The following is a 71662-nucleotide window of genomic DNA, read 5'->3' on the forward strand; positions in this document are numbered from 1 at the left end:
AAGTATTCAGCCGGCTTGAACATTTCCAGTAAATATCTGGAAAAACACCATCCCGGATTCTCCTTTTTGATTTTCCTCTCCTTCCTTTCACCACACTCTGCAGACGTTCCAGTCTGGAAGAAGTGAGCGGGGCCGCATCCGCAGCCCAGCCTCAGTGCCTGTGTGACCTTCCAATCCAAAATGTTTACGCCCAACTGAGGATCCATCTTTTCCCTTCTTTTCCATTGTCATTTTTGATACTTCTCAGTGATTCTTCCTAGATGGACACAGTGGTCACATTCTGCTTTCAACTCTACTCGGATTCTTCACTGAGGAGCAACTCTGTGAACCCTGCTGCTTTCATTCCTGCCCCTGGCCATCTCTGGCATTCTCCTGATACACAGTGTCTTGCTTTCTTGCTGTTTGACTGAAGAACCAACTCAGGTATGCAGAAGACTTTGAAGAATACGAATGAAAAGATTTCTTTAAATAACCGTGGCTTAGATCAGGAGAGGCAAACATGAGATTCGGGGCTTCCTGCTAGCTCAGTGATGATGGGCTCATGCTTTGTCCTGCATTCCCCTAGCTGCCTGTCACCAGTCTTCCAGCCATTTCCTGGAAAGCAACCAACTGATTGTGTTCCCACTTTGCTATGGCTATAAACAATGACAAACTTGGCTCATCTGGCACCGCTCTGCTGAGTCTTATCTGGACCCCATTGCAACCCCCAATGAAGAAAGCTCCATCCTACCTAATTCTTTGGGTGTGGGCTGTAAGTACCTGAAGATATGTTTTGTATGAGTGAGGTGCCATGGAGGCTGTGACTTCCCTACTATTGCTTCTGGGAGTCTCATGCCAATTCTCTGTAACTCACTTTGGCAAGCTGGCAGCTTCCAGCATCTGAAAGCCAAAAATAGGAAAGGGCATTTGCAGGGTGGTGATATGATGTGTGCTTGGCTTTAAAAAGGATCGCAAACTTAAGGCAGTGGAGAGCAAAAAGGCATACCAGTATCACCATGGATATGTGACATTAAACAAACCACTTGTCATGATACACAGCTGACTACTTGCCAAATGGAACAGGATCTTCTTATTATTCATTGTTTTGCCCTGCAAAACCTGCACAACCATGAGAAGGAAAAATCTCCAGAAAGGTACTGTCACTTTTCTGACCATCCCTGGCCAGACTGGAGGTCCTGGTTCAATGGCAACTCCCAGACATCCACCTACTTGCACGCATTTGAGGACCAAAAGGTGAAATCGTGGTGGGCACCTACGTATTAATTGCTGCAGGAAAGGGAGCTGTAGATGAGATCACTTCCTCGAGGTAACTCTGACACTTGTAAAGCTTCCTGTCCTCCCAGGGCTTTGATTCCATCCCTGCTGTCCCGCACTGCTGGGGTGTCTGCCGGGCATTTTTCTGGCGTCTCGTACGTGCCCACCCACTGCCGCCTGTCCGCATGGCCTTGCTAAGGACTGCACCAGCCACGCAGGGAATTGCCCTGCTCCTCTCAACCGCCACACCTCGCTGCACCCAGGAACCCAGCTCTGCCTCCATCCCAGAAGGAGACAAGGTGGAGCTAACCCTCCTTTTGGTTTCACCTTCATAGTTCCCTGTGGCCAGGTAAGGGCCCACCCAAAAGGGGGCAAGAGGGCTGCCACATGGACAGGATCCTGAAGCATCCCATTTGCCCTCACCCGTGCCTCCCCAGGGAGGATCTCCTGCACCACTGTGTCCTTGTGGAGTCTGTGGTGGAGGAGCAGAAACCCCAGCTCAGCCTACATGATAGCTGCTTTGACCTCAAAAGAGGAGCACACACTTCCTTGTGTCCAGGGAGGGTGTCCTGCCTACAGCTGCCCCCTTGGCGTGCCCGTCTGAGAGGGGGAAAGTGGAGAGGGGGAGCAGAAAGCCAGGCAAAGGCACCGCTGAAAATAAGCCACCATCCCGCGCTTCCCCGCAGCAGGCCTCCCCCGGCCCCTCGGCGCTTCCTTGCTACTTCAGCACGGCTGCCCGTCAGAGAGGAGCTGGTGGAGCTGGAGCAAGAGAGAGGAGCGCCGGTGTCGGGGGGGTTTGCACACGCGTGGCGCTGCCGGGGCGGTGCTGCGAAGCGGGGCGCTGCCGACCACGGGGAAGTGACAGGGGCTGTGCCCAGCCGGGGCGATCACCTTTGCAAAGTGCCTGCCCACCCGCGCTCCCCATGTTCTGTTTTCCTTTGCCATTCCAAGAAAAACAATCATAAATAATGGTAATAAACACCACCAAAGCGGCCAAGGGCAAGAGTGGGTGGGCACTCGCCCTGCATACCCCGGGTTGCTGTGGGGAAAACACGAGGGCTGGAAGGCGGGGGGTCGGGGGGGGGGTCGGGGGGTGGGGGGAGTGTGCCGGCACCCCCACGCACACCTCCAGCATGCGGCGCCCGTGTCTGTGGAAAAAGGTGGATCTCGGATCTCGCCTCCGGGAGACGGGCCGGCCCCGGGGCCGCCCACGCGGGTCTGGGGGACCCACGCCGGTGGGGCCGGGCACCTGCACCACGGCGTCGCCGGAGGGGCGGACCTCATCCTTCCCAGGCAGCGCTGCCGGAGGGCCCAGCCCCACGCGTGTCCGCGGCCGCCGCGCTGCAGTGACACGGGCGGACAGGGCGCGAGAGAGCCCGGCGATGCCTGAGCGCGCAGCCGGCCGGGGCCGGGGCCGGGGCCGGGGCCGGGGCCGGGGCCGGGGCCGGGGCCGGGGCCGGGGCCGTGGGCGGCGGGCGGCGCCCTCCGCCGTGGCCGCACCGGAGGCGGGTGAGCGGCCGGGGGGGCGCGGGGCGCTGCTCCCCGCCGCCGAGCCCCGCTTTGTTCCCGGGGGGAGGCGCGGAGTGGGGCGCGCAGCGCAGCGGAAGCGACCCACGGACACCCGTGTCGCCCAGCCAGGGGCAGTGGGGTGCTTGGATGCCTTCCAGACCCGCCGGGCCCCTTCCCGCGTCTCTCCGTGCGCGCGTGTGCCCCTGTGCGTGTGCGCGCGCGCGCTGGGTGTTGTGTTTTTTTTTCCCTTTTTTTTTTTCCCCCCGCTTGCTCCAGGTTTTACTTCTGGTTGCCTGTAAGGGTTTTGCTCCTCCCTTCTGAAATCCTATATTAGCTGTGGCCAAAGCTGGGTAAGAAACACAGCTCATTGTTGGCAAGTGCCGATGAGCCTCGCAGAGGAGTGAGAAACAGCTCCGGGGCTGCGGCAGCGATCACAGCCCCGTCACGTAAGCGCCGAGGAGGGAGCCGGGGAAGCCCTCTCTATGCTGGGTGACTTTTACTGACTGATTTCACCGCCACCTTTGAAGCAAGAGAAGAAAGAAGCCGGGAGGTGAGTGCGGCGGTTCTCGTAGCTGGTGCCGGGTGTCCCTTTTGTGTGCAACAGGAAAGATGGGACTGTTTAAACACGCGAGGAAAGGTATTTCCCAGCTGCCTGGCTTTACCTTCTCATCGGTGCGTTACCGTATTTTTGCCAAAATAATTAGGACTTAATTCCAAAAGTTGCTGACAGCGGCTAGGTGGGACTTCCCAATTCTTTGCTCGTTCCCCGCAAGTTAGCGAGAGCGCCGAGGACATCCGCTGCCTTCCCCGGCGAAGCCGGGGGGCTCGGGCGCCCCTTGAACGTGCGGGGAGGAGGCGGCTGTTGCCGTGTGCAACGCTTTCCGCTGATAGGTATGCACGAGTTGGAGTGGGAAGGCGTGTTGCTCGCCGGATTAGCGGAGGGGACTGGGATCTTCGTACCGCAGGCTGCCTTTTATTTTTCCCTTTGTACTCCACGGTGGAGCCGCGGTAGGAGATTTTTTTTCTCCCTCCGTCCCCCCGAAAGAGAGAGGACGGCGGGACCAGCGAAGTCGTCTCTCCCAGGGCCAGGCAGATGCAGCCGGGCCGGGAGAGGGCGGCTGGATGTCCGAGGGTGTGTTGTCCTAATGTGTTCGCCCGCTAACTTTCCAGGTGGGCGATGGCAGACCACATGATGGCCATGAACCACGGGCGATTCCCCGACGGATCCGGCGGGCTTCACCACCACCCTGCGCATCGGATGGGCATGGGGCAGTTTCCCACCCCCCATCACCACCACCAGCAGCAGCAGCCGCCGCAGCAGCACGCCTTCAGCGCCCTGATGGGCGACCATATACATTACGGAGCTGGGAATATGAACGCGAGCAGCGGGGTGAGGCACGCCATGGGGCCGGGGAGCGTGAGCGGAGGGCACCCGGCCGGCAGCATGCCGCCCCCCGCCCGCTTCAGCGGCTCCCAGTTCATGGCCCCCCCCGTAGCCAGCCCGGGAGGGCAGCTGAGCGCCAGCATGCAGCTCCAGAAGCTGAACAACCAGTACTTCAGCCACCACCCCTACCCCCACAGCCACTACATGCCGGACTTGCACCCCGGCAGCCACCAGCTGAACGGCAGCAGCCAGCAGCATTTCAGGGACTGCAACCCCAAGCACGGCGGCGGCGGCGGCGGCAGCGGCTTGCCGCCCGCCGTCCCCCACGTCCCCGCGGCAATGCTGCCGCCCAATGTCATAGACACTGACTTCATCGACGAGGAGGTCCTCATGTCCTTAGTCATCGAAATGGGGCTGGATCGCATCAAGGAGCTTCCCGAGCTGTGGTTGGGACAGAACGAGTTTGACTTCATGACAGACTTCGTTTGCAAACAGCAGCCCAGCAGGGTGAGCTGCTGATTCATTTAAAACAAAGGACTTTTATCGGTGCGAATGAAAACATTCCCCTAGACACGCCGTCTCACTTTTCAGGGCTTGAAAAGGTGAGAATCTGGAAAGCAGAGTCAACTACGCGCTTGTATAAATTCTTTTTTTTTTTTTTCTCCTTAAATCGCTGCCACCTTTTTTGTAGCTTTGACATTCACGTCCCCTCCCGTAGTAATGATTTCTAGCGAACTCTGCTTTTTTATGTTGGTCGCCCCCCTCCCCTCCTCCCTCTCTTAATTTCCTCGCAGTAACGTGCCCATAATTCCCACAGTGCTGAACTGTTAGATATTAATCTCGGCAAATTGCTTAATCTTGTGGATTTTGTAAACGATGATTTCCAGTGACTTGAACCGCATTCAAATTCTGAGTGAACAGGGAAAAAAAATTGCATTAGTTGGTTGCATGAACTTTGAAGGGCAGATACTACTGCACAAATGCTGCCATCTTGCTTAATTTTTAACTATGCATTGCAGTGCGGACTAATAAATTTTTTTTTTTTTTTGGACTACGCTAAACTGGAAGCTTAACAGATGTGGGCCAAACCTTTCCAGATCAGGAGAAGTAATACTGTTACTTAAAAGTCTGCTACCCATTCCCCCTCCCCCATATGTACAGACAATAATATGGTGTGGATGGAATGTTGACTAGTGGCAAACATTTCACAGATTATTTTTTTTAATTATTATTTTGTTTCTGTCTTCAGCATTTTGACACTGTGCTAATATAGTTTATTCAGTACATGAAAAGATACTACTGTGTTGAAAGCTTTTCAGGAAATTTTGACAGTATTTTTGTACAAAACATTTTTTTGAGAAAATATTGTTAATTTATTCTATTTTAATTTGCCAATGTCAATAAAAAGTTAAGAAATGCTTTAGTTTTTCTAGAAGTCATTTACCAGTATTTTTCTTCAAAACTCTTCCCCACTGTCCCTGGTAAGTAGAACATCTATCTGTACAACCGTGTTGGTGTGCAAAAAGACATTCCAAAATAGAAAGTACACTACACCCATATATATGTCATGGTGAACTCGGTAGGTGAGCGGGATTTGAACATACTTGCAGCATAAAGCCTCATACGTAACATTGTGATATGCCTGTCAGTGTGGTTTTATGAAAAATAAAGTTGCCGAGGTGCAACTTTTTTGTGACTTGCCAACATACTTGCTTTAAATGTAGTTGTCCAGAGTTATGATGCATAAAGTATTTATTATATTTATCTATTAAACTTGTAATTTTATAAATCTGCTTTCATTTATATAGTAGACTTTGTGCTTTTGTATATTTATCATTTCACCTGGAAGAGCTATGTAAAAAGACCAAGCGCTTAACATGCAAGTATTTGTACCTTGGGGAGGGAGGGGGGTGGGTGTCGTCCCCTCCCTCTCGCCTCACAGGGTTAACACCGGAGATCGCTGCAGCAATCCAGATCTTCATTTCCAGTCACTTAGGAGAAGGGGCATATATCCCTAAAATATGCCACACTGGGACATCTCTGACCCCTCTCTCCCAGCAATTGCTACCAACTAAAGCCACTGAGACCAATCCATACAGGTCTACTTCAAATATTTGGGAGGAAAAAGCCCGTTATTATAAGGCAATTAACATCTTCTTATTCCTTTAGTGCCAACTGTTGCAGCCTTCTGCCCCCACTCAGCTTTTGGCAAGCTCCTGCCCAAGTTACGACTTCAGTGAGGACTGCCGGATCAGGACCCTAATAATACACGTAATCCCGTGTAGCCACGCTTCCCAAGTTCAATAGAGGAGCAATGCCCCCGTGCTTTCTTTTTGCTTATTTTTTCAGCCTCCTTTTCTGAATATGTTAGGAAGAAAAACAGCATGGTGGATGTAGTTGAATTTTAAACCTGGGCACGTAAACAGGGAAGGATATCGCCAGAAAATGGGAGTGTAAATAGCAGTGTTTTGAATCAAGCTGGGGAATTAAACTGATTACTATTGCTAAAATTGTCCCAGCTGGTGAGAAAAGCGATACTTGGCCTTCTTTGCCGTACAGACATGAAGCAGCTAATATGTTTTGTGAATGTAAAAAAAAAAAATTCTTGTATTAAAGTATTAACAAAAGTGGAAAGAAGGAAGTGTACACTTCTGGGAAAACCTGTCGACAAAATGCTCTCTGCAGGTGGTAACAGCCCTTTCTTAAACAACTCTCAGCACCCAAAAATTTAAAAAACCAACCGTGTGGTTTCAGCCAGTGATCGCTAATGTTTTGTGACACTAAATTTAACATCAAATGGCAATGAATCACAACTTGTCAACTCACCAATAACACAAAAGAGTGTTTAGAAGAATACAGCTGTAGTTTTAAGAGCCATTGCCCAACTTGCCACTATATAAATCCTTTTTCCATTTTAAGGCTGTTTGATCTGCACACGTTGCATTGCCCTCTTCTGCTGGAGTTTGGGAGGGTGATTTTTCTGATTCTAATCAACTTCTTATAAAACAGACTATCAAATTATGTGCATACCAAATTGCATAGATGTTTAAAGCCTCCATGATCTCCTAAAACAAAAGGGAATACTCTCGCTTTAATGATAAGCACTTTTGCTTCATAAAGTTGGTTAAACAACACATTCTTCACAGTTGAGACATCACTACTTAAGTCTGTCGACACTAAATCCTTCCACATAAGCTTTTCCAAGAATAGGCAGTTCACGGGCATGCTGGTAGAGCCCGTTTGTGTACAACTCCTTGTAAAACTCCTGAGAGCTGCTGCCTCTGAACCACAGCAGCTACTGAAAGCACTGGCTTTGGGCAAGGCATCGTCAAGGAGTTTTACGATTTCTTAAAAGCAGACCCCGGGGAAATCTGCAAAACAATCATATTGCCTACCTTGTCCCTTAATTTCTAATGAAGAGTCAGATCCCAGTGGATATCACAGCTACGTATTTTCTTATTCATAGTATCATCCACCAAGCAATACTGGGGGCCTGACCCTCATCTTCCCCACACGAACCCCTTGGCAACGCTCCCACTGGCTCCCACGGCTGAAGCAGTAACAGGCCTTCAAGCAGATCCTCTCTAGCCTCCACACTGTTTAGAAATATGCTGAAGTAATTTATTATTTGAACCCAGCGATTAGTGAAAAATGCACAGTGACCCAGTTTTCCATCTACTGCCAGATCCTCGCGCAGGACGTTGCAGTCTTGCGTCCCGTTAAGTTGCTTTCAGTGCAGGAAACTTGACCTCTGTACTTTGGCTGCTTTTCAAGAACTTCCAACATGGTACATGAGATCTGCTCCTCTTTAAGCCACGGCCAGAAATAGACGCGCTGCTTTATTTGGAAGGGAGATCAGCCCTAAGCTGCCCCGCCACGCATGACACGCTCGGCGGAAAATTAGGTGCCGATTAATGCAGTCCTCTGCCTTTTTCCCGGGAATAAAGGATTCACGAGTGGGCGCAGGGCGGGCAGTTGCCCCCTCATGGACGGGGCTCCGCCGCTCTACCCCGGGGCCGGGGGCGCTGCGGAAGGCCCGGCCCGGCCCGGCCCGGCGCGGCGCGGCTCTCTGCGCGGCTCTCTGCGCGGCTCTCTGCGCGGCTGCCGCAGCCACCTGCGCGGGGCGGCGGTGGCGCCACGGCGCCCCCGTGTGGGCGGCCGCCCTCCCTGCCGCAGGCCTCCCGCGGGCGCTGCCGGGCTCCGCGCAGCCGCCGCCGGGCGCCGGGGGCGAGGGGGCCCGCGGAGGCCGGGCGCTGCCCACGCGGAGCGGGGGAGCTTAGCCCGCGACGAGGCCCGCACCGAGGCGTGCGGGAGGGAGAGGAAGGGCACGGCCCACAGCCAGCGGAGCCGGCCATGTGCCTTTGCGGCGCCAGCGCCCGTCACGGCCCTGCCCGCGGCGCCCCGGAGGGCCCGCCGGGCGAGCGGCGCCCGCAGGCGGCGGGGCTGCCCAGCACCCGGCCGCACGGCACGGCGCGGCACGGCACGGCAAGGCGCTGCATGGCACGGCGGCCCGGGGGGGTGCGGGGCCTCCCGAAATTTCTCGGCGTGGGTTTCGAGAAGAAGCAAACAAACCTTGTGAAAACATGCCTGTTCGTCTCAGGTTTTATTTAAAAAAAAAAGAAAAAAGTTATATAAACGAAGATTATCCCCTGCTTATCTTGTCTTGCTAGGGGGATTGGAAAATTCCAACATCTGGATTTGCAAAGTTCCTTTCATTTGTTTCTTATTTTACTTTTTTTTTTTTTTTTACTTTTTTCCCCTAGGAGATGTTTTCCACACTCCAGATCTGCTAGAAAAGTTGGATACAATGCCCCGTGGATCGCTGGTGTTTGGCCAAACGCTGTGGCATGTGTCTGTGAAGCTACAGCGTAATACTTCTTCAGGGCATGAGTAGCTTCTGCATCAACATCTTGCTATAGGAGCCATCCTGCTCCTCCTGCCCTCTGCCTCTGCTCCCTCCTGGCTGCGCAGCCCAGCGGGGCTTAACGTGAGCTGGTACCCAAGGGACCGATACCACCTCGTATTAGAAACCTCAGCAAAGCTGGGATGGGCACGGGCATGGAGGGAAGGGAAATGAAGTCAGAAAGAGCGGTTCTTGTCCCTGACCCTACAGCTATACTTTTTGAAGCCTTCATTTCCTCCAAAATACTGGCTGTGGGGCTACTGCAGGCAGGAGTAAGAAATGCCAGTGTTACGGATCTGGGCTACACACACCGACCTTAACCTGATCTATTTCTGTATCATCACTCATAGGGATAGCAGTGTGAACAAGGACTACGTAACATTGACAGGAGCTGTTTAAATGATAAGACAAAGTATTTTTTAAATAGTCAGGCAAATGCATTTGTCAGATAACACTGTGTGTGCAATAGAACTAAGATGAGGAATCAAAGGAATTTGGAACCCAAGGCAGCAGCATTTTCTCAAGGTTTCATGTATTCTAAGTGCATCATTTTGTCAGTACAGAGGAAGTGGTGTACATAGGTTCTGAAAATATATTTGCACATTTCAATATAGTGCCACTATTGTGCTTGCGCACAGGATAAAGCTGAATCTCAGTAACTGCAACAATAACGAGATACATCAAATGGCTGAACAGATGAGCTGCTGTTATGGTAGGTTCTCTGTTATTTTTTGCCTCATTTTAGAAAGAAATTTGCAACACCAGGTTTTTAATACAGATGGATCAGGTATTACAGTCCTTCTCCATCTGCTGTGCCCTTCCCCCTCTTAAAAATTACAGAGGGGCAATTTGATCACAAGCCTGAAACAGATTTTGAAAGACATGTTTACCATATTAAAAATAAGCAAAATCTTTTCTAGCTTATCAGGCTTTGTAAAATGCTGACCACTTTTCTCACCTTTTTCTTTCACCAGGCCATTTTGTTATCTCTGTCTATGGGTGTGTTCATTTGGCAATATATTCCCTATTTTATCAGCAATAAAGTAAAATAAAATAAACTTTCAGAACTGTCAAGCTCCTAAAACCATGGCTGAAGTTTCTAGTGTGAGTACATAGCATTTCTTGAGCTCAGACACTAAATGTTTAGCAGACGCTCATCACAATAAGATGCTGAAGGCGCACCTACTTACGTGCAGTTTTGACCAAGAGCCTCCTAGCAATTGCACTGTGAGTTTTCTACTGCAGCATGCTTCGCTAACACAAGTGCTCTGCGCAGAAGAGGGTGAAGTTTCTGAAAGTCTGTAAGAGAGTCTTATCTGCTGCCATTCAAACAGAAGTAACACAGATTTCACTCTCTGCCAGGATAAGTATTTAAAGGCTTCTTAATAAAAATATTTTCCGTTTTCTTCCAGCTACATTATTTGGTCTAATAATTGATATTATCTCTGTCTACAAACCCTGTACAGCTATATGCCCTCCATCAACTTTGTGTGAAGTCAAGTATGTATTTGAAGGCAGGAATGGATTCCTGGGATTTTCCAACGATAGGAAATGACACCAAGCCTCTGCACACATCTGCTTTGTGTAGAAGCTAAATAGTTATATTTTGGATTGCTTATAGGATTATAAATGTTACATAGTTATATTTTGGGTTGCTTCTGGGTTGCTTATCAGCAGGCTGCACTAAGGCTAGCATGTGATCCAACAAGGAGATGAAGGGCAAGGTATGAACACAGGTATGGAGATTAACATAAAGCCTTTCTAAGTAGTAGGCAAAAAAAGAATTTGTTACGACCATCCCTGAGAAAGTTTTAGGGGATAGGTCTGAAAACCAGTCAGCTCTAACCCACAAGCTATAAACAGGTGCCTGTCTGTCGAGTGATGGGGACAGGTTGGTTTTGCTTGTCATGTCCAATGGGGCGCATGTTGTACGCCGGAGTAGTGGAGAATTCGAGAAAACGTGACGTGTTAACCTTCTTCACAGACCATTATTTACAACATAAACCTAAATTTGCTCTGGCAGAGATAAGTGAGCAAAGCTGCCATCGGATGGAGCTGATGAAGCCTGCAGTCCTGTGTCCTGGCTGCTTTGCGCTTGAGGACGGACACGGGATCCGTGTCCTTGCTCCTGGAAGACAAGTAGGGAGCAGTCCCATTCCTAGTCAGCCAGCATGCTGGAAAGCCTTGTAGCCAAAACATGGACTTGAAGCCTGTGCTCAGCCCTGGTTCTAAAACCCACCTTCCCTCTTTTTAAATCCCCTGTAATCCAGTGTCTCAGCCTTGTCGGGCGGGTTTCTTTTCGGTGGCCAGTGCTTTCTCGCCCTTACTTCAGTTTAATCAGGGTGAAAATAAGCCGTTGAAAGCATTTTGAGGTGGTGTGTGTTTGCTTTGGGATGTGCGGTCAGCCGGTGCGGTGGTTTATTGCAGCCGTGCCCTGGGATGGCAGGGGAGGGCGACAGCTGGTCTGTCACAAGTCACCTTGAGTGTGACTTTGCCCTATAAGGACAAGAGCAACCTCTGATGGGCGTCTTGCCCCGTCCCCGGCTTCGCAGATGGGGACCTGCTGCAGGGCAGCCCGCCGTCCCACCCCGTGCCTTCTTTTTCCATTTCTGAGCTCTCGCCTTTTGAGACGGGGTCCTCTTGCCTGACCTTCTAATCAAGCACTTCTACATGAAAGAGAGCAGTGCACAGATAAACACACAGGTTTTTGAAAGGAGCTGTTTAAATTGTTGATGCTTCCTTGGAGGTGCTTAGTTTCAATTCCCGGTTTATATATTGGAACAGAGCAGGAGTAATTTAACGTGACAGATAAACCCACGTTACTGGAGTGGCTGCAGAAAGGCTGCCGTACTCAGCTTGTCCACCAGGTGTCGCTGAAGGCCTGCATTTCTTACTGACTAAAGTAAAAGAGCATCCTCTTAATTTGATTTATCGTATGCGTTTTAAGCGAATGAAAGGTAGTCAGAGTGAATAGTGATGGATGCTTATGGAGTAGAGCCTTCAGCTAATGCAAGAATTACATCTCGGCAATTCCACAGTGCCATCACAAAAATGAGGTTAATATGCACAGGGACTCTTTACTCTGGTTCCTCTAGTCCAGACTTTCTGATCCAGGAGCCTTTTTGACGAGGTTCATTTTACATGTAAATATCGCAAGCAAAGAAGTCCTCTGTTAGAGGACTTGGGTTTGGCTGTGTGTTTTTCCCCAGGCTCTATTACGGGGGCTGTGTTTAAAAGAAGAGGTTGGCTTCACAGAAACCAGTGAAGCAGAGCACTTCTTAATTCCAGTGCTGAACTCTCTTCCTTTTGGTCTAAGGAAGAAAGGGAGAATACTTGCTTCCTTGCCTTTCCTTCAGATCTCTCTAGCTCTTTCTGTACATAACAGCTTTGCCCTGAATGGTAGCCTTGTAACTTGGATGGAAGGTAAGGCAAAACAAGAAAAGACCTGGTGCATAAGCCAAGTTCAGGAGGTCCATTCTTCATTTTGGGGGATTTTTTTTATGGTTAGCTTTCAAAAGACAGTGATCTGGATTTATGAATTGTGAAGATTAACAGGAATTAAGATGTGATACGCTGGCTCTAGTTCTGACCTAGGTAACTGCTGGTGTCCAAGTCAAAAATCAAGGCTTGGCTGATGGCTTACCCAGTATAGCCATACCCTTCGGATCCCTTTTGGTATGCAGGCAGTACTTCATGCCAAAACTTCATTGCATATTCTAAGTCTAACGCAGTTATCTTAGTTTCCCCTAAGTCACCTCACCAGTGTCAGTGGGCCTAAAAGTGCTCTGAACGCATTATTCATTTTAGGAGGACTACGCATTGCTTAGCCAGGGTACACCATAGTGGTGTAAATCAGTCTCAGGTCTCGTAACTCCTTCTGGAGAGTCTGGAGGGGTGTTGCGGGAGTCCCTGCTTCACCAAGTTAAAGCATTGCATGAGCACAGCACTGTCGGTGCGGACATGAACCGTCCTCCGTAACTCCAACGCTTCGTGTTACGATGATAATTTCAGATTGGACTAAGTCAGGATTCACAATCACTATGATGACCAAGAGCCTATCCGAGGTCCTTATTAACTTAATTCAAATATAACGTCCCATATTAGAGTATATTCTTAAACTGGCATTTGGGTCAGGAATGGATTAGAGTATTTTCTCATCTCTATTTTCCTCTAACATTCTCTTATTGTTTTTTATTACTGTTACAATCATTCTAATAATGATTTAGTGGGACCTTCTGATTACTTTTTTCCCTCAGCATAAGGTGAAATAACTTGACAATGTCTTCTTTCTTAGGTTTGTTCTTTTGTATCGCCCTGGTAGCAGGTGGCCTTTAACTACTGGAAAGGAAGGTAGATGGAAAGCTGAGTTAGATGTTTTCTGCTAAATCTGATTGACTAACATTTTCCTCATTTTTTTTCCCTCCCTCACAAACATGAACAGCTCCAAACTCCTTTTGGTCAGTGGCTTTTGCCAGCCTCTTTCACTGTGAGGAAATTGCATGTTACTTTTTAAGGAAGCTTAAGTATACTCATGTTTCACTTTCATGTATGTCACATCTTCGGGGTATAGACACTTCTGTCTTTCTGGTTGTTCTGCTAAAACAGTGAAGAAATAGATGTAAATAGCATTTAATATCCCAACCAATTCAGGTTGCCAGTAAAGCATCCATTGTTATCAGGGGGGTTTCATACTTTCCTTTAGAAAGGCGAGTTGCCAGTTTATACCTGCTTGTGCCAGCAGTTACCAGGCTCGTGATTCCTCAGCATTTGTTGCCTGAGATGGATGATCATGCTGAAATGCTGCATTTCTCTCTTCTTCCACTTTTTGATGAAGGTTACCTGGAAGATTGATGACCTGTGGGTATCCTTGACACCTGACAGTCTAGGAAAGAACAGGATGACAGAACAGGACTTTGAAATTGATAAAGCCTCACAAGGACCCAGCTAGTCCAATATTAGTTGATGACATAAAAGGGAAGAGGAGACACAGCAAGCCAGGCTTAAAGGAACTGTATCTTCTCCTTGTTTGCTGTTGGCTGGCACATGGGAGGTTTCTGGGGGACTGACTACCTGGTGTGCCCTCTGGTAGCTTTTCCCTTTTGTGACTGGCAAATAAGTGAGAAAGAATAGGACTAAAGACAGATTTTATTTTTTCCATGTTCTGGTTGGTGAAACAGTTCACAATCTTACGAAGAGTGACTATCCTTCCTGCCTGTTCTGCTAGCTGATCTCCTAGTAAGAAAAAATTATGGCACGGAAGCTGACGCTATCTTTAGTGCCTGGAGGTCCAACCAGAGAGAGGAGCGTACTGTGCAGGGAGGGTACAGGCGTGCAACAGAAAGGTGGCCCTGGGGGCCTTACCCACTGGCTATCTTATAAGACAGGGAAGGCAGGTGGGAGAGCAAATGATGAGTAAAAAAGAAAATAAACTGAGAAAATATTTATTAGTGCTTAGAATAGCAATATGACAGTCCTCGAGTTTTATTTACATTGTCCTGTGTGGGTTGTCGTAGTCACAACCCCTGAAATAGCTCAGAGATCTCACAGATGTCTTATGAATTTAGATTACTTTATATTGGCTAACATTTAGGCCCTCCAGTCCTATGATTTACCTAACTTAGCCCTCCTTTGTGCAAAGCAGTGCGGTTTTTAGACCATCTTTCTTCAAGCTGACTAGACAGATCCTATGAATTTCACAACCGATGCAAACCCTTTGCAGAAAGTGAAGGCACATAAAGACGCTGAACATTTTTGTGAAGTGGACCTCCCCTTCACTCTAAGCATAGAACTCTGGTCCTCATGTATAAAGCAAGTACGCCGCCACAATTAAAGTAGAAAAGAATCTGAGCACATCTTGTTCCCATCTGCATGACCTTGGGCAAGTCATTATTTATTGTGTATTAACATGTAACACTTTATGTCTCAGTTTACCCTTTCAAATAATGAGTACAATGTGCTTTTTGCAGTTCATTGCTGCTTGATGTTGAACTTGCTTAAGAGATTATATTAGATCCTTGCATGCAAGCTACTACACAGCTGGAAATCACTGCCACAGAAGTTTGTTCCTACATCTTTAATTCTGAAAGTTTGATTTAAATATTTTAACCACAGATAACCATGATTTGTAGTAAAATACATTTTGGGCTCAGAAAACAGAACTAATAGCCAAAGAAAAAAATATTAATAAGGTAAAGAGGAACTAGTGATGTGTCTTGCAATACTATACGAACACAGTCAAGATTACAGATTGGATGATGATGATTTCAGAGTATCCGAGTGAGCTAGAATTGTTCTCTCTGATTCAAAGGGGGGTGCTAAATAGTTGAGTTTTCCCTGATTCAGCAGTTTGCCATACTCCATCTGGTTTGGGAGTCTCCAGATTACATAACCTCTCTGAGGATATTGAGAAGCACTGCGATCTAACCCATCTTCTCTTTTAGAGTGCTATTAGAAGAAAAAAACTTTTAAAATTCATTGTAGTAGTAGAGTTTTGGAGGCACCTCTGAGGATACCTAAGACTGAATATTATGCATATATCTGTCCATATACACCTATTCAAGTCTGGGATCTAAATGAGAGATCAATTTGCCTTTCACAATAAATATGATTTGCACAGACTTTTTATGTACACAAAATGAAGATTTACTATATTCTAACAAATTGGTGAGATTGGTGCCACTTCTCATATTTGTCTTTCAGCTCAGTAAAATATGAAAGTCACTGTCACCTGATCTTTTCTTTATTCATCCTTTCATCTCTTGGGTTTTATTTTCTTCCTTACTCATTTGGTCCCCCAAACATGTTATGTTTAATAAGGTGATTCTACCTAGACAGCTAGAAAACACTTATAAAAAATCCAATTAACACCGTTTCACAGTTTTGATCTGTTAATGCCAGTATACCTTTTGCATCCTTTTGTGTTTTCCATGTAGTGATTCTCTTTCCGTGTATGTCTTAAAATAGGTCATTGGTGTTTACATCAGCAGCAGTTTTAGACATCATACAGTAGTGCTGCCAGCTCTGCAGATCACCGTGTGGTTCCTTCTGAACTAGCAGTTCATCAGCCACCCTGCCATCATCCTAAAAAATAAGATTCTCATTAGGACTTATTTCACCATCACTGTCTCTGTTATTTTACCCCTTCTTTCTACACGTCTTTATCTTTCACCACAAATGCCTCCCTCATTTCCAAGCATTGTTTAAGTGTTATCTCAATCTGTGTCAGTCCCTATTCTTCCCTCCCGTGGTCTTAGGCAGGTTCATCATAACCTCAGTGCTGCTCAGACCCCCGCCCCCCTCAGCTTACTTGTGACTGTAGGAGAATTTGGACCTTGTCTTTTCCAGAGAAAGATGTTTGCCTCCACTTACGAGATGCTTTACCGTCCATGTACAGCCCGTACAGCTGAGAGAGCTAGCCTTCAATTTCTCATTTGCTTTATTCTCTGTGCTGCTCACCAGCAGGTGCTGCTTGGGAAATCAATGGCAGTTTCACACATGGAGCAGCTGCAGGACGGAGCCTTTAATAAGTCTTTTCCATTTCTGATTTTTACAAGCCAGCTCTAGCAGCAATCTGAAAAAAAAATGTTGCCTATTGATAATGAAACTGATGCAAGTGAATGTTACTAGCAAATGGAAGGGGCTAGAAAAGGGAGGGAAAGACAAAAAGCGACCTCATACAAAGCGAGTCAGTTTACATTATCTTACTGGAATAGATAATTCCTTCTCTACAACTCACCCTTGACCATTGTACCGCTGGCATTTAAAAGACTTCCAAATTACGCCTGATATGTGATTTACAGCATGATCACGTCTGAATTGGGCCCAGAGATTTCCCCTGGCAGGTTCACAAAATGTCCAAGGTTGGCAGTTGACTTGGCCCAACTCTATTCCCACAGTCTGTAGACAGAAGGTCATTTCTAGCTAGAGGGGTATCATTTAAAAATTAAATTAGATTAAAATTAGTCAGTTTCAGGATTCAATACCTTTTTGAAGTTTCATACTAGATTTCTTGTTAGCTTACAATGGTGTAAATCAGGAGTAACTTCACTGCAGTACCAGAATAACTGGAAACAGCTAATACTGCTCTTCTCCTTCCCAATAAATTACCTATATATATTGGAGAAGGGTTGTTTCCAAACTGCAGAGACGCATTCAGATGTGATTGCATGCCTCACCTGAGGGATTCTTTTACCTTGTGTGGGAGTTTTCAAGTGAAGCTATTCTCCACTTTGCCAAATTCTTCAAATAGCACACAGCGTAATGTATTTATGGAGAGTCTATCTCTTGGGCAAGCTGAAGCGGTGGAAATTGCCTGGAGAAAATTGAAACCCTGATAATTGATTTTTCTTGCTCTTAAGGTTTCAAAAGACTTGAATCTTTCCAAGAATAAATCAAAAACTGTTCAGTGGCAAACCATGGGGAATTCCTCCAGATTCTTAGAGTGGTTTCCTTGCTAAATTTCAGAAATTATATTCTTACTGATATAGATTAAGAATTAAATTATTTGCTTAAAATAGTTAACTCTGTTGCCTACTGGGATTTTCTGTGTCAGCTAATTTGGCTGTGTTATTAACTGCCATTGGTAGCCAGGATCTTTGAGCTGTAGAAGAAAAAACCTGGCAAACCTTAGGTATATGACAAACCCTTCAGGCCATAAAATCTTATTAGAAAGCAAATCATAACCTCCCAACCCTTTTGAGATTGATTTGGCGCTAGGAAATCTGTAGGAAATTGATGCAGTGTGGAACACCTGCTTTGTGTATTAAAAAAATGCAAATATGTTATTTTTTTCTTTTTTTTTTTTTTTTCATTGATACAGGACTAAGCAAGAAAGATTCCCAAGAGATCACCATGCAAAATGTCTGACCGGTCTAGATGTTTACGACATTTCTGTAGAAGTAAATTAAACCCGGTGGAGATCGGTCTTGACAGACTTTGCGTTGGGACCTCATAGGACCCTCCCAACACTGGTGCGGTTGTAGCTGCCCACAGCAGGGAAATACTGACAGACTCAGCAAGTTTCTGACTTCTAGACCACTGCTTGCACATCACCGTGCTTCTGTGTCTCAAGACCTTTAGGAAGGGTCTTCCTAAATTCTAATTATATGTTTTGCATTATACATATTTCTAAATCCTTCATACATGCTATACTTTCATTATTTATCTTACATACCTGCTTGTTACTATATATATCATCATGTTATATAATTATGTAATGGCATAAGTATATTAGGGTCATATTTAAAGAGAATGGATCAATTTTATTTCCAATATAATTAACTGAAGAAGTGGTATTGCAGGAATTGGTTCTGCCCAGGTACAATATAATTTGAAAGACCTGTATCTGCCCAAAAATAACCCAAAAACTGTTCAGCAGGAAAGCTGTGAAGAACTCCTCCAGGTTCTTAGTGGGGTTTCCTTGCTAGAATCCAAAAATGATGGTCTCAGTGATACAAAATTGGCACTGAAGTGGCAGGTCACGGCAGTCCACTGAAGTCTGCGTCCCCATGTATGACGTGACTAGGAATGGTTGTCTCCAGATTTTCTTGTGCTGCTGGCACGTGGGATCTCATGGAGCAGAGCAGCTACAATCTGCAGAAGGGTGCAGACAGCTCTTTTCTGGCCAGTGCAGAAGGCAGGAGACCCTCCCCAGCCTCTTTACCTTCTGTCAAGAGGCTGGCCTCAGGCCAAATCAGTCTGTTTGGCTTCCAGGGGTTATTAGGGCTTCTGCAGAAATGAAGCGTTTGTTTAGGCAGAAAAAGAAATAAAGGCTTGCCATTGCTCATGGTAAAAAAAAACCCACAAAACTTTTTAATGTGCCTTTAACCAACACAGTATTGCCTTCAGACAGAGTTTGCATTTTTTTAAAGCCCTTGAATATTTGAGAGAGAGACTCTAAACTTGAACTGTCAGTCGGTCTTTCACCTAAACCTTCCCATGGCATACAAAAAGAATACATAAACCCCCCGAAAGTACTGTTTCAATGCCAGTGACATTAGCACTGGAGGGAGGGAGGATAGCATCAGCAGGTGAGAGCTGAGTGTTGCAGTTGAGGAAAATGGCTGGGGGAAAGAAAGGAAAAGATATGTCAGAAAAAGATGGGAAGAAAACCCAAAAGCTTCAGTAGCATTGACTTAATGATAAACTTGTCCCTCCATTTGGTAAGGCTGAATGCATTGAATATGACATAAAGCAAATGATAAATACAGGTAGAAATTTACTTTTTAGGGTTTTTTACCCCTGGGAAGCCTGTGTCTTCAGTAGGTTTATGCTGCTGCTGATCATGTTTAATCCAGAAACAGGCAATTTCTGTGTAATGTTACCAATGACATCAGTGGAAATGCCGCTGCATGACAAAGAGAGCGTAGGGTTATGGATATGCACTCCAGCTCACAACTGAACACAACTGAAAAAGACATTCAGCCTTGTTACAGCAAATTCTCAAGGAGTGGTCTAGCTTTAATGGGAGGAAGATACATTTCTCCTTTTTCTCATGGATTAGAGAAAGCTTTTCTTTCTCTTTCCCTAAACAGGGACGTGAAATGTCCAAAGCGTTGCAAAAGCAGAAACCTCAGAAGCAGAGTAGGTTTCACAGAGAGGGTTTTCAGCCAGTTCTCTCCTCAGCTTGCCAGACGCAACCATCCCAGCATGCAGAGGCTGAATGCTGATCCTTGTCCTCAGCATGTAAATTGCCTGCATGGCAGTTTCAACACACTCCTTTAAATTTCTCAGTCTGAGTTTTCCTTTCTATTCTTTTAAGGTAGTTGTTTCAACTCACAGGCCAAAATCCAGCAGCTCCCTTTTAATCTTCCAGAGCTACACACACGTACTCCCCACATACCCAGGAACACTGATTTATCTGCCCCTTTCTGTTCCCTGACTGTACCAGAGATTGTTTTCTTTACTTGCATAATTAGGAACAAGTCAGAACACGCAGCTTTAGATTTCTTGTAGCTAATTTTTATAACAATGACCCCAACTAATTTCCTGTTATCAGTCCACTCTGATGTCTCAAGGACATGACCAAGTTCCCACCGCCTAGTGAATCCTTGCATGTCATTTGAGCTGCCATAAGGATCTATGTACACGCTATCAGGCTATTGCAAAAATGAGCGAACACGTAATAGCTTTAACCCCAGTGAAAGAAAGTGAAGCTGAACATGTCTTGCCTGGTGTTTGCCAAGGAGTGAGGATATGCTGGAGTAACTTTCTGCAACTCAGTTGTTGCTTAGCTCCTTGGTAGCTCAGTTCTGCATTTTGATCTCAGAAACCCTGGAGCTGATTTTATTTCAAAAGAAGAATAAACAGGGGACTGGAACAGGAGAATTCTCCAGTCAAAACAGGAGGAGCCCAAGGAGCCCACACAAACACTCTTATCTTCACTGATATTCTGCTCGCTCATGCTGCCCTGTCACAAACAACCCCAGAGCTTTATCTTCTCTCAAAACACATCCAGCCGGTTTCCAACCCCCTCCAAAAGATTTGCAGCAGAAGCCCCTGACCTTGCAAGCTCCCTTTCATTATCCTTAAATCTGTGACTGCCTTAGGAGCACTACCGAGCCACCACCTGTGTCTGAAGAAGATTTGAAGAACTGATTTTTCCTTAAGCCACAATGCCCACGCATCCCCAGATAACATGAGCTGCCTTTTGCAAATAGATAAATAAGATTACTGGAAAACCACCCCAAGTATGTTCTTTCTGCCCCACAGACACTATCTCCACAAATATAGTAGGACCTTTAGTCCTCTCCAGTGAAAGTCTGGGATGCTGCTAACATATGGACTATTTCTGAGCCAGTACTTCTTGATACTGAGCTACCTGGTACTGTTTTCTCGTATATCCCTTGTAAATCAGGGGCAAAACATTTCTGGATCCTGTAGTGCCATGCAACAGCAGTTCAGCTTACTCCAAATCATTGTAGTAAACGTGTGTTTTTCCTCCTATTGTTGTTCTGAGCCTTATTATTTTTCACTGGATCCAAAGTGCCATTTCTCTTCTCATAGCACTGGCTGCCACTTCCAGTACCAGCTTATTGTATCTCAGTTGTTTGCATATTTGTGCATTAAACTGACCTACATCTCTCTCTAGGGAGTGGGCAGCAGATGGTCCTTAAGCCATCTGGCATCTCAAGATGCCACCTGAGTGGCTTGTGGGTTACAGCAGTGGGAGACGCTGGTTGCTGGATAAACAGCGTGATGCTGAGCTCGCTGGGGAGTGCTCTGCTTGTTTGTATAAACAACTTTGGGCCAATGTGAGCCGGCACAGTAACACGCAGAAAGTAGGTCAGGCAGGTTACATTGGCAGCAACGAGAACGTTTGTTTGAGAGCTCCTGCAGTCAGGGGAACAGCTACACCAGCCATCTCCATTAGCATTGCTGCCCCCATGGAAGAAGCTGGTCAAGTCACTGGAGAGGCACCACAGTGGCTGGGGCTAGAGCACTTGTCCCATGAGGAGAGGTTGGGGGAAGTGGGTTGTTCAGCCTGGAGAACAGACAGCTTTGGGGGCCCCTAACTGCAGCCCCACAGTACCTACGAGGAGATTGTTATGAAGACAGAGACAGGCTCTTCGTAGGGGTGTAAGGTGGGAAGACAAGCGGCAATGGGCACAAGCTGAAACAAGGGAAGTCCAGGTTAGGTATAAGGAGAAACTTTTTCACTGTGAGGACAGGCAGGCAGGCAAACAGGCTTCCAAGGGAGGTCATGCAGTCTCCATCCTTGGAGGTTTTTAAGACTAATGTAAAGCCCTGAGACACCTGGTCTGAGATCACAGCTGAGCTTGCTTTGAGCAAGAGGTTGAACTAAAGCGCTCCTGTGCTCCCTTCCAGCCAGTGAGTCTATGGTTAAGAATCAGTCTGGTTTTTAACAAATCCTGCCCAAATCCCAGGTTGCAAAGGGCAGTCACAGCTGGGAGTTCACATTATGGAAGCCATCCCAGTCTTTCTGGTACAGACAGAAAAATTAGACCAAGTTTGACCAATCCGTAGTCAATACAGACAAATTTCACACAGCACAATGCATCAAGCCTTTGAAGGATTAAGACAATTTTGAAGGGTAGCAGCTGTGTATGAATCCTCCCTTTATTTTCTCTTCCTGAGGGCCCGAGTCTTTAATCTTCCGTGCTATCTCTGTCGGAGCAGGGGATAGCCAACATAGCTGGCTTATGCTGCCAGCTAGCAGGCAGCCTCCCTGCTCGCCTATCAGAGCCGGTCCCCTGCAAAGCGTGCATTCAGGCTCCGCAGTGTTTGCTCCTGCTGTGTCATTCTGTCCTTCCCCCCTCTCTTGGTTTTCCCGTCCCTCTTCCCTCGGTGGCAGGATTATAGTACCAGTGTCCTGTTGCTGGTGTGCCCTTGTCTGAGCTTTCTGCCTGACTTTTTTTCTCTGCTCAGCTCTTCTCTTTGCTCTGGTAAGTCTGATGAACAGCTTCCTTGCTGTCACTGCTTGGTGGCATGGTGCAAGGGCTTTAATCTAAGTACTTCCCTTTGGGACTGTCAGCCCATGTTTTCTAGGAATAGCCTTAAAAGCCTGGGCACTGTGTGACATGTGAGGAAAACAGGCAAGTATCTAAGGCTGTTGGTGAAAGTAAGAAATGCTTCTCTAAAGACTGATCAAAAAAATTTTAGCTGTCTTTGGCAGAGCTTGCCTTGAAGTGAGACTAGGGCTGATTTGCTACAACAAAAGCGGTCAAGACTCAGGTGCTGCATGAGAGGTGAGGCAGAGGACTTCAGAAAGTCTCTGAGTCCGGTTCTTTCCACGCCTGATGAAAACCTGCCACAAAGTCTCCAAATTTTTGTTCAGTTTTGTATGGGAAAACTGTGCGTAAATCGTAAAACTATTCAAATGTAGCATGTAGTTGATAAAGCTGATTTTATCACCGCTTTCTGAAGTAATACGTAGGACAGTGTCTAGGCTATAACAAGGCACTTGTATTTTTCAGGAGAGTAATTGGAGCTACAGTAGCGTGGGCCATTCCGGAGTTTAATGTTTGCCACTTTGAGGTGTTACTGTAGTTCAATCTGGTGTTATGTCGAGGTAAAGATTCAGATTTTATCAGCATATGCTGGCTGGTGTAATTATATGGAATGCTTTGTTTTAGAGAATTTGTGTGTGTATATGTGAATTTTGAGCATAAAGTGCTAAATAACATCGTTACCCATTTTAGAAGTGCTTAAAATAACTCCTGGCTGCAGAGCAGGTGCCATGTGTCCTTCTCCTGGATACATGGGGAGGCAAGAGCTAAATATAGACCAGTTTGTAAACCCTCTAGATGTTCGAGCTGCAAGAAGGGAAAGAGGAAGAAATTCCCGTGAGAAGGAAGGGAATTTCTGTTCTCTTTTAAAAAGATAAACAAAACTCGGCAACAGTATGAAAGACAGTCTGCAAGAGAAGCTAAGAAGAGGACGTTTGTTTCGTTCTGTGTTCGTGCCGGGACGGTGCCTCAGCAGCAGCGCCCGCTCCAGTGGTGCGAGAGGCGGACCGACGCAGCACCCGGCACGGGGGATGGTGTTCGCAGAAGCAGAGGAATGGCTATTGAAGTTCTGCTAAATCAGGCGCTGGCTCTTGCCAACTGACCTTTTACTTTGGGAGTACTGGCTGATTTCAAAGCACAGCAAAGGCAAATCGTGCTGTAAGTGTGAAACGTTAAGGGACATGGTCAGAGACAAACAAACTCAGCGTGTTACCAGCACACCTTTTTCTGTATTTAACAGAGGAGAGAGGAGAATGGAGAAGAGGGTCTCCCACAGTGGGGAGGCAGGTGCACCCTCAGGCTCTCAGGGGTGTTTCCCGCTGGAGGAGAAGAGGACCATCTCTGGAGCCAGGCTCTGGGTCTTGTCTGGGCTGGGGCAGCCAAGAGCTGAAGTGTAGGTAATCGCAGCGCCCAAACCACCTCTCGGCAGTGACTTGCAATTCCGACCCCACAGAGACTCCAGCCTGGTTTGTTCTAATGTTGCTGGTGACAGGGACAGGCTTGGAGTTTAAACGTGCTGGGAATCAAGGTGGAACAAACACCTAGGATCTGGGCTTGAAATTTGGTCAGTCTCTCTCTCAAGCAGCTCAAAACTTTAAGGCTGTTGTAGGAACAAGGCATTGTATGGCCATATTAACTATACTTTCCCATTAAAATGAAACCACATTAACCCTCTGGAGTGACTATATGTAGGCAGCAACCACAAATGTCTGAGATCAAGCTTCCATCCAAAAAACCAGGGCCATGAAAGATACGATCTCAGGACTGTGGAACAGGTCCAGGATTTGAGAGTGCAGGAGGAAAAGAGTAAACAAGATCCAATGCTCAGACTCAGTCAGATCCTCCCCCTCACCGTAAAACAGGATAAGGCCCTGTTGGAAATTCAGGTGCCTGGAGGCAACAGTAATGGTAGTATGAGTCGCAAAACTCAAGAGGTGGGCAAGTCTAAAATTCTTTAAGGAACCAAGGTATTTCTCTTCTGGGCTCAGCCACCTAATGTTTCGGCATTACTGTCTCTAAGATAGCGTATAATGTAAACACTTTGGGTCTTGCTGAGGTTGGCACTGTAAGTCTTTTATGACCTGATAAGGGAGAATTCCTGATGTACATCAAGGTTAAACAGGCTGGAGCACGAGGAGGACCGGGGCCAAGTGCAGTAAAATCTCCCAGCATCAAAGGCTGTAAGTGGGCTGCTCTCAGCAGATGAGAGCTGCCCTGTCTCTCTAAATATAGACGCTGTGACGCTGTGGAAGCCGTTACGCAAAACAAGGTACAGAAGTCTTAATAGGCATTGTGTTTGTGCCTGAAAGTAATTATCAGACCTCTGGTTTAGCCTGAAGAAGGATGGAATAAAGCATTAAAATCTTTTTATGTGTGTGTGTAAATATAATCCCCGGTATGACCTGGCAGGTGGGCACCCTTGGGTAAAAGGTTCATTGCTGTGTATTTCTGTGGTTCCCGCCTGCTCCCAGTTCCAGGCTGGTGGCCTGAACCTCAGCAGATGTGAATTGCCATGGTTTCAGAGACTGATTATAACTAATCCCTTTCTAGCCAGGAATATATGTTAGGGAAGATTTCCTGCGAAGCCAGCTTTTAAATAGCTTGTGTCCTTGATTCTAAACATCCAGTTTCTCTTTCATGCACCCATGGTTTTCCCGTATTACTGAGAAACACTGTGCATAAATCAATCGCCACTGTTGATTTAAAGCCTAGTGTGTTTGTAGGCATGCTTTGTGATTCACATAGGAGGAAACCTTTAGCTGGACGGTGCTGCTCCATGAGTGATGCACTTGGGAGTTGGGAGGCAGCCAAGGGAGAGAATCGGGGTGCAGTGAGGACCGTGTCGACTTGTGCCTTCTTACAAAGGGAGGGAGACAGGCAAAAGAGAAATTCATATGTGGAAATGGAGCATTTAGCGATCCTGTTCTCCTTCTGTGATGAACATATTACAAAAATAGCTAGTTTAAATCGGGGATGTACTTTGTGAGACTTTTGTTCTGTCTAGACAAGAGCTGGTGGTCCTGGGTTTTCTAGCTGATTGATCGCCAATTGCCAATTAGCTCAAATTAATGAATACAATTGTAAACACTAGTCTGAACATGTCAGAAATAAACACATATTTTGTGGATCTTCTAGCTTAGCATTTACAGTAATCTTACTGACCTTGAATTAATTGGCAGTCAATTAACTCTAGTTAAAACAAGATCACAGACTGTAGTCTAACATTCATGCTATCTAAATTGCACATGCAGGGTCTAATCTTTCAATGTAAATTAAAATCAATATGAAATCAAACCAGATGGATATAACTTTACAATCATTTTGCAGTAGCATAATGACCATGCCACAAGCAGGAGAGAAAGGATGGGATGCGTCTGTCTGACAGGGTCCATGGGACCAGGTCCAACCACCTTCCCAAGCTGTTCCTGCTGGTGGACTGTGGGTGGACTGCAGGGCATGGGTTTGTGGCTAACAGTTTTCAAGCACATCCTGAGCCCCACTCAGAGCTTTCAGTTTAATGCCACAATTAATTGCTTGAGACATGATAAACCACAATATTTGACTGTCTTATGTGTAAGCCCAGTAAAATAGCTAGACAGTCAAATCTTCAAAAAAAATGTTGCCTAAGCAATGGCCATCACTGCACTTCCAAACATCACCTTGACTGGGGAGAGTTTCATAACAAACATGTATTACAGTAACTCACATATCTTTTGTTAGATACTGCCTTTGGCCAAGTTAGTTTATGATTTTGAAAGCTGTAGAAATTTAGACACCACAGAAGATATATGTCATGGCCAACTGAACAGGGAACAAAATGCTTCCCAGTTAGCTCCATGTTTTCAAAGCAAGTTGTCTTTTAAAAAATAAGAAAGCAACCACCTCAGATGCTGGAACAGAACTCAGAAAGCAATCTTCTTTCTCTCTTCATTCCCCACTGGCACATTGTAAATCATATCCTTAAAGGGAGGAACAAAAATCAGCCTGAAAAAGAGAGAGAAAAGACTCATGGCTATAAAGAGTACAGAGTCTGTAGCCAAGCAGAACAAGGGACTAGTTGCAGGGCGAGACCCAGCTGTGCACCCCACATCTCTGCACTACCTCATGAGGGCAATGCAGCGGGGACAGCAGTTTTGATGGCACTCTGAGAAGGAAGGAACCTTCCCTACACTGAGTTTTCCAGCTGCACGCAGTCAGAGATGCTGTTTCTGCTGGCCCACACCTTGCAGGAGCTGGGGAGCAGGTGCACAGGACGCACTTGCTGACACCCTCATCGCCAGGTCCTGGGTAAGCCGGAGCAGCCTCTGGAGGAACACAGGCACGTTGGGGGCTCTGGATTCACCTGGCTGAGTGCAACCACTCAAAGGCATGGGAAAGCAAAAGCTTCCCTTTGCGAACTGGGAACAAATCAGCTGAAATTTGCCCCAGAGAACACCACAGACTATCAACCCATGTTACACCCGGTCAGTTTTACTTCACAGTGATTTATTCTGTATTTTGTACTTTGTCAAACAAGCTGCCAGCAGCACGCAGCAAGTACAAGAGAAGAGCGGTTTATAGCTATTTATCTTATTCTTTGCCGTTATTGTGACAGTGCCAAGCCAGGCCACTTGTAGATCAAGCACCACGCTGAGCTCTCCAAGAGCACAGTGCAATTTTCAGTGCACTGGTTTCATTTAAAATATTCCTTTTTCATTATTATTGACTTAAGATGTGCCAGCAGGAGAGAAATAGGAAACGAAACTGATGCAGCTATGAAGTGAAGCTGCCCACCTCAGTAGCCAGCATTGCAGGTAAACAGATCAAGAAAAGTAAACATGTGGCCAATAGTATGTTCAGGGAGGGAAGTGGTATAAATGACTCGGGAGTCATTTCGTGTGTTATTGCTGGCAACAGGAATAAAAGGTTTTGATTTTTAAGCATTAGGTTTGGACAGGCTTTTCCTCTTGGAAAGTATATAATTTACTTTTCTCCCTGCAGGCAAATCACCTTGGCTGTTCGTTTAAGTGCGACATATTTATCAAGCCAGAGCCGACGGATGAGCTGCCATCCCAAATTCCACACAAAATCACACGTGCTGGCCGAGCTTTGGAAACAGTTAGAAGACTAATTTCATGTGCTTTAAAATTAATCCTCCATTTGTTTGCTGTCAGGTACTGCACCAAGCATGGAGAACGACCAGTCTCCCACCTCGCCCAGGCAGGACATCCAGGGGCAGAGCAGAGACAAACCTGCCCCCAGCTCGCAGCCCCCCACTGCAGCCCCCACAGAGCAGCTGAGCCCCCGGCCTGAAGCAGCTGTGTGCGACATCTCAGAGGAGCTGAGCCGGCAGCTGGAGGACATTATTAAAACCTACGGGTCTGCCGAGAGCCTGATGGAGAAGGAAAGCACCGCTACGGGAACCGACAGGGCTGAAAAGGGAGAGCCAGGCAGCGTGGAGGATGTGGAATATGAAGACGCAAATGAGGAGAATGAGAAAGAGAAGCTGGCTCCTGGGGATGCTTCCAGAGCAAAGGAGCCCAGCGGCAGCAAGGAGCAAAAGCTGGAGAAGAAAATCCTGAAAGGACTAGGCAAGTATTTATGTACATACGCAGCCCTTCTGCGAACCGAAGTAAAACCTCCCTGGTCCTTGCTCTTTCCCATGTTAAGCCTCTGACGTGGATGATAGGGACCTCTAGTTACCACTGAAAATTACGGTGACTGTTACAACTTTTCTCTAACTGATAATTATTTTCAGCAATTACCCGACAGATACATGTAGGCTGTATCAGATATTAGTCCTTTTAAAAAGACAAAAGCTTAGGATTATATCACATCATTCTGATGTACTATTGGGCCACCCAAACTAGTTAGCCAAAGCTGTGAGTCTGACGACACACTGCAGAAAGTTGCTTCTTAGACAAAGGAATACCTGGCCTCTCGTTTGTGCCTCAGTAAATTTTTTCTTCCCCTGCTTCCTCAGGTATGACTTCTCACCAGTTCCTAACAGCGCTAATGGTGCTACTGTGTGGTGTGGGAACCTGCAGAACAAATTCATTGTCATGCCCAGGTTATTTTTCACCTAGCAGACCTCCGGACTCATCACGGACTATATGAAATAAGCCAATACGCTTATTCTCTCTAAGCACAGTGCTTAGAGAGCACCTTGGCCACGGCAGGGCTCTGTTAGCTGAGCTGGAAAGAAGTCTCAGCGAGTTTTTGTGAAGTATGTCCTTTCTGCGGGGCAGCCACTAGAGAGCAATGTAGTTACATCCCAATCTAGCAAACACGTAATTTATTTCCCTTCCTACATTTAACTCCTGCCAATCTTCAAGCCTCTCCTTTGCGTGAGAACCCAAATCCAACTGCAGACTAAGCCTATGGAAAAATCACTGCAGGACGTTCTTACAGACAAGGGACTAAGCAGGGGTTTTTTCTCCCAAATTCCTTGAATGTCCAGTAGAAAGTAAGTTCCTCAGTTTCTATTGCCTTGGCTTTGGTGCAGTTATTGGTACTTCTCCAAGATCAGTGAAAACACTACCAAGGCACAGTTCTCCAGCTGCACTTGCAACAGTTTTCACTCCAGGATTTTATTTTAGCTCTCTTCAACTTATTCATACTCTGGCTGTACTTAGTGTGAAATAGTGGATTTTCTCCACAGGCAGTACTCCTGGACTGCACTAGGCTTGAAGTAGAAGAAGTCCAGCCTAAAGGAGAAAGCAAATTTGCTCTCACAGCCTTGGGAAGAGGAGCATTTGGAAAAGCACAGCCAACCCCCTGGCACCATTCTTATCTCCAGGGACACCAGGGACATTTTGTATTTGATGAAAAAGCAGTGTTCAAGCTCCAGCTCATACTCAGGGCTGAAATGAATACCAAGAGGTATCAGAAGAGAAGCAATACATAAATGGCTACGCAGTGATTTAGCCATGCATGCCCAGGTAGTTATTAGGTTGTCTCTGGTATCCATAGTCTCTTCACCAAATCAGGGAACTGATTTACACCACTATCATGTAGCCCAGACCTGGCTGGTAGTACCCGCTGCTCTCTGATTGTTTCCATCCACACCATAGTCTCCGTACCTAACTTAATCTTCCTTGTGTCTTGTACAGGTTGAGCAGCACAGGAGCTGAGTATATCAGCTTTGATCAGTTTTCACCTGCAAAGAGATCTGGTTTCTGAGCCTTCAGGGTCCAGGCCCTTTCCATCCTATTCCAGTCAAATGTGCCATATATGTGACCCAGTCATGTTGCAAAAGCATTACATGAAAATCAGATTATACAGGACAAAAGCATTTCACAGCCAATGCTTTTGCTAGAAGACAGCACATTACTGAGGTCTGAAATGGAAGAATATTCAAGTGTGTTTGTTCTTAGGGGGAGAAGAAAAATCCAGAAATTCACAGCAAAAATTATTCCCTTCCTTCCAAAATGCCTCATTTCTCCCTGAGTTTTTACAGATTCGTGCATCAAACAACCAATTTCGTAAGAGTACGTCAGCTACAAGCTACCTCTACCATCAAATCTCTGCTTCTTTTTTTTAAGGGAAGGAAGCCACCCTACTGATGCAAAGCTTGAACAAGCTGAATACTCCAGAGGAGAAGCTGGACCTGTTATTTAAGAAGTATGCTGAGCTGGTTAGTACAGCGTTGGTTCTTTTCTGTGCAAACTGCCTATACAGGAAGGTATAAAAACCATATGCCATGCAGCATGGTCAAACCTCATGCAGTAGTAGCGTCTGTCCTGTTAAGTGAATCCCAAAATAATTGTCAGGGTCAAATAATCAGTTATGGGTGAGAAGGAGAAAAAAATGTAAAAAGTGAGGAAAACAAGCTGGGCTTTGGGTTAAAAAGTTGATAAGGAAGAATATTTGCACTTAAAGGCGAATCTACCAAACTGACCCACACAGGAGACTAGTGTCTAGGCTCCTGCCTTCACCTTCTGCAAGGAGTTTTGCATACCTCCATATGTGGGTATTGCTTTAAATTACATATCGGTAATTTAATCAAAATGAAATTAATACAGGGTTTAGTACAAAACGCTAGGAAGCAGGAAATCAGAAAATAGAGAACTGAGGCTAATCATGAGAGAAACCACAACACAGAGAAATGAAGAGTCAAAGCCCCTGCCACCGTAATGTCACCCCTGTAACAATGCTACCTACCTGACTCTGTGCTTTCCACACTTAAGATGGGTTATTAACAGATCAAGTATTTTCTTCTAAGTAGTTAAAGGACTCTATGGCCATAAGCTGTGGAAATCTTACAAATGAAAAGGCTGCAGCATTTTACAGTTTTTGGAGTACTGAAAAATGTGCCAAGCAGAACATTGACTTTATAGTTGGTTTTATGCACAGATGTGTCCATGTCTCTCATCATATTGTGAAGTTCAGCTTTTCCTTTTTTTCATGTAAAATTCTCTGATTTCCTAAGTTGGTCTCAGGCTGTTTATGGTTTAGCGTGTGCTTAAAGGGACTTCATGCCCACGGATTAACTGAAATAGGTTGTCTCCTTCCTCTGTAATGTACTCTCCACTGCATTCAAACATCATTGGAGCACTGTATAAAACAGAGGCCATATTGCCAGTAACCCATGCAGGAGAAAGGTGCTAAAACAAATTCAGGGGATTCGGTTTTGACATTCTGTGCAGTGCCACTAAAATAAATCATTTTGTAAATACAACTAAAAGCTTGTTGGAGAAAGCCTTACACTGCTCACTCAACACGGCTGAGGGTTGTAGTGTGATTAATAACTTGTCAGCAGTCGGCTGTAGTAGTTACCACTCTCTCTGCTCCCACTTGTCCATCCCCACCACACACTTCAGGTCACTTTTTGCTTTCGCTGAGTTGTTTTCCAGCCAGATCAGCTCCCTGGTCTGGTGAACCATGCGGTGACACAAGCCCTTGTTGCAGCACAGCCCAGGGGTTGGTGCAGCATCGTGCCAGGCTGAGCTGGGTGCCGGCCATCGCTTCAGCTGCATTAGACAGTGCAGCTGCTGCTGCCTGTACTTGGGGATCGCACACAGCAGCAGCGCTTCCCCACAGCCACCCAGCTATATGCTATTCAACTGTTAGCACGTGCCTGGGCACAGTCTACAGCAATGGGAACACCAGAAAACGGAAGGCGGCAGGGAAGAGCATGGGCTAGTGTGAAGGAAGCCATGCCTGCAGGGCCGCGGGAGGAAGACAGTTTAGCCATTTGGGCACAAGCTGTGCCACGCTACTCGCCATCAGCGAACATTTCATTCGCTAATACTGGTGTAGGCAGCGTGGTTGGGGTTAGTAAAGCAGACTGCGCTTTATCACAGAATCACAGAATCATTAAGGTTGGAAAAGACCTGTAAGATCATCAAGTCCAACTTCAGCTTTTGCCTACACTTTTTGTCTGTTGCAGAATTGCTTGTGACCGGTTTATTTTCAGAGGTCCTGAGGGTTTAGCAAGTGCTGGGTGCAAGAACTATAGACTAATAAATAAATATTAATGTTGTCATTGTCTGCAGTGGGGACAAGATAAAACTTTTTTTCCTAAATTGAGAGTTTCTTTCTCCAGGTCAGCTTTCCAGAATCAGAATTCCTTCTATTTGTACTTAATTTTAGCTAATATTTCAGTAATTATTCTTAAAATTTTATCATTGGCAGCCCTTTTGTCATTCCTATTTACCAGTGCAAAAATAACATCATGTCTTAGATGTTCCTGAGAACTTTGAAACACAACTTTCTAGTGCAAGTCCTTTTTATGGAAAAAAAAGAGAAAAAAAAAAATGCTTGGAAGATTTCTCATACCACGCTTAAGACCTATTTTATTCTAAGCCCCCTATCTCAAGCACAGCTTGAGTGAATCATCTAAAATTTGGATAAATCATTATCTGCTCAGCACAGGCTGCGCATGCAAATGTGAAGCAAAAAGAACCTTTTTTGTGTTTTTAAAAGGGAAGGGGCCAAAATCAAGCTTATAAAGGAAAACAAATCTCAGCCTTAATTACAGAGAGGCTATTTTTTCCCTACAATACTAGAAAAATTATTTCAGCTAGTGCAGCTTGATTAGATGCAAAAGCCCCTATTCTGATCTACTAGGGTAAAAACACTCAATGCTGAAAGCTGAGCATAAACTCTAAATATACTCCAAACTGGTGGTTGCATTGTTTTGTGGAATGCCTAGCTCTTGTGATACACAGAGGTCTCTACTGTAAGCATAAATTGCAGAACATCTGCAGAAAACAGATCCTCAGGCAGAGAAAGTGTAAAATATGATGCCTGTTGGCTGTCTTGTTTGTGCTGCACATCATTTCCCCACACCCACAGACTTTCCCAGTCATACTGGGGTTAATAATTAATACTAGTGGTACCATGTTATTAGATAATGTAATCTTAATAGCAGCTGTTATTATTAAGGTTTGCACATTGCAGCTCATGTGCTGCTGTTTTTCAACTTGAAAACATCTGGACTTCAGAAATGTCTCGCAATGTATGCACGCCTGTAATACAGCGAGGAGGACTGCTGTGCGTCGGAACAGGGGAAGAAATCTTCAGAAGCTTCAGAGGTGAAATGCTTCTTTGACATGTCTGTTATGGCGTTAATTTGCAGCGCAGGAATTTTTTTTCAAAACAGCCAGTAATAGACACGTGTCAGAAGAAATGACCAGTCTGTGCAGGGACTGCTATTAGCAATTCTGTTGCTGCCCCTCATTCCCCCTCCAAATACACCCTCCTCCCCGCCAGCCCTCTAGGGAAGGCAGGAGCCACGCACCCATAGGAACAGCGGGTTCCCAAGTGAACGTCAGGGACTGTCCGTGTTTTCTTCAGTAATTACATGGAGCTGAAGAGCCCAAAAGAGATTTGATTCACTGCAACCCAGCTCTGTTGATGACGGGACCTCCAGAAACACAACTGACGGACGCTCCCACGTGCTCCCGCGAGCAAGAGGAACCTGGCAAGAGGAGGTGCCCATGCGTCATTTTGGGGAACTCTTCCCCGAAGAGCATTCATTCTCCTCCATCAGCAGCAAAGCCCCCACACAGACAGCATCCCCGGTCTCCAGCGCCTGTTTTGCTGTTGTTTTTTCCAGCAGGTTCCTGGGTATCTAGGAAGATGCTTCTTTTCCAGGAAGCTGCAAAACAGAATGAGCAACTGTTATGTTATCTCATGATCTGGAGAAATCTTACCATGTAAAGTGCTAGCGGCTGCTCGTGTTCCTAATGTTGAAACAAAAATAAAACCTCGGAGCTGCCCTTCAAAGAAACTCAATCCAAAGAAGGGAGGGCTGAAATGCTGTGACAAGAGTATTAAAAGTTATGTTCACCCACACTACAACACACTTGGGACTGTTGCAGCGAGCAGGCTTGGGACTCCCTCCAGGTCGGTCGCTCCTCTTCCATTAGCACTGATAATTACAAAACATTTCCTAAGAGGTTATGAAAGTGTGAACACTTTCCTGAAACCAAAGGAGCTCATTTTCTCTTCTTTCTTTTTCCTTTTCATTTTGTTTTAATCCCTGTTCCCCTCCCAGCTTGAAGAACATCGCGCTGAGCAGAAAAAGCTCAAGTACCTGCAGAAGAGGCAGGCCCAGATCACCAAGGAGAAGGACCAGCTGCAGAGTGAGCACAGCCGAGCCATCCTCGCCCGCAGCAAGCTCGAGAGCCTGTGCCGGGAGCTCCAGAGGCACAACAAAAACCTCAAGGTGAGTGGTGGCCTTATCAAGGTACCTGGCAGTGGGGGGGAAGGAGATGTGCTGATGCCTTCCCGTCTTGCTCTAGTACCAAATCAAAGAGACGTGTTTGCATCTGCACATGCAATATATAATTATATACATGCTCTAGTCTTCAGGCCTGTTTACACCAAGGCCCCTTTATTCTTTGTTTGGAAATACCCGAGCACTTTTGGCCATTGAGTTTGCCCACATTAGCTGTAAGCCCTTCTTGCGTTATCAGGGAGCTCAGCACAGCAAAAACCAGTGGTGCTAACAGACCACGTCCCTGAGACTGCAAGTGCGAATGCTTGTGCGTGGACAGAATAACAGGAACACCAGCTTTGCTCCAGGGGACTCACAGAAGGCTGGTGGGTGTTTTCATGTAATTTGGGCACTTGGGCATTTTCAAGTGATCTGTGAGGGTTAGTCAATCAGGACATTTACCTCAAGACATCAAGCCTTAAGATGGGAAGGATGCCGACACTTTGGAAGTCGTTTGGATTATGAGCATCAGTTCAAAAAGGAAATTTTCAGGAGTGTCAAAAGGCTGGGATCCATATGCCATGTCTGCCTATTGCTTGGCGTATCACGCCATTTAAACGTGAAATTTATAATATGATTATGCTTCTTGAAAAATTTTAGGTTCAAGAACTATATTTCTGTTGTGATCTTTCTTTTTTTCCGAGTACATGTTAGTGATGGTGCTGTTATTATTATACAAAAAGCCTCTGCTTTGATCTATTAAAAATCCTTCTTTATGTGGATATAGTTATGTATAGAATTACACATATGAATTCTCAGCAGCAAGAATTTCACCTGATATAACCTCTGTTAACTGTAATGGGTTTTCATTAATTTCCACCAGCTCAGGAGTGGGCCTTCAGGGTCTAACTCTGACTTCAATTTTATGTTGGTAAGAGTATAGCTGGGAGGGGGGACGGCCATGTATACACTCAAACTGTGCACTAGTAGAAGGACAAAAGCAGTTTAACAGATAGATAGAAAAACTAGAAGCAAATCTTTGTGTGGTCAGTTATAGTAACGCAAAACTGGTAGTGCCAATTAAATTTGTGCCTGTCATTTGTACAAGACCTGAACTATACCTCGATATTGATCCACGCTGATTTACCAGACTGTCTTTGGGGAAAATCTTTCAACAGAAATACAAGCCAATTTTAAAGTGATTTAAGAGTACAGAGTACAGTGCTTTGCATAGACTTAACTGAGATTTCTAAAACAAACAAATTATATCAGTGGAACAAATCAGTGGAAACTGGGATATAGAGAAAAACTAATTATATTTGGAAAAAGTATTTGGAACAGGTTTTGTTGAATTCCTTACACAATTTCCCAGCTACCATATGCTTATTAATCTCCCTACTAGACAGCGTGATTTTTCCTTTCTCTTTGCATATAAATACTTCATTACACATTTAATCTTTACATTTAGGAAAGTCTCTTTACAAAATCTTTCCACTTGTTGGACTGTTTTACTTTGGGACTAGGTCCCCTAAATAAATCTATCCATTTCAGACTCAGTTTTTATTTTTATCCTGTACCTATGCCAGGTGAGCCAGAAAAAGTACCTGAGCTGATCTTGTAGTAGGAAGAAGCATTCAAATTTTGGCCACTTCTTTCTAAGAATTTGGAAAACTTTTAAGAAACCCAGAATACTAGCTTTCCTCTGGTTCCTGTGCTTTCAGTGTAAAAAACCCAAAGTTAAATAAGACAGTAAGACAAAATACACTTAAAGAATGAATGAGGATAAAATTAATAAACAAAGGTATTCAATATCTTTTTATCCAGTTTTGTCTCTCCAAGAATTTTAACATAATTCTTGGAATATTTGCCTTTAAGCTTTAACTCCTGGACATCTGTGAATCTCCAGCATCTCATCTTCTGTTTATTTAAATGACTGCAATTTTCTTTCACTTATGGCTGTCCTGAGAGGGCCCAAAACAGGAGAATACATCAAATGTTATTTTTAAAATCTCCTGCTTAAGTAATTTTTATTTTGGTTTTGGCAGGACAGAGAAGTTGATTCATAATTTTCTAGCAGTTGGGATTAGCACTTCTGATTGTGTTCCAAAGCATGGAAAATAAAAACTGTAGGAGATTGTGTCATTTCAATAGCAAAGGAGAAACCTGGCCTATCCAGATCACGAACCTCCTCTGACTTGCCATGTGGTACATTATATGCACATCACGTCATGTAAATGTCATCTTCAGGCATCTGGTGTGTGGAATTCCCATTAACTGGAGATCAATGCAGCCAAGTGGTGATGAATATGCAATGCAGAGCTGCACTGAAAATCCAGTGCAGAGCAGAGAAGAAAAATTTCTGGTTAGTATTGGATACTGGCCTCAAAATTTTACTTACTTACAGTCCAGCTATTCAAATTATTTCCTTGCAGTTACACTTCACAGCAGAAAACAGATGTTTAATTCTCCCTCCAAGAAAAGCAGAATAAACGTTCGTGAAACAGCAGAGTGCATTCCCACTGCAATAGAGTAGCAGCTCTGCTAAGGCCAACAGCAACTCATTTCTCTGCATGGTGTTCGTGTTCTGCCAATTATCTGACAGTTTGGTGGCTACTTAGCATCCTGTAGTGACATGAACATCTCAGGTCCCTTGGCCTTCCTACTACCAGGCACCAAGCAATGACTTTCATACAAATGTCACAGAAGTCAACACCTTTGATTATGGGCTCAGCTCCAAACTGGCTCAGACCGTGGTGCCTGGGAATGAAGAGAACGGTTGAGGAGTCCGCGCTCGTATCATCTCGGCTGATATGACTTCAGCAGACCAACAGCCTTCTTGAGTTGCCCCAGAGAGGCATGAGGACCAGAGACAATCCTGCCCTTCTATTTGCAAATTATCTCGCATTCCAGTGATAAATCCCAAACTGCAAAATATCCTTGTCTTAATTTTACAAGGTTTTATTCAATGCATTCTTACATTTTTAACAGTAAAACATGAGAGTGATAGCAGTATTGCAGTAGGACACAAGAATATATCTTTGATAGGGTAGATATGGAGCACAAAGATTAAGAAAGGGCAGAGGAAAGGGAACAATAGTTCATGGCTGGACTTTAGTATTCCACAACTGAAAAGCTAAAAAGAATTTACAATGCTTTATTTTCCTCACTAAAACTGAACACTTAATTTAAAACCATTAAAAGAATAAGCACAGAGTGAAGCAGCTGACAAGGCCAAGCATGGTTTGCGTATTATGAATACACCATGATGATGCTGAGAAGTCACCACCCCAAACACCCTCTGCTCTGCTCCCTACAACTAAGCAAGCCAGGAGCTCTGGACTCCGCACAGCTACTTTAGCTGTAACAGCAGTAACAGAAGGCAGAAGTCAGTCTTCAAGCCTCCAATTTGGGAGAAAACTGAAGGATCTTACTTTACACTATGTGGTCTTGAAGTGGGAAGGACTAAGGAACCTACTGGAAAAAAGTGCATTCTCTCAGGTTACAGAGACAGGTACAAGCAAGGAGTTGGGGCTGTAGCCTTGTGATAATAAAACCTGGGTGGTGCCGATGATTTGGGGTGTGCCAGACTGTGCCTGCCCAGGTGAGGTGGGCGAAGGGGAGCCGGCCCCACAGCAGAGCTGGCAGAGACGCAGGGCTCTGCCGGTGGCACCGTGGGCATCCAGCCCCCTCCCTGGCTCCAGCACAGATGCAGCCTCAGCTGTATGCTTTTACAGCTAGTAAAGGCTCAGGTTTAAAGCAGGCACCTGCAAAGACCCATCACTTTTCCCATGGCATTATCAGTAGCACCTGGAAGCCTCCGAGATTGAAACTGTATTACCTTAGGGACCGGGCACCAGCCTACCATCACCTGGGCAGTGGCAGCATCGTGGCCAGCTCCGCTGCACGGCAGAGCACCGAGGCACAGACGGGTTTGTTCCTTGGCACAGGGAAGAGGCAACGCCTGCAGGTCTCTGCACGGTGCCGTAGCCACACAGTCGCCTTTCTGCTCAGCCAGCTCCTCTCACCCACACCCACCCTTAATCTGTAACTGGGATCTCAAGGATTTAACAAATCACTGCCATTTTATGAGGGACTCTGAGGAGCTCTCTGGGACACACCCCAGCCCCCCCCCCAAGCAAATATTCTCCTCAAATATCTTTTTCTCTGAAGCAGAAGAGCTCAAGAGAAATACTGTGCCCTGCAACTGAACGCTTCCTGGCACAGTGTCTTTAACCATGAATCTTTGTATTGTCTCTGTGCTCTGTATAATTATTCTACCTCAGAAGAGAGGATGAGCAGGAAATAAGATCCTCCGAGTAACGCATGCACAGGGTTTTTCTTTTTTTACCTTTGCATGATTGCTACTCTCAGGATGTCTCATTTCACCTTGTAACAGAACCGTTCGGTGTGACATACGCACAATCCACCCATTTTTTGTTTTCTATTCAGCTGGATTTATTACTCCAGAGAGCTTTAAATCACAGCAGTGATGTGTTATAACACCATTTGGTCTACTGAATAAAGTATTTTTGAGGAACGATGTTTTGAAGCCATAGAAATAGGACTGCAGACATGCAGACTGCCTTTGACTTCTTGAAGTGAAAGCACCTGGTCACTCTTCTCCCTGCCCAGGGCTGCACCTATACAATGGAGAACTAAGAGGCATGAGCAGTTTTTTAAACTGTATTGGAGGTAAAATGGAGTTCTGACTTCACCAAAACTATCTAGGAATTCAAGTTAAATTTGGCAAAGTTTCAAACAAAAATAAAAAGGATTTTGTTTGTAAACATTCCCTTTCAAAAGGAAATTAAATGTTTCATCTTGGGAATGCTAAAGCAGTTGATTTAAAACACCTTCTGGGTAGCAGTTTTAACTCTACTTTGGAACAGCATTTCTTTTTCAATATTGTACTAAAAAGAGTTAAGCAAAAAGTAACTACAAACAGAACACAGCTCGATTTCTGGTCAAGCAAAATGTTTCAGGCTAACTCAAAATCATTCTCACCAATTAAAAAAAACATAATTAGAGAGCTTCTCTTTCATCCTGCTCCAAATTTTTCACGTGTCCAATTTCCAGCCCAGGTACTGAACCAGAAACCCCCCAAGTCATTTGCCCAGCTCCCTTTTAAATTCTTTCCTTCTCTTCAGAGTGAGAGTCCTTCTGGGCTCACACTTTGTTTTACTCTGTTTGTGAGTACACACACGTGTTCTTGTGTAAACTGCAGAGCACAGCAGGGCTTCATGGTGATTTCTGAGCACTATGGTATTATTAGCACTAATGGCTCCAATACTTTCCTCCCGTCATCCAAGGCATTGTCATCTCTATCACTCCCCAGTCAGCAAAACGACAAACATCCCCTACCTGGAACAGCAGTTGTCCAAGATCAGGCTTGTGTTGTGCATGCTAAGTAGAAATTGGATCATTTGGTATTCATCTTACTTTAAGAGTAGGGCCTGAATCAACACCTTTTATGTCACATTTATGGTATAAATTATACCTCATCAGAGTCAGCTAAGGCTTTATTCAAGTATATTTATAGAAAATATCCATATGCAGTGTTATCAGAGATTTTTATGTAAATGACTATGCTAGTTGAAACCTTATTAGAGTATGGCATTTGCATGCTGTGGAGTGGGTTCTTAACGTGGTTCTGGCATGATTTGTAACTACAGCAGATATGGTCCTAGCCACTCTACGTCAGGATTACATTCCCCAGAAGGGCAGACTGCCCTGGAAGCAAATGAGTAGGGAATAAAAAGTCTGTATTTCTGGATCCAAAGCAATGAATCCAGATTCTTTCTGCATTGTCTTTTATACAAACAAATCCAAAACAGAATTTCAATAATTGGTAAAAAAAAAATCCGTTTATCTTTTTCCAGGCAAAATTCTGATTCTCTGCTTTGATTCTGTAAGAAACAGCCCACAAGCTTTCCTTGATTCCACTACCTAATAAATTAGTGCAAATGTTGGTGTCAGTTAAAAAGTTAAGGAAAGAAAACTGAGGAATTGGGAGGGATTCTACAGAAAGTGATGGATTTCTCTTGAAAATGAAAATCCCAAAGACCGTAAATTTGATGTGAGGATTCCTAGTTAAAAGGAGGCATTTTAAAGGGCAATTTTTTAATTCAATCAATTTCAATAAAAGAGCTTTTGACTACTTCCACTAAATTCTTCTTCCAAATCAAAAGCCGTGCTGCAGTATCATGAATCGACATGCACGTATGTCCCCTTTTCCAGGCTTGCTTTGATCAGAAACTCTGCTCTACATCAATCTTTATAAATGCAAATTCTTAGTTCCCTCATTTTTGCAAGGCCACAGTGTAATTTGCTCTGTAAATTTAGAATCATGCCTAATGCTGGAGCAGATGAAAGCAAGAAAATCTCCAAAGAGGAATGCAAACACGTATTATCCTTCAAAGGGAAGTCTTACACTACTCTGAAACAGTATCTTTCTGGAACCGCTTATTATGCGTCTTACTTACACGACTGTGTTCTCTGCCATTTAACAACAGGAGGAAACAATTCAGCGGGCACGCGAGGAAGATGAGAAGAGGAAAGAAATAACTAATCATTTCCAGGGCACGCTGAGTGAAATCCAGGCTCAGATCGAGCAGCAAAGCGAGAGGAACATGAAGCTCTGCCAAGAGAACACGGAGCTCGCAGAGAAGCTGAAAAGCATCATTGACCAGTACGAGCTGCGGGAAGAGGTGAGAGCAGCGCCCTGGCTGCCCGCGGGGACAGGCACCAAGCCCGGCTTCCCCGGGGGAAAGCAGAGAGCATTGCCAGCCGGCTGTCAGTCAGGTGTCTTGTGGAGGTGACAAGGGTATCCCCCACCATGCTTTGCTGTCTGAGCAGGACCACGCATGCAGCAAGCCCGCCCGACTCTGCGTGGCAAACCCCACAGGCCAGGAGTTGTGTGGGCCAGCACCCTGCCTGCAAGGAGTTGTGTGGGCCAGCACCCTGCCTGCAAGGAGTTGTGTGGGCCAGCACCCTGCCTGCAAGGAGTTGTGTGGGCCAGCACCCTGCCTGCGGCACCCACGGCAGCCTTGCTGCTGCGGGGAGAGGGGCCGGGCACCCAAGCAGCGAGGCATGCCAGCTGCCTGCTAAGCTGCCCCCCAGCCCCCTCACAGCTGCCCCAAATTCCTGGGGAGGCCCCCAGCACCCCTTTTCTGCTTCCCCCTCCAAGTCCCCACCGAGCACCTCCCAGCTCCCATCTTTTTGGACAGCCTGCTCTGCTGGTGATGCCAAATATACTTTTGTTCCCTCCAGACACAGGTTGCTGAGAAGGGCTCTGATGTAAATGCTTTGACCTTTCCCCAGGAGCAGAAAATTAAGAAGACAAAGGAGGCCCTTTGCATTGGAATAGATTCTTCTTTGCAGGCACAATGCTCACCAAAAGATCTAGCAGATAATAGACAGATGGGGAATTATTCTTTCTGTAAACATTAGAGCTGGTCAGAAAATTTTGACACAAAAAGCCCCCTCCAGTGAAATCCCAAACTACCTTTTTTTTTTTTTTATGACAAATGCTAACAAATATCACAATGAGTCTTTCTATTGTTTCTAAATGCATTTACTGTGAGCCTCAGTGGAACCAGACAACATTATCATACTGAATAAAACATAAGTAATCTGTCCTTACAATCTGGAATGCTCGATACAATACATGCATTTCCAAATCTGCTGCATCATGTATGAAGTCTCACGCTGAATGAAGGAAACCTACGTTCCTGTCTTGTGGTTTCTATGAGAAGCAAAAGTAAAGCAGAGGGATGCACTCAGAGCATTTGCTTCTGTGAATGTTATCTAAATGAAGCAAGAGTGAAGAGGGCTATCAGCAACACTTACCTCTTGAAGGTCACCACGGAGCCAGACGTTTTACAGGCCAGAGGAGCCCTCTGGTTCAGCTGGTCTGATCTCCTCCACATCCCCACTTACATACTTTCACCCAGGCCCTCCAAGCCCACCTTGTGCATGTGCGGCCAGAGAAAAGGAGATGTACAGGGCTTGTATTTACAGAGAGGACAGCATGAGCTGTGTGCATGCTCCCAACTACTGCAGGTGCAATGTGTCTTTATACGTTTATCCACACAGTGGCTTAGATCTGCTGGCCATTTAACAGCTCAAAAAAGTGTGTCTCCTGAATATTTATTATTGATGAGCAATTATTTGATCTTCAGTTATTTGGATTATACTGATGACTTCACATGTAGACCATGGAACTGGCAAAGATGCTAAGGCTTTTTTTTTTTTTTCTTCCCCTACAATAAATCAAAACAGATAATGTAAACAGGTTTCCCTTCCCATGCAAATTCTGGCACCATTTGTTCTTATCAGTGCTGTAGTTTTTTAGTAATTGCAATAGGTTGGGAGTCTTCCTGTTTTGCAATATTTTTGTCTTATCAGTATTCCAGTAGATAGCTGTACATGCGTGAGCATGAAGGTCTGTGTACATAAACCTGCGCATTCAGTGGAATTTATTTTCTTACAGCACCTTGATAAAATATTTAAGCACAGAGAACTTCAGCAGAAACTGGTGGATGCCAAGTTGGAGCAGTCTCAGGAAATGATGAAGGAAGCTGAGGAGCGACATCAGAAAGAAAAGGAATACGTACCTATCGTTCTAATCTGTCTGTCTTTTATCTAACTTTAGGCCAAAACAAGCCCTGCATGCTATTTCACTAATATATTGGTTCTTCAGGTCCAAGCTGAGATAGAGTAGCAGAGATGTTTTTATTGCTACTGTCAATGCTCGATGTAAAGGAACAGCCTCTGAAAGGCTGCTTTCATTGGCATTTACAGTTTTTGAAGCAAACTGCAGAGCGGTAGGTTAGTGCACAGACTGCCCTAGCTAACTCACCGTTACTACACAGTTGATTCATTGTGACAGATGATAGCATTAGTTTTCAAACAGCTATGATTGATAGTTGATACTCCATCTCCCCACATGATAAATAAGCACATTTAAACAATCAGAGAGGAGAACAAGAACGTGGGATTAAAATGAGATGGCTGAATGCCGCTATCCCCCCAGGCTCAGAGCCTCCCCGGAGGTCCTTCTGTGGGTCCGGTTTTGCCAGAGGAGGAGGCCACGGGAGCTGCTTGGGAGCTGCTTGCTGTGACAGAGCCTCCCCTTCCCTTTTGCAGAGGTTCCCCTCCCCACATTGGTCTGCCAGTGCCTCTTTCAGGCAGGAAGGGTCTGGGTCCTTTAGCAGCCTTGACTGCTGTTCCTTCCTACCTGGCAGAGGGGACACATCTAGCAGGGGGACAGGGAAGAGCAGCTCCAGGTGGGATGTCCCCCAGGCACAGCTGGGACAGGAGGAGGGCACTCCTCCGTGTTCTCACACATTTTGCGACTCAGTCAGACCAAAATTAATTTCTGCAGGCTGGCTGGTATTTTCACAGCAATCCTCACATCTACAAAGGATCGGAGTTCAACACTGACACCTAGTCTCTCTTCTCATCTGTGGCAGCAGCTGAAACTACTCCGGGGACCAACAGGCTCTCATCGGCTGGAAGAAAGCTTTAGTTTTCACCAGTCCTCCAGCTAACTCAGGAGCAGCATGACAGAGCTCTAAAGAGAGGATATCTATCCCCTCCCCGTATCTGGGAACAGATACACTAGCACAAGCATGGCCAAAGTATCATGAAATATGGATGAAAATGCAGGGCTCTAAGCCCTGTGGGTACAGCACCGGGGAAACACAGCAAACACCCCTTAGCAAAAATTGCCCATATTATATTAAATTGCCATTTATCCTTTCTCTGCACTGACCTTGCGGCTGGGACACCCACTCCTGCTCAGCTTTACTCCCAGCTAAAGACTGAGGGGGAAGAGGAGCTGGGGCTTCTCCCTGTGCACATCTGCATGTCACTGCATGACAATCTGTGGTCCAGCCGGAGCCCTCTCTTTCACTGTGGGGCCTACGTAAAGCCAAAAGCCAAAATTTCATTCATGACAGTTGATTCTTGGCGGATTCAAACCCCAGGAAACATTTCCAAGAAATCCCTTACAATGACAAAGCAAATTTGGGCTTACTTTACTGCAGTCACTGGGAGTTTTGCTACTGAGTACCATGTTGCAGGAAAAAAAAAAAAAGATGTGAAAGACAAGGCATTGGCTCTGTGGAAGTGACATACACAGCCTTGTATCAATGACCTTTCTTGTTGCGCCTTACAGAATATGTGTTTTGGGGCTGCCTGTTGCCTGTGACTAGCCCTGTTTCTAGCCAAACCTCCTTTGTGTATTTTATCCAGAACTGATAGACACAGTTTTGTTATTTTTATTTATTTCTTTTAAAGCAGTGAAAGTCATCACCATCTACGTTTGGGAGATTTTCTTTGTGGCTTTGCTGTATGTATGACTAGCACCTATGAAATAACAGGTTTGAAAACAACCTACAAAGCCTTTAAGTAGCAGGTGTATAATGAAATGCACTGTATGCAAAGAATATTTTTCACACTGTCCAAGCTAATGCTCAGAACCACTGCTTTTGAGGTAGGCTGGTGACGTATGGCTAACATCACCGGAGAGCAAGGTAGATTTAGCTGAAGAACTTAAGTGACTGGCCAAAAGCCATGCAATGAGTCAAGGCACGATTAGCATGTCATGATTCATCACAGGTAGCCCAGCACCCAGAGAGGGGGCCTACACTTGTCTCCCACCTCAATCACATTGCTGAGCTCTTAGTCCCACCCACCCAGCTATTGTGCTAGTGTCTGTGGGAGTAATGGATATATACGTATGTATGAAATCAAGGTGGTTTTGATGGAGTCCTCTCCTTTAGCTGTATCTCTCTCCAGCTCAGTAATGTGCCAAATCAGAGCCTTACTGCATTTCAGCATCCTGTTATTTGAGGGAAGGGCTTTCAGAACTATATGCCAATTCTCTCCATACCATTTTTTTACATCCCTGTGCATGACTTTTGCTGCAGGATTTTGAAAATGTCTTTAAATGATTTTTTTTTTTTAATTCTTTTATCTATTTGATTACTCCTTGAAGGCTCACTTTGATGTCTTCCTACGCAATTCTTCTGTGTAGAAATCTTTGACTCTATACAAAACTTCTTTACCTCAGACAAGGGGAGATGTCCCTTCCTGCAGCCTCTGTACAGCACATCTCAACAGGCAGGTCATCTCATTGCTTGCACAATTCACTTACACATGCAACTAAGAACGTGATTCCCTATATAAGAAGCAATGGTTCATACTGTGTGGCCTTCCCAAAGGATCAACATAAGGATGCAATTTTACTATCATCCCATAACTGGTCAGGACTACTTGGACTTCCTCCCTATACCATACGTTTTTATCACTTGTAATACAAACTTTGATGTGCAATTAATTGCAGTTTAAAGCCTCTGTGGCTTTCAAGTATATGACTGGAAGGTATTGATCCCATTTCTACATAATTGGAATTTGCAGAGTCTGGCAGCAAAAAGGGAAGCTTAATTTTCATTGAGCCAGTCCCTAGATCCATGTCATTAAATGGAACTGTAGGTTCTTGGGGACTGGCTTTTTTAGTCCTGAGCATGATGTGACTGTCTGGGCCTCCAGCAGCTACCACAGCTCTAATAATATAGTATAACATCACCACACTTCACTGAAGTGCTGCTCTGTAAACACCACATGCAATATTTATTCATTTCTTTATACTTCAGCCTCCTTGTTACCACTTCATAGCCTATTAATAAATGTATCAGTTCTCCTGATTCGTTTTCTCCCAGCGTGGTGTTTGCAGATGACCTCAGGCTGCATAAGAGCACGTGCTAATTTGAGCAAGCCTCTCTGTGGCTTGCTTCCATTACAGAAAAGTTGATTAACTCTTGGATTTTCACTGGCTGCGGAAGCTATGTGGATCAGTAGGAGAGAAGAAGGATTTCATTAACAGGCAAAAGAAGCAACTTTTCTTTGCCTTCTCTGTCTATCTATCTCTTGTGCTGTGGCAGAAGACATGGTGTGGGAGGTGGGACCTTTTCATTATCCCAGGTGCACTGAGTACAAAGGTAACCCTAGCTGAGATTTAAGCAATACAGATAAAAGCCCAGTTCTTGGAAGTAATGACAGGTCTAGAGACTGGGTAGCTCTGAAGGTTTTCAAAGCACTTTTCATTAAATCATTCAAACCAGACACCCTATAATTCCTAAAAACAAAAACCCAAAACCCGAACAAGTAGATATCGAAGAAAGGTGAAATTTAAAAATCCAGATTTCATCCAAACTTAAAAAAAAATTAATGATTTTTTTCTGTGTGTAAAACATACCCTCTCCCAAGAAAACAAATGCATGAACTGAGGCTCATTTAACCTAGGCCTACTCATACCGTCTCTTTTTACTTGCTATGACACAACCTATTTGAAATTTTAGTCAAAAAGTTCTAAACTCAAGAATTTTACTTATCTCCATTGAAGCAAACATCAAATTAAATTCTCAAAATAAATATTAAGAGGCAGGTATAAAACAAGCAGAACATGGTATTTCTTCATACAATGCATACTTGAGCTGTAAAACATTCCTGTCTAGGAAATTGTAGATGGTAAAAATTCAGTGGGTCCAAATCAGAAGGCCAAATTGATGGAAGAAATATTGTTCTAGAGCTAATACATATATATATGGGTAACAAGTCTAATTCAGATAGTCTTTGTGCCACAAATGTCTAGAGACAGGGAGGGAATTCATTGCGTTGTTCAGTCAGCATTTGTTGTTCAGCTCTTTTGCCAGGTGGTATTCAAGTAGTTTACATGTGTTATTTCCAACAAAATGGTTAGAATAAAAGTTTTTACTAGGGATAAAATACATTTTCTGCATGTGTTTCTACTCAGCTTTCACTTCCAATATGAAAGTAGGATCTATTGACTTACACAGTACTTTTATTTTCAATGTATTTTCACAGCCCAACTGTGCTATTTTAAACACCACAATTTAATCCAAGAGAGGAAAGTCCTGTGGTAAACTAACTTGTTTATGTCTCATTTCTCAAGCTGTCATTAGCATTCTTTTTCTAAAATACATTTGGCCTAACCAGTAAAAAGTTTTATAAATGTTTGGCAGGGGATAGGCACATTTCTTTAACACTTCAGTAAATGTTTCCTGCTTTCAGATTAATTTTGTATTTATTGCTAGATTATTACTACGCACTTTGGAAGTGCTGACTCAGAACTGCAGCCTGGGAAGGTCTCTGTGTGCCTCATTCCTACAATTCATTCAGTCTCAACCAACCCTCCCATCTGCAGCCTGCACGTCACGATGTCATTTTGCTGAATACCTTGAAGTAGGGAATCACATCTCCCCAGGAGCAGCCAGGGATGAAACTGCACTCAAGCTTTTCCTGGGCTGCCTCCTTGATCTAAGTGAGGCATTTATCACCCCGAGCTGGGATTCTCTGCTGATGGCACGTCAATGCAAATGGAGCCCAAAGATAACAGACACCAGTAAATGTATGACATTTACTACGCATTCCCTTTCTGAAAGCTTGCAGATTTTTTGAGGCACGTCTGACTGTGACCATGCTGGTATGCTAAGTCCTGATCATTAATGCAAAAGGGAGTTTGCTGTTCACTGGAGAGCAGGAATTTGGCCAGAGCTCTGCTGAAATGGAAGTGCCAGAAAGTATCATAACCACTGCCTAGAAGTCTGGTGAAGATACGGTTAAATACCACACATTTAGGGCCCACTGTACTGCACACTTCAGTCCAAGTAGGTTTTGCAGGCCTATTCAAATATGCTTTTGCAAACTAAATGCCCTGTCCCACGTCTCTGGAGAGCACTAACTACTCTGTCTTGCCTAATTCCTCTACTCATCTGAAAGTTAGATCACTCCCTATCAAAGTAGCAGTGGCAGAAGCACAGGTAGCTGGAGGATGAGGTTTTCCAACTGATAAGCTAGGGACCTAACAATTTTCTCTCTGTTGCCCAAAACACAGCTCCTGAACCAAGCTGCAGAATGGAAGCTCCAGGCCAAAATGTTAAAGGAGCAAGAGACTGTCCTGCAGGCACAGGTGACTTTGGAGAGGTGATTGCATGGTGTGCCTTTGTTTCCCAGTTTTTAACCCATGAGGCATGTTCCAGGAAAAGTATCCAAACTACTTTCTATGTATTCCTTCTAGCCTCGCTCTACATCCCGTAGGCTATTGCAAAGGAAACAGGTTATTTTCAAGCCAACTGTAAGGTAATGCCCATGCTGCAAATCATACTGTGGCATGTGGGTTGTTTCGTCTGGAGAACAGAAGGCTCTGGGGAGACCTTATTGCAGCCTTTCAATATTTAAAGGGGGCTTATAATAAAGATGGAGAGAGACTTTTTACCAGGGCCTGTAGTGACAGGGCAAGGGGTAATGGTTTTGAACTACAAGAGGGTAGATTTAGATCAGATATAAGGAAGAAATTTTTTATGATGAGAGTGGCGAGATGCTGGAACAGGTTGCTTAGAGAAGCTGTGGATGCCCCACCCCTGGAAGTGTTCAAGGTCAGGTTGGATGGGGCTCTGAGCAACCTGGTCTGGTGGAAGATGTCCCTGTCCAAGGCAGGGGGGTTGGACTAAATGATCTTTAAAGGTCCCTTCTGACCCAAACCATTCTATGGTGCTATGATTTATAAGTGTTTACAATACTCAACCACACAACAATGTAGGTGCCTTGGCTTGGTTACTCACCGTAACTACCCTTCAGGCAGGTGTCTAATCCAGCAAAGCACTGGAGTATGTACATATCATGAAACACGTTTACCAAACTGGAGCTGATGTGCTCATGTGCTTTTCTGGACTGAGGTGCGAAGGCAGAGTTTTCATTAACTTCAGCAGGAATTCTGCCTACTAAGGGCTTATACAAAGGGGCCTCTAGAATTTCAGTATTCAGTTAGAATTTGAAACATTCAGTAAAATTAAATTACTTGCCAAAATTACATTAAGAGTCAGGCTGGAGTGAAAGGCAGTAAAACCAAGAAACAGGCAGTATAATACTACACTTTGAGAGCAGTGCAATAATGATCCTCAAATACAAGTGAGAACACTAGATGACATGCCAGACTTTCACATCAAAAAGAGAGAGCATCAGTAGATTTTCCTAGACTTACAGAAGCAGTCACGCAGATTTATCTTCTTTGACCTGTCTGTGAGAATGGTCACCCCCAGCAGAGCTTGGGGAGGGCCAGTCCTGCAGCCCCTCTGCAGCTGCCCAGCTCCTCACCCATCAGCAGGCCCCCTCCTTGCTCATGGTTCTGGTAAGTTGTTCCAGCTCTGCCCTTGTTGATGGTCTAATTCCAACCTGTTGAGCAGTCAAGAAAGGCTGGTGTTAAACTGATAACCTGGAAACACGTGAAGTAGGGGTTTGGTCCTTTACGTGTTTTTTCAAAGGCTAAGGTGAGCACGTAGTGCATTGAAGAATATCACGTAAACTGCTGCTGACACCAGTCTGACAGGTTCTGCAATCAAACCTCAAAGGCCTCCAGCTGAGTCTGTCCTGACTGCAAGCCTGCTCCCAATTTTCTCAGAGTGGTTTTAATTAAACTTTTATGTTCAACAAGAAAGAGTTTTGTATGCAGGCAGACCTCTGCAGCCAGTTTAATGAAACTGAAGGTATTGATAAAAGCCAGAATACATTAAGCATATATTTGAAATGGTAAAATTGTTTTTAGAAAAATCCAGTCAAACAAGTCTGCAAAGGCATTGATAATACATGTGCCCCTTGCAGGCTGGCGTAGATGAAAATTAAGTGATTCACTTGCTGAAATGAAACATGCAATTAGGTGTTCTGCTCAAGTGTGAAAGCTCTGTCACTTACACAGCAGCCTCCATTTGGAATTACTGGGAATAATAATAATAATTATTATTATTATTTCCAGTATGGTAGCACTGAAGGGCCTCCCTCATGGACCAGATGCCATCGTGCAAGGCGCTGTGCAAGCGCAGAACAGAAAAAGAAATAAAGAGCTCCTTGCAGCAAACAGCAGAAAACACCAAATAGATATTAACAGATGAACAACTGCATGGAAATTAGAAGATACTGGCCAACAAGATAAGGAGAAGCCATAATATAGCCCTCACTGCCTGCTATAGCGAGTGAGATACTACTCCATTTTAGAGGAGGTGATGAACACCCAATGCTCCCTTGAGCTGGAAGGAGCCAGGGGACATCAGTTTCATGCTGGTCTCTGTCTCTGGGCAGCACAGCATGCCCGAGACAGCCGAACCTGGCCCTCCAAATGGTGACAGGGATCTGGCACCAGCTCGGGGAATACACCCAAACTGCAGTGGTGCTTGCCAGAACGCTGCATGCCCTCCCCAGGCATGTTGCTTAGGCGGACTTTTTTAGCTTCGTGCTTTGAAACAAAGCCGAGGTCTTTAGGTTTTGGTAGCCGGCATAGTGCAACCAGTGGGCTATGGCAACCAGGAAGAACATGACAGAGCCGAAGGGGCATCCTCGCTGTAGCACCCTCACGGCATGGTGATGCTGAGATGCCCCCGCTTCCCAAAGCCTTGCACTTACAAGTTCTCACCTGGCAGCAGCACTGCCTCCACTCTCCCTGCCCATGCTGTCAGGGGGGCTGGATGGGTGGTGGGCAGCAGTGAGGGGGTCCTCACCTCCCTAAATGAGGAGCACGAGTGCACACTCCTAGTGAGAGACAGCTCTCATGGCCTGTTCCCAGCCACATGCATTTATTACTCAAATTTAAATTGCAGAAGCTATTCTTGGTGCTATGGTACTGCCTAGGGCCCCAGCTGAGATCAGAGCTTGCCCTGTTCAAACCTGAAAGGTTTTTAATCTAATTAAACAATAGGTGAAAGTTGGGAGGGAAAAGCAGAGACAGATTTGAGGTGAGCTTTTTTAAGGCAACGGCTCTGGGGTAGGAGCCGCAGTTTGCTGGCTCCCACGCCTGCTCCCTTACCTGTCTTTGGGATGCTTAGGCATCTCCTTAAAGCCAGGACGTCTATTCCAAATGTCCCACTTGGTATCAGTGTCCCACTTATGCTGTGGCTCTCGGGCTGCTAAAACAAATCCCTCTGCATTTCTGTTTGTGCATAGGTCACAGCTCTGGCTATACCCTGGTATAAATACACACATACAAGCTTCATGTCAGCTAGCTCTGATATTGGCACCAGAGATCTCTGCACAGGTTAACATCCCATGCCTTCACCCAGGTCAGTGGGAAGGGCTGCAGCCAGTGCCATATTCATGGACACCAAGACCCTAAATACCTAGTTTAAACTGAGCTCAGGCACATCCACAATACACTGCAATTATGGCCACGACATTTTCTAAGGGGCTTCATAACAACTAACCAGCATGAGCATGAATCATAACATAACCCTATTAAACCCAACCCACTATTAGCCATATTGTCTGAATCTTCTTTTCCTCAGTAACTGAAGAGCAGGGGAGGGTGTGTGTTGGCTGGCACCACACGAAATAAAAGCTCCTGGCTAATCATTTAGTCAGCTCCCCGCCGCTGCGGAGAGGGCAGTCCGCCTCCAGCCAGATGCCTGAATACTGCAGGCTGTTCTTGAACCTCCCATTGCTCTGCGCCCACCCCACCTCAGCCACTGCATGTTAATGCCAGTCGCTCTTTTTCTACAGTAAGCTGTCAGGCTGGACAGACGAAATGTCCGATCACTTAAACACTGCTGGGGGTGCCCTGGCACCAGAAAGAAGTGGCTGAGTTGGAGCTGGTCTTTTCCGAAGAGCAGATAACGATGCTTTATCTATATAGCATCCTGCATGATTTTGGAGCTTTTAAAGTGCTTTTACCACTCAGAAAAACAGAAAAAGTAGAAACCAAGAGAAACTTACAGAAAAACTCAACTCTTTAGAACAGTTTTTTTTTAATGACATCCACATATGAAAAGATGTCTTACTGACAAAATACAGCCACAGATGAACTTTCACGTGGCTACCAGGTGTAAACTGATAGCAAAATATGGAACTCTGATAGTCTTAAATGCTGGCACATGGCAACAGATCTATCTTCTGCTCCGCTTCATGAAGTGAAGTGAAGCTGGCAGAAGAGGCTGGCAGGAGTTTATTTTCTCTGCCTTTGCTGGCCTTGCCCACAGCTACAGTCCACACACAGGCTGCGAAACAGAGCTGACAAGGTGCCCTCTCAGCTCACTCAAGCCATGATGCAGGGATGCAGCTTGAAGGAATCCAGTGCAGGATCACAGTGGTGTGAAGTGAAGGGTGGGCTTTGCTCAGTGGTGGGGCTAGCCCGCCTGCCAGGTAACATAGGAAGGGAGCAGCAACGCTCCTCTTCAACTGTGGAGTCCAGTGAAGCACATCAAGTGCTGCCTGGTGCAGCTCCTGGCCACAGCCTGAGCTACTGAGTGGGGACTGGAAAGATGGAAGAGGGGAAACTGGCTGCAGCGTGATGTGGGGATGCCTCTCCCCCAGCTTGCTCAGACGTCAGAAGCAGCATAGCCAGGGTAGCACCCAGCTCCCAGCCTGGCTTGTTGGGTAATCAAGAAGGCAGGTAAACAGCTGGGCAGCCAGGCTGTACTGAGCGACTCTGCTAAAGCCTGCTAGAGCTTACACCCTCAGGTTAAAGCTGGAGTTTGGAGATGTCTGCATGGTGAAGCAAGGCCTAGAGCTCAGGCACAGCTCTGACCACGCTGGCTCTCACCTTGAGTTAATCCCACTGCCTGGTCCTACACAGCATCAGTGGTCAGACCAGCTCAGGTTAGTCCCTGCCTATGGAGATGGCCCAGGGATCACATTATCATCCTGTAGGTCATCCTAGGAGTCCTTTCTTGTAGGTGCCAGCCACAGCTGTACACAGAAAAGAAGTATACAGAGCTTATGAGGAAAGGCAGGGACTGGAAATCTTTGCAGACTTTAATGCTGTCCTCTTGAAGTCTCCACAGAGTTACCAAGGGAAATGTTTTCAGACGTCCCCACTTCTAGGGAATTCTTTTGTTTCTGGGCACCCTGTGTAGAGACACCATAGCTGCAACATTCAGGAGAATAGGGCACCCGTGATTCCCAGGTCTTTATAAAATCACTGGCCTGGGTCTTTGTCTTCTTCCTCAGCTTACCTTTCTGCAACAGAAGAATCATAATTGTTTGCAACCTTAAAAAGATGTAGAGAGTTTCAGTTCCCTGATGTTTGTGCTTCATGGTCTCCAAACAGAAGCTAATTTCCATGTCCAAACAAAATACCCATTTTATTGTCTTCTACCAAAGTAGAAGTTCACCATCGTGGAGACTCCAAAATTACTGTGGTTTGTTTCTCTGTTAATGCAGATCACTCTCTACTCTGAAAGGTTTGAAGAATTTCAGAAAACATTGACCAAAAGTAATGAAGTGTTTGCCACGTTCAAACAGGAGATGGAGAAAGTGAGTAGCGGCTCATACCTGAACCCTGTGCTTGAGATTTTCCTTTTAGATTTTGATATTTCTCACTGCAATAATATTATGTGGGATGCGACCATTTCTGCACATTTTGGAGAGCAATCTCATCAATATCCAAATAAGATTGGGGGCATACTCAGCCATAACTGACAGCAGATTAGGCTTCAGCACTGCAAGCTGAACATTTCACTCTCCCTTTCAGCTAAAACTAAAATTGCCTGGAAGAGTAAACGTTTTACCTAGAATCTAAAGTGGTGCTTGGGTACAGACCCCTCAGAGATACTGAAGGGGGAGTCTGGTGCTGCATTTGTCAGCCTGTATCTCCAGAAGTGCCCAGAGCCTCCTGGGTGACTGACACTGGTACAGAAATGTTGACACAGGCTACACGTCTTCCCACTGGAGTGTGTGGGCAGAGCTGAAGCCCACCAACACATTCCCACCATTAAGCCCAAATGACTGTTTCCTTGCAGCTGGTGTACTTATTTCCTGTAATGAATGGGAGTCAAAAACCAAACACACCCACATGGTGTACCCACTTTCATAATAAGCAATGTTCTGCTCTGCCACCAGGTCCCAAAATCCTGGTGCCCTGATCCAGGCAACCTCTAATGATCGTCACTGAGAGTTCAGCCTGCAGAAAACCAAAGGGAAAGATGGTGCTATTTAGCTAGTGGTGTAGTATAGAGGTGACTAATCCAGTGGGAACTTCCTTGGCAGTGCTGGCTCAGAAGATACAAGCCCTTCTTCAACTTCCCAGCAATCTAACACTGTGGTCTGGTAAAGAAACAAACAGAATAACGCCACCTTTTCTTTGCCTTTTGTTTTTGTGACAGTTTGTACTCTGGGAGTTGGCTATACTTTTACACACATAATCAACTGGTCCTACTTTAGGACTGCAGACGGGAGGCTGAAAGTTACATGGCAGCTACTTAAAACTAAATCCATCCCTTAACATAAATTATTACTTAGCATAGCCACTACAGCTGCTGGTAGCAGTGTTATGAGTAGAGCCAAAGACCTAAATAAAAGGGCTGCCCTAATTTAATCTGCAGTGTAGAATTCCTGTTGTGATTCAGCTTTTCCTCCTGCTTGTATAGATGACAAAGAAAATGAAGAAGTTGGAAAAGGATACTGCTACATGGAAATCCAGGTTTGAGAACTGTAACAGAGCATTACTGGACATGATTGAAGAGGTGAGCGGTCTTTTTCTTCTCAGGATGCACCCCTTCCCCCACGTAATGCTTTAACTAGGAGATGAGATGACCTGAAACAGCCAAAAGTCAATGAAAAATTTGTTTTTGAATCTAAGGGTCTTTTTTTCAAGCTACCTTGATAATTAGATGTCTTTAAAGAAAAATACAAAAATCCCAACTGCTGGGGCTTTTAGATTATGCAGAGACATTCATTACGTCCACGAGACACTGAATTATGTAACTGTGAATTTTAAGTGCTCTAAAAATGTGTGATTGTTAATGCTCTCACATAGAAGCAAATTGGCATTAGTTCACTTCACACTACTTTCTTTCTGCATAAGAGCATCCACCCGGGGAATTAATGTGCTCTAGCTAATGAACTTTAAATTCACGCCTTTTGTTAACTTCCTGTGTAGGCAAACTCTAAGAGCCAAAAGCAAGTACTGTGGCTCACTATAGTTTTAAGCATGCTGTCACAGGGGCATTGCAGAGGAGATTCATAAGCATGTTGGAACTCGTTCAAATAAGATAAGAGGCTGCCTGAAGTTTCACCCCAAACTTACAGTGAACTTGGACCAGGTCTTTCTGGTTAGCTTTGTAGCCCGGTGCTATTGCTATTTCTATGGGTTTCTGTATCTCTTGTTTCCTCACTGGGTGTAGAAGCAAGAAAATGTTCCAATTCAGGCTGCTGTCACAGAACCTAGAAGCAAAATAAACAAAAAATATAATACAGCTTGTTTTCCCCCAAATTCACACCCATGTCCACCAGAAGTCCAGGTAGGCTTTTGGATGCTTATCTGTATGGACATCCACTATGTTTTCCATCTCCACAGATCATCAACACGTATTCCTGCAAATATTTTTGATTGAAATTGTTCTGAATCTCTATGGAAAATGCCAATACACTACAGTAACAGGGGCAAATTTCCTCTTGAAGCGTCAGTACAAAAGACCATAGTTATTGTAGAGCAGTTGGTGAAAGCCAGCTGCCTGTCAGAGTCCTGTGAGGGCTGCCTAGATCTCAAGTTGTTTCCTAATTTCCAGTTCCATCAATTAATTGCATGCACCCAAACTCAGTCTGCATCTTTGTCTGATGTCTTTGACCACAGAAAGCCATGAGGTCCAAAGAATATGAGTGCTTTGTGCTGAAAATCCAGAGGCTAGAGAACCTTTGCCGGGCTCTACAGGAAGAGAGGAATGAATTGTACAAAAAAATAAAGCAAGCACAGTTCCCTGAAGAGGTGAATGGAAATGGCATCTTAGAAGAAGAAGACGACACTGATATAAGCCCTTCCTCCTCTGAGCAGACGAGCATTGAGCTGCGCACTACTGACGAGAGCATGCTGAAGGAGCTGGCTGAAGCTTTCAGGGTGTCCCACAAGGCAGAGGAGTCCCTCCCAAGCAACAGCAGCAATCCAGAGACCTGTGACACTCAAACATGTAATGCTGTCTTGGTGCCAGAGCTCCCCTCTCCTCTCACCCCACGGTTAGAGGCTGGGAATCGCTGTGAGCAGCCCAGCACGAGCACACCCGTGCCCACTGAACACGTGCCAGCACCCCCTGGGAGCATGCCAGCGCCCACTGAAAATACGACAACGCTCACCGAGAACATGCCAAAGCCCACCAAAAGCACACCCGCACTCCCAGAAAGGGTGCCAACACCCACAGGAAGTGCACCAATACCTCCCGAGAGTGTGCCAGTACCCGTTGGAAATATGCCAAAACCCATCGAAAGCACAGCAGCAACCCCCGAAAACGTGCCAACACCCACACAAAACATGCCCACTCTCCTTGGGAATATGCCAGTACCCACAAAAAGTGCACCAAAAGCTGCAGAACATCTGGATGACCCAGCGGAGCGGTCTGTCCAAGGTCAGTCCGCAGAGCAAACAGGAGACACTGACATGGAAGCGGTGGATTGAAGACACTGGTGTGTCCAGGATTGTCTTCTACAAACCACAGCTCTACTTTGTCCTCTAAACTGACACCATTTTTTTTTTAAAGAAACAAAAAGTGGGTGCTAAAACACACTCCTGTATCTGTAGGCAAATGTAATGCACTTCTCTTTGCTACCACTATCCAGTAATAATGAGTCTGCAAATTTTGCTGTCCTTCATCTGCTTGAAGCATATTTTCTTAATGACAGGAAAATACGACGGAATTACAGCATCTTTTTTCCCAGGCATAATAAGTCATGTAATTCAGCAAAATAATTTTAAAATGTTGAAGTTTCATGTTTCAAAAATCATTGCAATTCACATACATATATTTAAAGACTCGTAATTAATTGCATCTATTTGTTATGACATTGCATAAAAGATGGCCTACTTGGACACATAGTGATTTTAATAAATGAGGTGAAAGGAATCTGCAATTACAAAGTAAAATAGTGAAACCACCGATGTGGTCAGCCATATCCAAGGAGAGGTGCAATAACAAAAAGTGAATTTTTGTACGAGTAAACTACAACTCAGCACTATGAGGCCTGAACGCCCACAAGCTCTTAGCCTTACCTTGAATCGGTCTTTTCTGCTCAGTGCTCTAAAAGAGGTTTTGTTTTCATCAGAACGACAGGGGAGGGGAGAAGATCTTTTCTAGATTCCTCATAAAATGACTGCAAACAACAGCAGTTTCCAAACTGATGGCCATTCCCAAGGTAGGGGTCACAACCCTCTTTCTGCATCCAACAGAAACCTGCTGGTTTGTCATACTATTTGGGATCACGAGCCCAACAGAGATGCTCATGGCTGTCTCCAGCTCACAAATGAGGTCAGGCTGCAGATCCCAGCCTCTAGGCCAAGAGCAGAAAGCAGAGTGGAGCTACACTAGAAGGCACCAGGATGTATTCCAGAAGATACCCCTGAGAACATGCTTCCCAATCATCCCATCTCTCCCAGTCACAGCCACATGAACCTCTTCACCACAGCTTCCTCCTGGCCCTGTGGCATGTGCTGATGCCCCCAGGAGAAGGGCGAGCACACTTGCCTGTCATCCCATTCATTGGACTGGAGCACAGAAGCAAGTAGGTACCAGGAAAGCAGGAATCCCTCTCACAGACACTTTTGGGGACTGGCTACATTCTCATCCCCTCTCTTGTCTAACCGGCTCTTCTCATCTGCCTGCCAGCACACCACTGCTTAATAATGTAGCCACCTCGTAAGAAACTGGTTGATTCTGGCATCAAGAACAAAGATGAAGAAGGAAGGGGGCAAGAGAAGGTACCTACTCAGACAGCTGTTCAGCCTAAAGCAAGGAGAGTAAGAAGGCTTTTTGGAAGAAGGTTAAAAAAATCCTGTTGGCATATTTCTTGTTTCTCATCCCCTTCCTCCGAATTCAGTCTAGGCCTTCTGGAGTCTGAGCTGGATAGCTTAAGAATCTGAAAAGAGCAATTAAACAAGATGTCCAGAGGCTGGAAAGGGAAAAGTTGCAATCAAACAAACCCATGTTTATAGACAAATCCCAAGAAGCCCCTGATTGCAAAGTGACTCCTTCAAGCCGAAGTTGAAATACAGGTGAACCAAGAGAAAAGATGCCATCTTTGGCAGACCGTGGGAGACTGCGGTCACACAGTCCTTCTGGCACACTACTCTCCAAAAGCGAGGTTTGACTCTGCTTGCTGCCAACATGGTCCGCACCCTGGTTGCGTATGTCTGTGTCTGCACCGTTTGGTCCAGCCTTTCTGAGAGCTAACCATTGGAGTATGCAGAGCGTGGTTTGCAACAGTTTGTTTTGATATGGCCTTACGAGTAGCTATTATGGCTACAGTTTTCAAATGTGGATGCCTTATGCTAGATACCAAGACTGATGGGATTTATTTCATATCTTTAATCACCTGAAAGTAGATCATTCAAGTCTTAGTTACCTTAAGCTCCTTTTATAAGCAGTGGAGAAGAATAGGCATCTTCCAAGGACAAGTCACCACATGGTAAGTCTGGCATCCAAGATGGAAGAAATTACTTTCTCTCTGAAGATGCCATTTCTCTTCACTGATTCTACAGCCAGCCTAAGACAACTAGCTGAAATTTAAAACGTGTATCATTAGGTGTCTGAATTAGGCAAGATGAATCCCAGCAAACATTTAGATTCAAAGCCCTAAGTGAATGGCCGTCTCTGAAAACCACTTATGTGCCTGTGAAAATGTTAACCAATAACAAATCCTTAGCCTAAGATAAAAAGTTATACTCACCTGATTTACTTTTTTTAGTTTCTGTTGACTTGAGTCTGTAGAAATATAGTTTCCATTACAAGTTTTGTTTGTTGTTAGGGTGACTTTTAAAATTAATACAATTTATATACCCATTAATGTTTTTTTTTCCTTTCTTGGTCTTGTATGATTCTGTTGCTGTTTTAGTAATTGCCTGCATGTAACCAACTTCTTTTTATTCAAGTAGGCCCTTAGAGTGCCTTTAATTGTTGAAGTTTTCTTATACATTCAAATATTCAATTACATAATAATAATGATCAACATGGCCTTGCAACTTTAACTTGGTTCCATTTTGCATAATCATTATGGTCGCATCTTTAATTATATAAGTGTTGCCTCATACCTTCCAACTTCAGCAAGCAGGGAGACAAGGATGCTACAGATAAAAACTTCCTGCATAGTTATGATTGATTCTTACATCATCATCCCTCATGAATAATTACACAGCCTTCTGGGAAAATCACTCCCACTCTATTCCGCCTTCCTCATTTTCACCCTTTTAATTCTCGCATCTAAAACTGCACTCACATACTTGCAATTCCTATTACTCTGCGAGTTTCTACCCACGTAGCTGTTGCTTCTCTTCTTCCATACCATCTACCAACTGCATTTTATCCCAGCAGTTCCCTCCTCATTCTCGGTGCATACATACAACACTGAAAGCACAGGAGAGCAAACCTCTCAGCTTTTAGTTCCAGGACTTGGCCTCACGTGCTTGCCAGAGATGGGAGAAAAAATTGCAGGGAAAATTCTGGCTGATCCCAGGCTGGATGGAGCATTTACAGTCACACTGTGGGGATGTGTAATCTCACGGCCTACAGAGCTGTGGGAGGCTGGAGCACCCTCAGGAGAGACCAAAAATCCATAAAATTTAACCATGCAACTGTTCATCACCTATTGCATCAGATGGACAGTTTAAACCACCATCACCATCACAAATTTCTGTGTGTTAACCCACTTTCTGTCATTCTTCTTCAACACTAATTGCCGGCCTCCTCTTGCTCTCTTCTTGTACTGGTACCCAGTACAAAAGCTGCCTCTGCATGGCAGCAGTGCCCTTGTGAAAAGCCTTTGGGACTGCAGTCTGTACGTCAGCTCTGCTGCACTTCCCTCAGGTACCTCCGCACTCAAGACACAGAAACCCACCACTCTTCTGTGATCACTTGGAGGCAGTAAGTAGCAGTGAGACATGCGTCTTTCCTGCTGTTCATCCTGATCATCATTCTCCTGCTGATACTGCCAGTCTCATCAATCCAGTCGTGCACTGTGCTTGCCTCCTTTAGTCTTGCTTTTATTTCACACAGTTATTCCCACACCACCAGGCACAGATGCAGGGGGGAGGAGAGGTGGTGACTGTAGTTATATCCTCCTCACTAAAAGCATCCATTGCTGCGCTGCTTCCAAACCAGCAACAGCCTTTATTTGCAAAAGTTGCAAGGAAAGAACGAAAAGATTTTCCCTTTCTGCATGTCTGACCTTTGACACCTCAAAAATTTAACAGTTCCCCTGCTGAATGTATAAAACACAACATTTTTCAGTCACCCAGCATTTATCCAAATGTGAGGGGATTTTCATGGTGACAGCTAAAATCACATCCATGATGCTAACATGACCTTCTCACCTAATTTCTGATCCCTGTGGCAGACCACAGTAATGATAAATCTTGTTGATGAGAGATTAGTAAGAAATAGCTGATCTGTTTCAGCTTAACTTTTCCCACAAAACTGAACAGAAGTAGACGCAGGCATGGAATATACAATCCAGATGACAGAACTGCAGCAATAGTGCAAGTGACCCAAAACAGGGGCGTGTAATAAAATACAGTGCAACTTTTATAATAAGCTTCACTATTAATGTAATCTTTAAGTTCACTTTGTCAAACAGATTGCAATCAACCACATATGCAGCCATGTCCGGATTCACACTGCCCCTCTCTCTTTGCAATGAACATCATTGCACTCACCAGTACTGAGTTTAGACTTTTCTTTTTACTTTATGAGGAAATTGCAACAGGACTCGTTCCTTTCCTGGGTCCACACAGTACCATTGCCATTCATACTAACTTTCAACATGACCTTGCTTAGCCAAGGGGCAAGCATAAGGAACAGAGATAACCTTGCCTGGGAGTCCCCCTGCCCAGCTGAGGCACCGCAATGCAGCACCTACCAGCTGGATGAGGGAGCCGGGAGGACCGGGAAGGGCAGACATGAAAAATGAGTGTTTGCTGCACTGGTGGGCTCCCCTTCCCCTGAATTTTTTGCACCAACGTGGTTCACTACTGTGCAATGCTGTTTTTTCTACTTAGAAAAGAGTTACCGCATCCCTTTCAAAGATGCAGGAGGAGACGATGGTTGTGGCTGTGGACAGTGATGAGCTGACGTTCAGACCCCAGGGAAAGCCAGAAACATCAACATCCACAGTCCCCACTGGCTCACAGCTTCACATAGCTGACAGTTCAGGTCGCCCTGCAGCCCCGGCTGCTCATCACACTTGACACAGCACAGCGAGTCAAGCAGTAGTTGCTCGTGGGCCACAGACGGCTGAAAAACCATGGGCCAGCTCCCGCTCCACAGGCATGGCATGGAGCTGTGGAAGATCTTATGATTTGGCCCCAACCTTGGGAGAGGCATGGCAAAGAAAGATGCCAGGGTGTATGCCATTTGTGAGCAACTTTCTGCATCAGCAAAGTAGGCTCCACACTCCTCCTTATATTTGGAGATGGTCTGAAAGAAAGGGCGTATGAAGAGCCAAAAGAGGTAATGGTTCAGAAACAAGCCCAGAATAGTGGTTTTTACAATATCTATATCACATGTATATGGACAAGGGTCTAAAGGGAATGCTCCTTGCTCTTTGTCCCTACTCAAGGGAGACACATAACGTAAGCATGCCCAGACAGAGCAACTGAAGTCATGCATCTAGGCTAGGGCAGTCCTGGATTTACCCTGAGGATGCGACAAAGGCATGCACATACATCCATTCGTGTTGCCTAATGAGGAATATGCTCTGTGTCCCATAAGGTCATCCTGTTAAGAAGGGAATAGCTGCATCATCCTCTCTCCCTGTCACAGCTGCATGCGGCCCTGACTGGAAGACTAGGAAAAGGTTTACAGTTCCCTGTGTTTGGATCCTGGCTTTTTTTTAGTTCATGTACCTCTGATTTGAGGTTACTTTCTCTGTTTATCCCACTGAAAATATTTCTATGCTTAAAAGAAAAAAAGGGAGAGGCTTAAGCAGAAGTCTGTCTCCATCAAAGTCAGTAGGATTCAGCTTTGAGGTGCAGATGAAACACTTGCAATCCAGCCTGAGAGAAAGGCAGCCTTAGCAAAACACTCTACGCTTAGCTCAAAGAAAGATTCTAGAGTTGGGCTAAGATGTTGCACCTTGTGGCCACAAGCCATGAGACAAAGAAGAGATGAAGAAAATACCTCACGTTTGCTGATCAAGAAAATAAGTTCTGTATTAGTAGAATATCCTTTTTTGGAAAAAAAAAAAAGAAAAAAGAAAATTAAAAAAAAAGGATGTTCAGGAAATGCTCTTATTTGCATGAATCATTTTATACACTGATTATCAAAATACACCACAGAGAGTGCCTTCAGAGGATCCCAAAATGCTTTTCAAGCTATAAATGTTAAGGAATTACTTCACTTTGGGCTGAGGGCCACCTGCTCTGGGTTGTAACACCGCAGTAGCACACTGCAGAAATAGAGAGAGTTAGGGCAGAGGCTTTCACTAGGTATAAACCTTCAGTGCAGAATCCAACCACTAACTGTCTGGTAATAGAAAGAAACCTTTTCTATAACCAGTTTATTCCCAAATTGTCTGGGGTTTTTGTACCTTGCCCTGGTAATTCTGGCATTGCCTTCAGCAGAAAATAAAGGTCCAGCTCTTCGCAGGTGTAAATCAGAGTAGCTCCTTTGGAGCCAGCTGAGCTCCACACATTGACATCCAATGAGAATCCCATCCAAGGGGCTGAATTACTGGGCAATTAGAAAGTCCTGTGTTCCTATGAAGTGAACATTTTACCCAGCCGATACTTCAGGGGCCCCGAGAGAGACAGAATGGATTTACTCAATTAGAATTTGGCCAACACATTGCATTTAATGAAGCTACTTTTAGGAAAAGTGCCAAAAAAGCAATCTTTATTGACCACAAGTGGCCACGGCCTCCGCTTTGCAGCTCATCCAAATACCAAGTGCTGCAGTGCTCCAGCTCACATCCTCTCCTCAAAAAAGATGAAAGGCAGAGGACCATTTCTTCAACCACTTCAGCCACTTCCTGCAGCTCTTCTCTCTTTCTTACACTTCTCCCACCCAACAATGGGTCTAAACCTATTCTGCTTACTGCAGCTTGCTGGATAGACCTTGTTAAAAATAGAACAAAATATGATTAGATTCAGGTTTCATTTCACATGAGATCTAGGTCAGGGCTGACAATACCATTTGAGCTACTGCAACAGCTCTCTGTCTCCACAACGGGGGAGGTCCTGCTCCTCTCACCAGCTTATGGGTCTGCAGACCCTCCTCTGCGCCAGCTCCAGCGCTTGTCAGGGTCTCTGACAAGCTGATCTAACTCACTAGCCCAACAGAAAAGTAATCCAACTAAGGAAAAAAGAATTATTTTCCAGCATGTTAGAGCGCTGATGGATAAAGTGGGAACAGTCCTTCTGGCAGCAGCAAGCTACTAGGTCAGCTCAGGTGTACTGAAATCCTGCTCACTTACTACTGAATCACAGCTCTACCTAAAATGTGACCTTCCTATTGCCACAGCCAGAGACAGAATACAGGACGAGACGGATGAGTGTTGTGAGCAGCAGGGTAATTTTTATCCTTTAAAAACCAGCTACCACCAAAAGAGTCCTCCTCCCTCCACTTGTGCTGGGTGTCACAGCCTCATCTCCTGTTTGGGTGCTGGCACCCCTCTGACACAGCTGTGGGCTGGTTTGGGGTTTAACCTGGCAGAAAACCAACCTTGCAAAAGAAAAAAAAATATTTTTTTGCCCATGTGGCTCCCAAAACTGGCTTACTACGGGGTTGGGGTGCTAGTGCTTCACTCAGTGCGGAAGCTGAGAGGAGTTGTTGGGCTTTTGAGCATCCATGTGCCTTCGCACATCAGTGACACTCAGGCCATGAAGAGTTCCTCTGGCAGAACACTCTTCTTTCACATCACTTCCAGTTTGCAAAGGTGGGCAGTTTTCTAGGCCAAAAAAGCTACCTCTTAATGGGAGGCTGTGGCAGTGTCTGCCTTTGCAGCCCAGAGGGAAAAGGTTTTAAAAGCCTTTTAAAAGGCTTTTTTAAAATCAGCATTTGCTGAGATTTGTCGGTTTTCTAGAATTTCTGTTTTCTCTGTTTAGGTGGTCCCGGTGCCCTACGACTAACACCAGAAAGCTTTAGCCTGCAAACTGCTAGCTAGTTCAGTTTCTGAAAAACAAAATTGCAAGCTGAACACCTCCAGTGTCACAGCAATCGTACACAGAAAAAACCTTAATGAAGTCCGAAGGGGAGAGTCAAGTTGTGCTAGTCATCATGTTACTCAGCTATCTCTTCCCAGGTGTTTCCACCAGCTTCCACGGAATTAAAAATAAAATGCTGGCTCTAGCAGTAACATGACTTACAGCTTCTTCCCCCATCCCCTCATTCGAGGCATCGCTCCCACCCATGCGCTGCACCCACTGCCCTCGCCAGTGTGCTGCTGCACGGCTGCACTTGAACTGGGTCGCTCAAATGACCCAGATTAAAAATATCCCCTACCACCACCACCAAGAAAAGCTAATTTTAACACAGATCACTTCAGTGATCCACTTGGGTTTTGTTGTGACAGTATCTCATGAAACTACGACCTGAATTCTGGTCACAATAATTGCTAATTGAACTTCACCCATCCTTTGCTTGTAAAGGAATCCACACAGCAGAGAGACAAATACACACAGCTGCATGACGAGAACCCATTCATTTTATTTGGATGTTAACACCGGAGCATAATGCTGTTCTCCAAGTTAATGGTAGCCTTTCCATTGACTATTTTAGCAGAAAACTCCTGGACTGAAAACAGAATTTGAAAAGTTGTATTTTAAATCCCAGTCTGACCCTCTACACAAAAGATGGAGAAGACACAATATCCAACACACAATGATAATGACCAGCTCCAGTGTTTCGAATTGTGCGTTACAACTTCCACTCACAAAGCAAATGAAAGCTCTCGTGCTTCCATATGGACACTATGGGTTCTCACACATGAGAACAGGTTGTGTGCCAGCAGCAAGGTGATTGCTCAAACTTCAGGGATCATTTCTCTGCTCTCAGTCATTCTGGTAGATCCTAATTGGCAAATTCCCTCAGCAATATGAATGTACTGAGTTTCTTTCTTTCTTTGCTTATTGTACTACAAAATGTTATTAAACTGATGTCTATAGACCACAGCATCATAGAACATAAAAGACCCACCTTTCTGTAAAGAAAATGAGGCAATTGTTTCAAAGAAAGGAAAAAAACAGTATGGTCCATGTCATTTTTATTAGAAGCAGCCTTTTTTTGTGGGTTGGTAATGCAGTGTTACCTCCTGAAATTCAGGGTCACATCTGAATTACATCAACTGGAGGCAGTTTTGGGTTTTTTGTGCTTCTAGACCATTGCTAGACTACCAGATCATTGCACAAAACCACACTTTTGACTGGTGCTACTCTGTACAGCTAGAAAGTCCGTTCAGAAAAGTCTTGACAACAGAAATAGCAGATTGACATAGGGTCAGGAAGAGATGGACCTGCCATCACAAGAGATGCTTTACTCAGCAGCAGTTCTCTGCACCTGCCTAGGTCAACCCATTCCTCTTCACCTATCATTAAATACATCCTCAACAGTTAAAATATGGATTAAAATAACTGCAATTTACAAGCATGTTACACAACAGCATGATATGTTCAGCTGGCTCCCCAGAAAGGAGATTGAACTTCTCATTCTATAAAAGATCACATTTACCTTGTGTGTGCAGAACAGTGGCTGCCATTAACCCACCCAGGCCTTCCTCACCTTCAGTTTGGTATATATAGAATATAGAACCATAGACTCACAGAATCATTTAGGTTCGAAAAGACCTTTAAGATCTGCAAGTCCAACTGTAAAGCCAACACTGCCAAGTTCACCACTAAACCATGTCCCTAAGGGCCTCATCCACACGTCTTTTAAATACCTCCAGGGATGGTGACTCAACCACCTCTCTGGGCAGCCTGTTCCAGTGTCTGACTACCCTTTCAGTGAAGAAATTTTTCCTAATATCCAATCTAAACCTCCCCTGGTGCAACTTGAGGCCATTTCCTCTTGTCCTGTCACTCGTCACTTGGGAGAAGAGACCAACACCCACCTCTCTGCAACCTCCTTTCAGGCAGTTTTAGAGAGCGATAAGGTCTCCCCTCAGCCTCCTCTTCTCCAGACTGAACAACCCCAGTTCCCTCAGCCGCTCCTCATAAGACTTGTGCTCCAGACCCCTCACCAGCTTTGTTGCCCTTCTCTGGACATGCTCCAGCACCTCAATGTCCTTCTTGTAGTGAGGGGCCCAAAACTGAACACAGTATTCGAGGTGCGGCCTCACCAGAGCCGAGTACAGGGGCACGACCACCTCCCTGCTCCTGCTGGCCACACTATTTCTGATACAGGCCAGGATGCCGTTGGCCTTCTTGGCCACCTGGGCACACTGCTGGCTCATATTCAGCCGGCGGTCAATCAACACCCCCAGGGCCTTTTCTGCAGGGCAGCTTTCCAGCCACTCGTCCCCAAGCCTGTAGCGTTGCATGGGGTTGTTGTGACCCAAGTGCAGGACCCGGCACTTGGCCTTGTTGAACCTCATACAGTTGGCCTCGGCCCATCGATCCAGCCTGTCCAGATCCCTCTGCAGAGCCTTCCGACCCTCGAGCAGATCAACACTCCCGCCCAATTGGTGTCATCTGCAAATTTACTGAGGGTGCACTCAATCCCCTCGTCCAGATCATTGATAAAGATATTAAACAGAACTGGCCCCAATACTGAGCCCTGGGGAACACCACTTGTGACTAGATGGATTTAACTCCATTCACCACAACCCTTTGGGCCCGGCCATCCAGTCAGTTTTTTACCCAGCGAAGAGTGCACCCATCCAAGCCATGAGCAGCCAGTTTCTCCAGGAGCATGCTGCGGGAAACGGTGTCAAAGGCTTTACTAAAATCTAGGTAGACTATATCCACAGCCTTTCCCTCATCCACTAAGCGGGTCACCTTGTCATAGGAGATCAGTTTGGTCAGGCAGGACCTGCCTTTCATAAACCCATGCTGACTGGGCCTGATCCCTTGGTTGTCCTGTACCTGCCACGTGATGGCACTCAAGATGATCTGCTCCATAACCTTCCCCGGCACCGAGGTCAGGCTGACAGGCCTGTAGTTCCCCGGATCCTCCTTCTGGCCCTTCTTGATGATGGGCATCACATTCGCTAACCTCCAGTCCACTGGGACCTCCCCAGTTAGCCAGGACTGCTGGTAGATGATGGAAAGTGGCTTGGTGAGCGCTTCCATCAGCTCCCTCAGTACCCTTGGGTGGATCCCATCCCATATATCATACTAACATCTTAATCATATGTTAATGTAACATATCATATGATGTAGCATGTTCTATTATAGCTATGAAGCACATAGATCTGCAGAGCTGCAGTAAGGTGTTTTAATGGTGTAAGCTTTGTAACACCACAGCTGCAGGGCCACACTGCAACATCGCTGCTCCGCTTGGTGCCCTTCTTCTCCAGGGAGGAGCTGGGATCCTCACTGCACCCTGGAGAATCCCATCAGCACTGGTAGATGGCAGGGGAAGACATACAATGCGGACACCAGGTTGTGCATCTGAAACCCCTGCAATTTTTGCATTACAATCCCTGCTCTTGTGACCCTGTGTCTCAGACAAATGAATGATCTTTCTGCCTCATCTTCCTGCATGTAAAATTGGGGTAGTGAACGTGGTTGTGAGCTATTTTGAGTGCAAGCTTGCATATCAACATTTACTTCTCAATAAGATTAACTGCTTTCATCTAATTTAAAATGCCATAAAAAATTATAATCATAGAATATTTTATGTTGGTAGGGACCTCTAGAGGTCACATCCCCTTCCTAAGGGAAGCAGGACCAATTTTGAAGTTACATCAGGTTGCTCAGGTCCTGTCAGTTTTGAATATCTCCAAGGATAGAGATTGCTCATCTCTGGGTACTTCTTCCCGTCTTTGATTACCTTTGCAGTGGAATATTTTTCCTTCTATCTAATACTCCTTGGTGCAGGCCGTGCTCTTGGCCTCTCACCTTGCCAGTGTGCACCACATTCTTCTCCATAGCCTCCCATCATTAGTTGAAGACGACAGTTCATTCCCTCCGAGTCTTCTCCAGGTGAACAAACCCAGCTCCCTCTGCTCATCTTTTGTTGAGATGACATGGGACGCCCTTATTTCATGACAAGAGAGCCCACATATGTGCTTAACTGCAGCAGCAAGTTCCCTGCCTATTCAAGTTGCTACTATCCAAGCAAAGCAGCCACTACTCCCCATTCATCCCCCAGTCTTCCCAGTACCTCGCCATGAACTCCACCACAGCTTAACCCCTCACCAGTTTTGCCAGTGCACCAGCTGGTGTGATCGTTTCCTAACTGTCTGGTGAAAACGCATCAGGCAGCTTTAGATTTAGTCAGGAAAATGCTCAAGCAAACCAGATCATTTTGACCTGGCTTTGCACGGGGGATGACTACGTAGGCAGCTGTGGCAGCTGAGTAGAGGAGCAACTGTTGGCAAACAGGTGGGTTCACCCAGGTCCACTGGGAATAAAAAATCCTCACTCCCTGCAGCTGCAGCTCCAACGGGATGTGTGAAGCAGCATCAGTTACTTGGGCCCTACCTCCCATAAGCTCAGGTTCCGACACTTTATAAAGTTGTCCTGAGGCTTTGGCAAATCTTTCCGAGTCCTCAGCAGAGTAGTAATTGTTAACAATAACATTTACACAGGTGTATGAACTTCCCACATGTTCTGTTCCTACTTGCCAGGCAAAATGTTACAAGGATTAGTAAGAAGAAAAATGCAGTACCACAAGAACTTGGTTAAAGCACACCCATGCATGTTACATTCAACCAGAGAAAACAAAACAAGCAAAAGTCTTTTCTAATCCTTAAAGGTTAAGAAGCTTAAGTCAGTCTTGTAAAGACATTTTGTCTTGTCATACCAGCCTACCACTGAGAAGCCACTCCAGGAAACGTACACCACAGGGCACCTCCCCGGGGTACTCCAACCAGCAAAGTCTGAACAATAAATGCATGATGGCCATTCTGAAGTCTGTTGAATATGTATTTCTGTTTTGAACACTTCTGCTGAAACAACTGAGGTAAGAGTCACAGTCACAGCTGATGATTACCTACCGAACTGCTAAGACTTGTGAGGTGTCCACTACTTGGTCCCAAAAGCCAGGGTCAAGGTTAAGACACCACGATGAGGTTCACATCGTTTGTGCCCTCACGCTATTGACTCCAGGACTCAAAAGCCTGTCCGAAGTATCTTCCACTGTGCCGGTGCAGTGTGCACCTACGGCAGTCAGAGGGAGCGACGGTACTATGGAGGAAAGTCAGACTTATTTTGGGGTCCTCACTACCACACTATAGGTTTTCAAAAGTGCAATACAGACATTTCTGAGTCTTGTTCGTGCCTGTCCATTTTCAAATTGATGCAGTTAAACCAGTGCAAGTTCTCGCATGCACGTTTGACCTCCGTCAAAACAATCAGAAGAAAATGAGAGTTCACAGTTACACAGTATTTTTTCTGGAGCTTATACACACCCACTTTAAAATTTGGCCCACTCTCTCTGGCTTGGCTCACAAAACTACATTTCTACTAATCAGCAGCTGAGTGCAGGGGGGAGGGAGGATTCAGTAATAATCTGGCCTGGGAAGTCCAGCTGCTTTAGGTGTGTGTTTGCACAGAGGTGGCAGCTGAGCAGCGAAGGGACAACAGGGCAGCCGCGCTCTCAGCTCAGGAGCAGAATGGGGCTGGGCTCTCCAGCGCTCCTCTCCTGCCAGCACATTTTCATCAGAGAAGGTCAGACTCGGACCATGCCAAAATCCACACAAATAACAAACCTCCAGTGAGGCCGCGACAGCACTGCTGTCCCCACGGAGGAGAGTGCCGGCATGCAAACACGATCCTCGCAAAAGCTGAGTGCAACCCACAGACTCCCCTCTCAAGGTATTCCTGCACTGGGCAGTGCCCAGTGCTACAGGTATTAACTCCTACTGGCTCTAGGGACAGTAATGACAAGAAGGAGAGACCAAAGAAGGCCCTTTGTACTTGACAACCGTTTCTCCCAAGCCAATTTTATATTGCAAGTAAACTAAACTAGTCATCAAACACCTTGATTGAAGCTCTCTCCCTGTCTTCACCAAAATGCTAATTCCGCCCTTCCCCCAGTCTGTTGTGTCAGGACGCTCCTCCCTCCAACCCTGCTCTGCTGTAGGTTCTCCGGAGGGGAAGCGAAATGTTAATTCTCCCATCACCTCTTTCATGCCTTCAGCCACAGGTCCTCACCTTACTGTATGCATCAGATTTCTGATTCTTTTCTTCCTGTGAAAGGGATTTAGAGGGTAATTCCTCATGAATAAGAAAATTACAATTCTTATTCAGAACTCCTTGTTAATGAGAGCTCCGCCAAACACATGACTAGACTAATTTATACAGTGCTTATTCTCAGCAATACCTGTACTCTGAATTTCTGATGTCCCGCAATTAACAAACCGAAGCACTAGTACAGATTTTCTCCCGGCATAAACAGGCACACCACCATTTCCACAAACGTCAGGAGACAGAGGGCAGCTACGCTGCCAAAATCCTGGCTTGGCCTCCCGGCTCAGCTGCAAGCTACTCCTTTCTCATTTGCTTCAGCCACAGACGGGCAGCTCCCAAAAGCTGCTTCTATTAGGATCTTCCCAAAGAGCGGAAAGATGGCTGGGCGATCCCGCTCCACCTGCCGCATAGCTGCTCCACCTCCACCGGCACGATGCCTCGCACTAAGCAGTCACACCGTGACAGTAACAGTATGCCCCCGCCGATCTTCTTCCAGCACATGACTAATCAAACAAGGAGCCTCATGGCTCTTTGTGCAAAGAACTAGAGCAAGCTCCTGGTGCTTTATGTTCCCCTGGCCAACAGGTATTATGCCATTAACATGCGGCAGCAGGGCAATTAAGCAGTGCTCCTTTTTTCCTTCCTTTTCCATGCAAACTTTTAACATAAATATTCCTCAGAAGCAAGTCACAAGCATATTACAGGTGCGGGAGGCAGAACACAGAGGCAAAATAATTCAGCTCAGTCATACCCATGCTGGCCCTCCCCAGGGCCGGCTTCAGCCTCTCCGTGTTACATCTTGTACCTGCGAGCACTGAGGTGCAGAGTCAGCTCGATGGCTCTGGAGGGAGCCAGGTCCATGCCCCACCCCGGCTGTGAGCATCCCTTCAGCCCCAGCACGGGTGGGAGGGAAGAGGTGAAGAAGGGGAACAGCGACTCTTCCAGCCAGAGCCATCGGAAGTTAAATTCAACAAGGTAGAAACACTGCCAATTTTTAAGTGCTTACAAAAACATTAGGAAAAACTGCCATAAACCTTTTGACAGGGAACACTCCTTACTCTGCACTCGACTTGCACTCCAACCAACCTGGCTGCCACACCGCCTTCAGCAGTGAATTACAGCTTACGTGGTATTTTGCTACCAACCATTTGGTTCCCATGTCCTCTCCGGC

At 45.4% G+C, this 71662-nt stretch overlaps 2 protein-coding genes across 2 annotated transcripts; both read left to right on the forward strand.

Moving 5' to 3' along the window:
- Positions 1-3152: 3152 nt before the first annotated feature.
- On the forward strand, positions 3153-5946 carry CITED2 (Cbp/p300 interacting transactivator with Glu/Asp rich carboxy-terminal domain 2). The gene is made up of 2 exons (XM_059835402.1): positions 3153-3313; positions 3934-5946. Exon 2 carries the CDS (start codon positions 3941-3943, stop codon positions 4664-4666), a length of 726 nt encoding a protein of 241 aa, XP_059691385.1. The 5' UTR covers positions 3153-3313; positions 3934-3940; the 3' UTR covers positions 4667-5946.
- Positions 5947-22311: 16365 nt separating this feature from the next.
- TXLNB (taxilin beta) lies at positions 22312-58802 on the forward strand. Its single transcript, XM_009808285.2, has 10 exons — positions 22312-22453; positions 27670-28086; positions 30040-30131; positions 33999-34169; positions 40673-40867; positions 42652-42771; positions 48082-48156; positions 53388-53480; positions 54593-54688; positions 55798-58802. Exons 2-10 carry the CDS (start codon positions 27684-27686, stop codon positions 56608-56610), a joined length of 2058 nt encoding a protein of 685 aa, XP_009806587.2. The 5' UTR covers positions 22312-22453; positions 27670-27683; the 3' UTR covers positions 56611-58802.
- Positions 58803-71662: the final 12860 nt, after the last annotated feature.

This window comes from Gavia stellata, chromosome 2 (genome assembly GCF_030936135.1).
Source record: "Gavia stellata isolate bGavSte3 chromosome 2, bGavSte3.hap2, whole genome shotgun sequence".
Lineage (NCBI taxonomy): Eukaryota > Metazoa > Chordata > Aves > Gaviiformes > Gaviidae > Gavia > Gavia stellata.

Coding starts and splice junctions, on each gene's coding strand:
- CITED2 (XM_059835402.1), top strand. CDS start 3,941: ATGGCAGACCACATGATGGCCATGAACCACGGGCGATTCCCCGACGGA.
- TXLNB (XM_009808285.2), top strand. CDS start 27,684: ATGGAGAACGACCAGTCTCCCACCTCGCCCAGGCAGGACATCCAGGGG. Junction 30,132..33,998: donor TTAAGAAGTATGCTGAGCTG/GTTAGTACAGCG, acceptor TTCCCCTCCCAG/CTTGAAGAACATCGCGCTGA. Junction 53,481..54,592: donor TCAAACAGGAGATGGAGAAA/GTGAGTAGCGGC, acceptor CTGCTTGTATAG/ATGACAAAGAAAATGAAGAA.